Source organism: Megalops cyprinoides, chromosome 7, assembly GCF_013368585.1.
Source record: "Megalops cyprinoides isolate fMegCyp1 chromosome 7, fMegCyp1.pri, whole genome shotgun sequence".
Lineage (NCBI taxonomy): Eukaryota > Metazoa > Chordata > Actinopteri > Elopiformes > Megalopidae > Megalops > Megalops cyprinoides.
In genome coordinates, this window is record NC_050589.1 from 31,381,079 (window position 1) to 31,453,167 (window position 72,089).

General features: G+C 41.1%; 3 protein-coding genes across 3 annotated transcripts; all 3 read left to right on the forward strand.

The window, feature by feature from the left end:
- Positions 1-4,078: 4,078 nt before the first annotated feature.
- scrt2 (scratch family zinc finger 2) lies at positions 4,079-12,043 on the forward strand. The gene is made up of 2 exons (XM_036533998.1): positions 4,079-4,760; positions 11,175-12,043. The coding sequence occupies exons 1-2, from the start codon at positions 4,601-4,603 to the stop codon at positions 12,008-12,010; spliced, it is 996 nt and encodes a 331-aa protein (XP_036389891.1). The 5' UTR covers positions 4,079-4,600; the 3' UTR covers positions 12,011-12,043.
- Positions 12,044-27,804: 15,761 nt separating this feature from the next.
- Positions 27,805-29,610, forward strand: srxn1 (sulfiredoxin 1 homolog (S. cerevisiae)). Its single transcript, XM_036534033.1, has 2 exons — positions 27,805-28,196; positions 28,487-29,610. The coding sequence occupies exons 1-2, from the start codon at positions 27,975-27,977 to the stop codon at positions 28,694-28,696; spliced, it is 432 nt and encodes a 143-aa protein (XP_036389926.1). The 5' UTR covers positions 27,805-27,974; the 3' UTR covers positions 28,697-29,610.
- Positions 29,611-44,919: 15,309 nt separating this feature from the next.
- Positions 44,920-46,793, forward strand: tcf15 (transcription factor 15). The gene is made up of 2 exons (XM_036534194.1): positions 44,920-45,603; positions 46,613-46,793. The coding sequence occupies exons 1-2, from the start codon at positions 45,112-45,114 to the stop codon at positions 46,676-46,678; spliced, it is 558 nt and encodes a 185-aa protein (XP_036390087.1). The 5' UTR covers positions 44,920-45,111; the 3' UTR covers positions 46,679-46,793.
- Positions 46,794-72,089: the final 25,296 nt, after the last annotated feature.

The following is a 72,089-nucleotide window of genomic DNA, read 5'->3' on the forward strand; positions in this document are numbered from 1 at the left end:
TACTCTTGCACTTAAAATGAATTACTGATCCACCAGATGCTTACATCATCTCATTAAATGAAAGCTGTATATTCAGTCCAAAAAAAAAGAGTCAAAAAGGTCATTGTGACCTGTCAACAACAACCTGCTAGTTGCTGGCCTTCCTTTGGGAATCTTCATATGAAATGAAGGCAAGTGGAAAGGCATGTTATTCTACATAAAGGACCAGTAAATGCTGGTTCATTAGATCTGCATACATACTGGACACAAGATACACCATTATGGGTGGTTGGACGGTTTCAAAGAATTTTAGTTACGTTACAAAGATGCATCACTGTGCTGCAATAACTATATGTTCTTTGCCTCCCTCAAAGTATAAAAAAAATGTCTTGTGGGCTGTCTCATTTATTGAAGCCCTTCTGTTTTCAGGAGAACCAGAATATTCTTGCTTTCAGAGAAACAACGCTCCGTCTCTCTGCTCCCAGTTCTTTGTGATTGTTTCTTGGGCAAAGTGTTCATGGCAGTGCAACAGAGCTACGCCGCATTCGTAACGACTCCGCAGCTCCACGAGGGCATTTCATATTGACATGGGTGACTGGGGCCCTCAGGGGTCTGGCAGATGGCTGTCAGAGGCCCTTCTCCCTGTCTTCAGCAGTTAATTAACCTCGTTAGGCACGTCTGCACCGCCTCTGCTCCCTGTCTTGCATGCGCGCGGGGCATTGTGTTTTAGTTTCCTCCGAAAGTACTAACGGCCTTCCTCAAAGATCTCGGGTTAAATCGTTAAACGCGGTCATTACTCGCCAAGAATCCGGAAGGAAAGAAAGTGGTCTGAAGTCTCGCAGTCCCCGGAGCGCTGGTGTGGTTTACAGCGACGCTCGGAACAAGCGCTGGATTTCTGAATTAATGGCTTTGGTCGGATTCTTTCAGTTGCGGCTCAGATATGAGGTCCCCTAGGCAAATGTCTCTCCTTTGATGATCAGCATTTTAATTAATACTGATAGATAAATACAGCGCACCACTACAAAGAACTCAAGATGTTACAAACAACTGATGGAGCTAATATGCTTTCTTGTTTGTTTCTTCATCTGTGGATATACTAGACCAGCACGGCTGCATTCAGGGTGACCATTTCCATTTATCTGGGTCATTCCTGAATATGGCCAAAACATGCCATCCAGGGACAGCTGATCATGTCAGGGAGAGATAAGCACTGGTTTAGCTGGCTGCCAAAGGTTTACTTCACTCTATTACTTCAATATCTATTTTATGTCTACATTCTCATTTGAATATATCTTATATTTTAATCAAGAATTTCTTCATAAAATGAACTGTTTATTTCAGTGAGAACAAAACAGTCTCGTACATACTCTTTTTCACTGAATTGCTAGTAGCTAATGTCATGTTTTACACTGCCTGCTGTCTTTGCCTGGTGGCTTTTTGTGGGATGATATTAACAGGAATTTCACGTTCCAATTTCATGATTAGAACCTCATCTGTATAAAGCAAATGAATCAACAGTATTGTGCTTGAGTGAGTTTGGAAAAATTCTCTTTGAGCTTTACAGCCCCCTGAAACAACTCCCCTCAGAACTGAGTGAGTAAGGAAACTCCATCCATTTTTTTGATGGGATAAAAATGATACATTTTAAAAGTATATGCTTAGCTTGAGAGTATGTGCTCTGGATCCAGCAATGGTGAACTTTCTGTTCCTTTTAAATAGCTCTACAGTATGTGTTTGAATTGCTTTGCCTAATGACTCCAAACCCAAGTGGAAAAGTGGAAGCAGCCAGTTTGGTATTTTGAGCTCAGCCCCTCAGAGTCCCCCAAGCTAAAGCCCCTGCACATTACAACTGTAAAGTACTTTGTCCTTAGATTTGAGAGTTTTTTAGCAAGCATTAATTTTGTAATTCCTTACTCAAAAGTTTGAGTTTAGTGGTCCCTGAGAAAACGTGTGCAAGGAATGCAAAACAAAACAAAACAAACCCTGCTGATTTGCATTCATTAGTCATAATTATGAACAAAGTGCAATGCATTTAGACCGAACAGAGGCTTCTATCTAGCAGAGCTGTCAAAATTAAATCTTTGAAATGCCTGCTTCTTGAATGGCCATGTACACTACAGGGCAGGCTTCTAGACACCTCAAGAGCAGGCTACCAGCAAAAGCAAACAAAGCTTTAATTTATGAGAACAATACATTCGTAATTACAAAGTAAAGGCAGAGCTCATGGAGAATATACAAAGAAGGAAAGGAATCAGGTAAATATGTAATGTAATTTAATAAAGTTTGATAGATATTTATATTAAGGGCACAATGAGATATTCGTAACTAATTCTGAATATTGCCATATAACATTATATTTTATTATTTCATCGTAAAGTTTTTGTGATGTGTATATATGTGCATAGGCGCCCTTGATCTATAATCACAGGTAATATATAATCAGTTCTGAATGTTTCCATGAAATTCCAACCGGATCCTCTGTGTCAGGCTTACAGGTGCTTTGAAGGTGGGCTTCAAGGGTTGCAAAAAATTAGAGTACGGAGAATAACTATGCAAGTGATGACTGCAGGTAGCATAACATTAGCAAATTAGCTTGGATTGGACTGAACCCTAAATGTAATTTAGATTTTTGAGCTGGACCCAAATCTTCAGTAGCAAAAGACAGTACTGTTCTCATGGAGAATTCAAGGGTGGAAATTAGCCCTGTGGCATACCTAATGTCTTGACGAGATTTGTCAGTCTTGCCTTTGAAGGAGGTGTATTTTCTTTCTGACAAATTACACTCTCTGCTCATACATCTTCAATGGCACAATTTGCTTAACTGTAACCATGAAACAGAAGGAGGTCGTGTCAGAAGTGGAACAACATGTGGTTGTCAAACAGGTATGTTACCATGTGGTTCCTGCGAATTAACTCATTATTTTCAATGTTTTTCATTCACTTAGAGGTACAATGCGGCCTCACTCTGAGACTTAAATATCACATATCAGTGGAAAGATCACATTCGAATTTCATGTTTATGATATCTTGAAATATTGTCCATTTGTGCTGCAAGTGAATTTTCCATGGTAAGCTTAACAAAACCAAACAGAAGCTACAGAGAAGCAGCTGAAAAACACTGATTTTATTACCATCATGACCAAAATGCATGTAAAAAGGAATACAGCAGGAGACAGCCACAAAGGCATGCATATGAAAGCCATCGCAATAAAATGTAAAATTATCCCTTTGTGTGAGCATGTGTGTGTGTGTGGGGCAGGGGGGCTATAGTCATTATCACAGATGGTGCATAACCACAGTCTTTTTTTAGTCCTGATATTACATACACTAACACTGACATGAAAATGAAATGTGAACATTTCATATGAAACTTAAATCTAATTCAAAAACCTGACGCACAATTATTTACTTGGCTGAGAATTGTATAGGGAATTTTCCTAAAAATATATCCTTTTTCCATATTTCCACCCTGAAATGAAAGCAGGTCCTGGTGCGCAGATTTAATTAAAAGCCAACAAACGCAGAATTTTCTCCAACTAATGAATATGTGTATATTCAATTATACATTTAGCATCGGTCACACCGATTAACGTTAATTAGCCGTGTTTAGCAAGACGACACACATCTGTCACACGCGATCAGGACGCAAACTAAGCTACATGTCAACAAAACACAGTTATAGTGGGAGAGGATACAGCATGCTCTTTCTGTAAGCACAACGCTCAGACTATCGCAGTTTCTGATTTACAGAAAACATGATTATAGTGTGAGAGGATGTAACATATTCTTACTGGAAGAACGATGCTCAGACTATCGCAGTTTCTGGTTTGGCAGTCTCGCAATGGTGGGGGGGGTTGCTGGAAGGAGGGAGAAAGGGGAGATACCCTGGCTGGGGAAGAGGCAGTGTGGTTACATGGCGACATACACCGTGCGACTTCATCAGAAAACAATAGAGGACAGGATCCTGAATGCCGTTTCAGCCACACTCCCCCATTGTCTGCTCTCTCCTTTCTTTCCTGCTCTGTGTGGAGAAATAGTGGGGGGGTGAAAAAGAGGAGGAGAGGGAGGAGTGTGTGTGTGTGTGTGTGTGTGGGTCTGTGTCGGGGGTGGGGTGGGGGGTTCTGGCCGTATCCCCCCCCCATGTCTGTGTGTAGATGCACAGACGGTTCAGTAGTAATTTGATGTGTGTCCCCAGGGACATTTGATGGATTAAAGCTAAGCAGCTCCATTTCGAAGCACCACCTGATCTCAGTGCTTGTGCCCCATATAAAGGCGAGCGTGATTGCTGATCTCAGCTAGTCTGACAGTCTCTCTCTCTCTCCTCTCTCTCTCTCTCCTCTCTCTCTCTCTCTCTCTCTCTTTCTCTCCCTGTCCCTTTCGCCCGCTGCATCAGAGGAGCTATCCAGTGCTGAACAAGATTTTTTTTTTTGAAAGACAAGGGAACCATAGCACACAGCATCGGTGTCATCCTTTTTTTTTTCCCCGGTCGTCTTTTTTTTGGGGGGGTTTTGCCTTTAAGTTGCACAAGGATTACCATCAATCTGATTTTTTGTTTGTTTTTGTTCTGAGGTCTTTTTTTTACATGTGTGCCTCTGAGGCTGGTCTTCTGATCCGTTGAAACATGCCCCGCTCGTTTTTGGTGAAGAAAATTAAGCTTGATGATTTCTCGTCATCTGCTGTGGCCGCCTCCAACCACCACCACCACCTGGATGAATCCTACACTTTTGCACGCTCCATCACAGACTCTGTGACCAGCCTCGGCGTCCGGCTTAGCGAAAATGGTGAGCATGGCATGCCTCTTTACTCGAAAGTGCTGTTGTTCTTAAAAATGTGCATACCTCACTGTTGCATGGACACTGTAAGTCTTCATCAGGCACGGGTCTGTGTACAGAAATGAGAAGAGGGTGAAAAACAGAATAATTACAGGGGCACACCATGATTGCATTCTCCTTATCTTTAGAGGAATTAAAGCATGACCTCTCATTTATGGCTGTCGTCCAGGAATTAAAAACAGATGTTACATAAATCTGGGTGTTGTTGCATCGGTATCCCAAATAATCCCCCCCATCCCCCTCCCTCCCTATCTCGCTCCCAGACTTCAGTGCTTTTTTGACTCTGCTGATGCGCAAGAACAATCCAGGTCACAACAGAGTCATCCATTTGTGCAGCTGTGGCGAGGGAGCTGCCTTGTGCTTTTTGGGCAGTTTGTGTCTACGCCCGCATACGTGCGTCTGAGCGTTAACTGCTTGTCTCAGTCCATCGAGCCCTTTGTGTGATCTAGAGCAGCTACAGATGAAAGATCAGCATGGGATGATACATTTGTCCTTAGCTGTTATTGCCCTTGAGTGTCCATCACAGTCCAACCATCCCCCCAACCCCCCCCCCCCCCCCTCCCCAAACTCCCCTCCTCCCCATCTTCCTATCCTTCCGGGTGTTACAACCCCAGCAGGGTTAGAATTTCAGTCATGCAAGACTATGCTGCCACAGGAGACTTGGCTGTACAGTACAACTAGGGACGAAGGAAGGGGAAAGAGAGAAGGGGGAAAAGAAAGAAAGGAAAAATGCTTCTGGCAGCATCAGCGATCGTCACGTGACCCCTCAGATACAGTAAACAGGATGAAATTGCACATCGCTTCACACGGGATTATATGACGGCATGCGAGCGAAGAAAGCGCCCCGCTTGTTGCTCCGCTGCACTTCCTGGAGCGGAAAACAAAAATTATTTAGAACCGATCAAAATGAATGAGGCCGCATGTCTCTTATCCGCGCGTGCCTGAGAAACAGACAAAGCCTCTGAGCTGGAATGAGACGGCCAGGCTGTGTTTTGGTCCGAATGTCCTTCAAATCTCGGCAACTCACCCATTTTGTTCCCAGATTTAGGACGCCAGATGTCTGTCCCCCTTTGTTTTTCCCCTGCTTTTTGCATTAAGCAGATAAAAAAAACATTGCTCCACAGGGCTCAGTGTGTCACTCCACCTGTTATACAATCACATTAATGCCACGCTCCAGAGCACTCCCATCAGCTACAGATACAAGCTAAAATCATCTCACAGAGGTGTTTTAGCGGGGTTTGTTACAATTATTTCTGCATTTTCCCCGATCGCTGTTCTTGAATAGAGACCTGGTAGATGTGATTGTAGAAACCTAAACTGAAAGATAAATGGCTAATTTCTCATAGTTCATAAATGCACGTCGTTGTTCAGCAAAGCATGGCAGACGATTAAGAGCAATAATCTGTTGCTGGACAGCGTGGGCAGATATGGAAGTAAGAAGAGGATTGTTGTAAATTCAAGTAGGCATATACGGTCAGAAGCAACGGTTAATGATACTAATGAGCTATTTTAGGATTTAACAATATAATTTTACAAAAAAAAAAAAAAAACAGAAGATGGATCCCTTAACTGGCTTTAAGGAGGCTCCAGATGGTCTCTCATCGTTTAGTTGTTTTAAGCAGCCCACAGATCACAGCTGAAAACCGTAATGTGCCCTTTGACGTTTGATTTGTGAATCCGGTGTAGAAATCTAAGCAGAAATCAGCTCACTCAGTCAAAGCATCTAACTCTATTTTCTGTCATTTCAAGAAGCAACAGCAAACACATTTACAGGCAAGTGCGATCAAAACGATTCAAGTATCGTGTCTTTTGTGTAGTCTAACAAGGAGGTGAATTCTACATCGCTGTAGTGACACTATATTGCAATGCATCTGCGTTGGTGCTGTGTAAACATTTTTGCATGGAGACATTCCACGCTCCAAACGGGGTGTTCGATAACAAAGGAGGGTAGAGCGAGGCACTTGGTCGCTAACAATATGAAGCAGTTCGCTTGTTTTACACAAGACGGCAGGTCTAAGTAGTCAATCGCAGGGTTGAAACGCACAGCTCTGGGGATATCAGCGATGGTAACAATGGACTCTTTGTCTGACCTTGAATGATATTGATTGACACTTGTTACACGCACACGCACATACCTGTCTCATCAGCTCCTGAAAGAGATCCAGGCGCGCGCGGGAGTGCGTGGAGTAGGCAAGCACTTTACATGCAAATATGAATGTGTGTATGAGTTGTCTCAGTTAATATACTTGATTTTAGGTTCCTTGAAGTACAATAACAATGCCTTTACAATTTAGCCTCAATGTAAGAAATGTAATCATTGTGGTACTTGCTGTGCTCTATTGAATTCGTTGTATTAATAACCGGAATTACTTACAGTATTCATTACAATGTAGTTTTCGTCAAATGCTTAATATAAAATGAACCCCTGTTAAATGAAAGCAGTGTATTAAATAGATTTAAGTCACTGAAAAGACAGAGAGTGGCTGTAAATGAATGTGTTGGTTTGGAACTTCCGTGCATATATAACTCAATCTTGCTGTGTACATTGTATATGCATCTTTCCCTGTGGTTCATCTTCAAACTGGTCTTGACATGCACCCCGCAGTTGTCTCCTTATATCCCGATGTCTACACAGTATTTATGTAGGATAACCCCCAAGTAAATTATGGAGATTTATTTCACATCTACATCAAAGTGGTTTAGTAATGTGCCAAATACCGCGTGTGTGCGTGTCCCAAAGTCGTCTGTCACGTACTTTGCAAGACACAGCGGGCTAAACGACAGAGAGAAAGATAAGCATGTCACCTACTGATATCAAATATGGATCTGGAGGTCCTCCATTAAGCATGTACTCTTTCATCAAGCCATACAGTGGACTAAGCAGTCCAGTAATACCCTTTACGCGCGCCTACATTCCTTCATTCCTTTGCAGTTAAAAGTGACGGGGTATATACTGCAGGACTGAATTGTGCTGGCTTGCAAAACCCCGGAGAGGAGACAGCACATTAAGAACACTTTAATTGCTCATCTAATGACCCGCTTCCTAAAGCCACTTCAGCAGGCTTAGCTCGACGCACAGGTGATGTTAGCCTTCTTAATGAACGATGCTCGTTTTCCTTTTTTCCTGCCCTAATCCTTGGACGCCTCCTTAGACCCTCTTTACGTTCGTGTCGTCTCGTGCCACATTCGCTCCTTTCTACCCACACAAAATTCTTTCCCCCTTTGCCAGCGAGAACAGTAGTTCTATTTTATAGCCGATGGCCTATTGATCAGTGCAAAACTTTGAATTTCATTAAAAGGCAGTCAATACTTAATTTCCACTGCTTGCTGCACACAGCGCTTCGGAATGGGTTTTTTCCCGCAGTTACACACTCATTTCTCCCGTGAAATGCACCGCGCCACCAAACTAAAATGGTTATTGGATTCCTTTGTCTGTGTCTCCAAATTAAATTAAAAGCACTCAGACAAATGCTCGCCACCAACAAGTGACGTTTCTTATAAAAGCAAAACAATATATCAATGTATGTACACACATATGCTATGCATAAATATAGAATAGCGTTGCTGATGTACATCTACACAGGTTAGACTACTTGGTCTGAAATGCACGTTTCCCACAGTGAAACAGTCAACAATCTGTTAATTATTTTCAAGTACAAGAGGTGTTAAGATATTTATGAAAAGTGACAGAAAAAATTCCCCAATCCGTACCTTTTAGAAGCTTTTAGACTTTTAGAAGCTTTCTCTCAAACAATTTCTACATCTGTGTTCCAAAAACATGCGTTTCCTCAAGTATAATGCTGCAAAGAAAACCTTTGACTGATTGTTATGATTCTTAAGGTTATAAAAATGCAACGATTGTTAAGTTTTCTCTATGAAAGTTTGGTGCTCATTTACCCTATTTTTTTCCAGGCATTGTCAAAAGGTCAAAGACTGAGGTCACTGCTTTACATAAAGTCAGTGATTTACATTACATTAAAAAGTAAATGAATTCTGTTTACATTAATGAAAGGTGTGAACTTATTTGTTGTTATTATTTTCAGGATATGGTCCAAAATGTAATCTAATTATGAGTCCTATAAGAATTTCAAACTATTTTCATACATTGCATTAAGTTTCTTTTGTATAGCATTATTATTGATATACAGAGGGCTCTAAACCGCACCCTGAGGTAACCAGAACCTACTTTGACTTTGAGTAACAATATTGGAAAAAAAAACAAAAAAGAAAATTTGTTCAGGCTATTTTCTCAGTTCAGCAATAGCTGAGCTTACAATGTACAAGAAACACTAAAAAACTTAATTCATTTTAAGGACAAAGCACATTGTGGTTAGATGGAAACTTAAAGCCGTAGGGTGACAATACAAAAAATCTATTTTTAAAGTCAGCTGCTAAGAGTTCATGTTCTCGGGGGCTTTTAGACTAGGAAACCAGCCATTTTTGTTCAGTTCAGACATCCTCTGTAATTTGCTGTTTCCTCTGTAATCTCCATCTTGACCAAATCGAGTTTTCTTTGAATCCACTCTAGTGTCTGTGCAGAAAGAAGAGTGGGCTGGAGAGAGATTGTGGAGAGATTGTGGAGATTGAGTATAAAAACTGCAAAATGCATTACCTAAAGCACGAGTTTGCAGCTGCATGCACTAATCCTTTTAAATGTTTTATTTTCAAAAGAGGCTTTTATTGTACACGGACTCTGAGGGTTTGTGGCTTAAAATGCTTCATTGGACACCAATGGGTAAATACTGCAGTCTTCTTTGGCCATAGTAGTAGTTAGCTATTCTAATTCTTCTTTTTAGTATTAATTATATCTAAAATTAAGGTATTCTGTGTGGGTTCATCCTCTTTGATAACTGATTTCATTTTTAAAATGACACCAAGGTGTTGGTGTAACACACAGTTTTGTAATTAAATCTGAGGACTCCATTGTGGATTTCAAGGACATGAATCTACATCTGGGAAACGACATGTCCTTCATTTCTGACAGAACTCAAAGGTCAAGGTGATTTTAGTCCTGTACAAATGGTACTTGGACCAAAATAAGCCTTGTGAATCCCTCCACACTTCACTCTGTTTGGCATTCAAACACAAAGGTGTTATTTTCTGCAGCAGTATATTATTATATTTTGAATAAGACAGATTACTAGGGAATATTGAGTAAAACACTAGTCTACTCTCACAGTTATAGTTAAAGCACAGTTTTGGAATATCTGAGAAGGCAGAATGAAAGATGCTGAAGGTGTTTTGGCAAAAAAAAAGAAAAAAAACATTCTTCTCCACCACATGTCAGTTTAAATGCAAGCGAGGCCACCCGATTTAACAAATGTAAATATTTCATTTCTGAATCAGGCTTCAGAGCTAACGTTGTCTCTCACACGATTTGAAGTCTCTTCCTTTAGCAGCTAACGGCATTACAAAAAAAGCATGTGTAAAATTGTCAGTGTTTTTTTCATCAAGGACACTGCTAAAACCTTGACTTCGAAGGCTCCCTGTTAAGTCTGTAAAGTGCAGTGCAATAATTATCAGTGTCCATATGGTCTCGAATCAGGCTGAACATCCCGGAAACCACTTAAAAGAAGCCCTTTTTTGCTGCTTTTCCACATTGCCCGATTTCTTTATGATGTCTGAGGACAAAGGTGAGACACTGTAGCTTGATCTTTGAACTGCTGAATGTACCGCCCTCCACTTTGTCTGAAAGGGTCGTCAGGCGCTGCTCCCAACCCCTGAGACTGTCTCTCCCCAGTCAATGTAACGTAATTGTGCAAACATACAGACCCTGATTCTAGAGGCTGCTCACTCCATGTACTGTGAAAATCTAATCAAGCGCCGCCCGACGGATCAATCCAGCCACTCATCTGAAGGAGCCATGTGTTCCTGCCGTGGCAGGCCCTTGTATTGGGTTTCCATTATCACCCTCTTACAGTTACTGCCACAGCATACAAACAGTGTGTGAGTGTATGTGTGTGAGAGACAATATATGTGAATGATGAGTCTTGGCATTTTACTCTACATAGTCTCTGTGTTCAACAAATGTAAAAAATACCGTGACTATACACTTCAAACTGTACACCTTGCACAAACAGCAAATATTTTCATGTCTTTGAGATATACAGACAATAAGTTGAATAATATTTTTCACTCATGGAGGTAAGGTTACATTACATTGCATTACATTTCATTTCATTACAAGGTTAGTTATTCACATGTTTTTAAACAATTGAGTCTGATTCTCCAATACATCATTCAGTAATTTTGGGAGCATTTACACAGTAAATGCTGGTATGCCTTGGAGTGATTGTGCACTGTGTTGGGGGCATTCATTGTGCAACAGGTTAATGTTACCTTTGTGTCCCACCACCACTCCAGGCTACATCCAGGACTACATCACGCCGTCGGTGTACCAGAGCGAGAAGAAGATGGAGCTCAAGCTGGCGTCCGCGGTCTCCGAGCCCCTGTACTCTCAGGTGAGCAGCGGGGGGGAGGAGTACTGCGACCACGACATGGAGCACCCGGACAGCCCCCAGTCCGGCATGACGGCCAGCGGCTTCTTCAGCGGCGAGGCGGAGGCCCTGACCGAGGGCTACACCATGGACGCCTTCTTCATCTCCGATGGGCGCTCGCGGAGGAAGGGCGAGGGCGAGGCCCGCGGGGGAGGGGGGCGGAGCAGCAGCAGCGGCAGCAGCGGCAGCAGCGGCGGCGCGGCAGCTGGCGGGACGAGGGAGGCGGCCGGGGCCGGAGCGCCACGGCACACCTGCAACGAGTGCGGCAAGACCTACGCCACCTCCTCCAACCTCAGCCGGCACAAGCAGACGCACCGAAGCCTGGACAGCAAGATGGCGCGCAAGTGCCCCACCTGCGACAAGGTGTACGTGTCCATGCCGGCGCTGGCCATGCACATCCTCACCCACGACCTCAAGCACAAGTGTGATGTGTGCAGCAAGGCCTTCAGCCGGCCCTGGCTCCTGCAGGGCCACATGCGCTCACACACGGGGGAGAAGCCCTTCGCCTGCGCCCACTGCGGGAAGGCCTTCGCCGACCGCTCCAACCTCCGCGCCCACATGCAAACGCACTCTGCCTTCAAGCACTACCGATGCAAGCGCTGCAATAAGACCTTCGCCCTCAAGTCCTACCTGAACAAGCACTACGAGTCCGCCTGCTTCAAGGGCTCCGCGGATGAGGACGACTCCGGCTCTGAGAACTAACCTGGGCGGGGAGAACAGAATCCACCAACTCACCCCCCCCCCCCATCAACCCCACCCCCCCATCCTTGATCCCGCCCCTGTCTCTATCCTCCATGCCTTTTTTCTTCCCTTTTTTAGAAAGCAATATTTTCACTGAGATTACATCAAGAGAAACAGTAATAATCACAGACAATGACGACAAACAAAAGATGCTGGATTTTTTTTGGAACAATTGCTATACACCCGCACACATGTGCGCGCACACACACACACACACACACACACACACATACACATACACACACATACAATTACTTATGAGGCCTGGCATGTGAATTTTTATCAATGACTATAATATTAATAATAATAGTAATAATATTTAGATGATATTTTATAGCAAATAATGAGGGGAAAATGAAAAAAATACAAAAAAGGACAGTGACAGTTTCATTTTTCTTTTTTTAGAAACAAAAAAGACCTCTTGTATTTTTATGCTGCTTTTTTTTTGCTAAGAATATAATTCTTTTGCAACAGCTGACAAGAACTTTTTATGAAAATGTGAAAAATGAACTATGACAGTATTTGCAAAAAAAAGAAAAAGGCCATTTAAAGTTTAAAACTTTTTTAAGTGTCACACTTAAATATTTAATTCAATTCAATGAGTATTATTGTTTCTACTGCAGTTATAATTATTTTCAAGTATTATTTATTGTGCCAATCATTCCCCAATTGCTTGTCAAAAGTAGAATATCTTTGTAACTGTGGGTATTTGGTGGGCTGTTTCAAGCTGTATATTTTGATGAAAAAAAAAAAATCAGTACAGCAAGTATTAGACAATTTTTTTTCAAAAGGAGGAATAGCATTAACAATTACTCCAAGTAGCTACCCTAAGTGTTAGCTGAGTAGTGGATACTACTACTCTGGGAAATGAATGATATGAAGTGTTATTTTCACATTGTGCCAGAAATGGTACAATGCAACCAAACTAATAACAAACAGCTGATGAAAATTCAAACGAAAAATTCGCCTAATGTCATCTAATTTGACAACGCTCTCCATATTGTGAAATGCTTTTATATACTGCTGTACCCTAAAACTGATGTAGCTCTAAGGTTTTCACTGTCGGTTTCAAATCGCAGACTTCGGAAAACCTTCAGTTCAGGGCACGTCCGAGTCTCGCTGGAACCTGGTGCGGAGGAGATGCCGACGCAGACATATTCGAAAGTAACGAACCAGAAACGTGTTCTCTACCGTAAAGGATCAACTGGAGCAATAGCGGTTAAGCACCAAACCAAATATGTCACCGTGTTGACGACAGCACCGGTTGTGCGACGCCACTTCCATCGTCATGGTGACCCACACTGTTCTTCCTCCGCCGCGTGGCTGGTTTGAACTCTTCCCTCCCTGTGGCTCTTCGGGTCTCCGCCACAGGGGACAATAAACGCGCTGAGTTCATCAATCGGAGCACACCTCCTCCCCCGCAATTACCTCAAAAGAAAAAAAGGTACAAACTTGTAGACCCTCAGTTACAAAGGAACTGACCTTCTGTGTCGTCTTTTTATGTTGCTGAAAGCGCTTGCAACTTTGGATGAATGGCATATTTTTATGCAGCATTTTATTTATTTAGTTACTTATTTATTTAGCTATTTATTTGTCTAATAATTTATTTGGGTGTTTATTTATTTATTTATTTGTTTATATGTTTCATATGTATTGCCATCAAAATGACCTTGTATTATGCTGCTGATCCTCAAAGAAATTGTTTATATGCATGACAAACTGTAGAAAGTCCATAGGACTTCTTTAGTCTTAAAGGGGAACAATGTACAATATTACAGCATTCGGAACAAATTGACACAAATAACACTTTTTTCATTGGCAATAACTTCCTCGGCAGAGCACTCGATTTGTATAATACTGGCTGTCCTCATTTGCAGATATTAGCAGGCAATAAATGAGAATGAAACAAAGACGGAATCCTCCATCTTGTATCCCAATAACGGCCGATTCTTTTTCCGGGTAAATGACTAACGAGTCCAGTTCTTTCATGTTTTTCAGAGAAGGCAATAATTTCAAGGGCAATAACCATTACAGATTTCCTCTTGAAATTTGCATATTGTAAAATCGACATAACTACAACAGCCACGATTGCGTTAGCATGTCGTTGTCACGTTAGAAAATAAGTATATACTTTCCCAAATCATTGTATGGGCATAAAAAGTTTAGAGCAGTGTAACACGCCGGAGGTGTTTCTGTATAACAGACTGATGGCCTATGGCCATACAGGAAATTGCAGATAAAACTGCCAGTGTGTCAGGTATGGCGCTTGTGTTCCTGTAGATTACCCTTGAAGCATGTCTGCAGTGAAATCCCTGGTGCTTTTTTAACGTGCCGGTAGTGGTTTTTCTATGGCAGGCAAAACAAGCAAAAAACTATAATCAAAGAGCTTCAGTGTAACAGCAGCCATGTGTGAGGATGATGCATCACTGAATTAGACATTAAAAAACAAAGGAAAAAATATCAAACTGTAATGGCACCCCGACATGTCATATCCTGTCAAGGAAAAACAGTTATGTGGAAAAAAAAAAAAACATACAGCTTAAGTGCTTCCACTACTTTAGCATTCAGGTCTGACTTTATAAATGAAGCCTCTTGAAAAATCGAGGAGCCGAGTTATTATTACACGGAGAAGGAGACGATAGACTCTTACGCTGAATTTGCACTCGACGAATTCAGAGGCACCTCAATCATAGGGCGGTTAGTGTGCGGGTGTCCATTGGCAATGTGCTCCCTAGTGTGATCCCCAGTGTATCCAAACCACGCTGGCCTGGGTGTGGCTCGCTAAATAGGAGCTGGCATCGACCATATTGGGTAGAGGCAGGTAGCTCAGTGAAGTGAGACTTTGGCTTGGAGGGGTGACAACAGTCAAGCAGAGAGAGCAGCAACACCAGGAAAGAAGCAAAGCCTTTAAGGTAGCCTCACCAAACCGTCAGATACGTGCATCCATAACCGATATGAGGCTGCAACAGGTTTTCGATATGAGGCTGCAACAGGTTTTCAGCGAATGTTGCTGCACTTCGTCAGTGAATGTTTTATACGCAAGTTTAATTGACCAGATAAAATAAATTAACTGTGTACTAGCAGTGTGCTAATAAGATATGCAACTTCCTTTCCTTTCCCATGATGATAAAATTTCTTCTGTTAAATAACGTCGCAGGCACTATTTGGAGTAATCCAGTCTTGTTACAGATCATACCGAACACCGCTAATCCTTTGGCTGTGATTATAAGTATTAATTTACTGTAGAAAATTATTTCTTTACATAAACTCAGTGGCTTCCCACTATATGCAAGCAAAATAAGTAATCAAATAAATTAACTGTACTATACTGTATATCTGATGCATTTATTGCATGTGATTAATTTATTTACACTTCTGAGGATTTCCCAAGCTTCTGTTTCAAACACCAGACTTGCATCATTATTGCTTTACTGTAAAGGATAAAGCAATCGTGGGCAGGCTATTTTATGTATCTATTGCATTTTCAATGAATGAGTAATTATTTCAATATTACCATTCAAAATAATATAACTTGGACAGTCCACCCGTGCAGGTCACTCTGGGATGAAGTGAATGTGGGTGGAGAGGCGGTTGAAACTGCAACACTGACTGCACTCCCTTTCAAGTGTGCGTGGTGGGTACGAATCGGTTTGGGGGGGGGGGGGGGGGGGGGTCAAAAACAAAGCAGGGGACGCGTTGAGGCGTGCAGGGATTGAAAGGAGAGCGGGGAACAGGTGTTTGCGTTCCCCGGGACAAGTTGCAGACTGAGAGCGATTGCGTCAGCGCGCGACCTCCACGGCAAGGTCGCGCGGCAGCCGGCAAATGCACCGTCAGCTCTCTGCATATTCTAATAGACGGTGCAATCACTCTAATGGCCCCCGAGCGCAACGCTCCCCAGAACCGACGGGGGCTGTTGTTAGTTCACCCCGGGCTCTCACCTCCCCTGCCCCTTTCTCTGACCTCCCCCCGTAAAACTCGCTGTCGTGCCGTGGTCGTTAGGATGTGTTGCCGAGGTTTACACGCGCTGATTGAAATCCAACCACCCCTCTTTCCCAGCCCATCTATGCACTGATTAGATTGTTACATTTCACTGTAGTAGTGAGAGGTATTTTACGTTTGAAATACATTGCTGATCGTTTATCTGTCTTCCTTCATTAACTTGGAAACACAGCCAAAACTGTCGTCCTAAACATGCCCTGAGCTACGATTAATTCTAAGACAAATACAGACTGCCATTATGTTAATTGCTCTGAGAAACTGAAGGAAAATTGTACCATTTTTCACATCTCAAGACCTCAAAGGGAAGAGGGACCATCCTGTGTGTAACAGAGTCCATTGAATCAGCTGTGTATTTCAGCTTTGTTGTAGGATAGTTAGCTTTTGCATATGGACACATTTTGAGAGGAATCACCATATGGGCCACAGAAATGGAGGATGGAATTAAAAATGAACCAAATATTCCATACATATATTGTCTTATTGAACTGTGCTGAGTTTGAGAAAACATTGAGCAAACATTGTTCCTCTTTAAATCTAATATGTAAATATATGTACATATACCACAGCAATAATATGACAATGCATGTAAAAAATTTGTGGTTTACCTTTGATTCCTTTTTGTTATATTACTTTTTTGCAATGCAGATAAATACAGGTACCAGTTGCAGTCTGGATGATAATGCAAATCAGGGACAAGTAATTAAAATGCATCTGTAGGTTACCACCAACAGTTCACATTAGCGGTATGACTCAGAGTTTTCTGAGAGCTCCCTTCTCCATGTTCTCTTTCTTTTCTTTTCTTTTTTTGCTCTCTTTTGTTTATGTGCCCAGCTTGGCTGCGCAATGATGATAAGTGCCAAAAAAGTACAATTTCCATAACAAAAGCCTTCAACATATGGTGGGCTGCTTGAGGCCTCCCATATGTTTCTCAAAGTATACATTCAGATTGACACTTTCTCTCTCCCTCTCTCTCTCCCTCTCTCTCTCTCTCTCTCTCCCTCTCTTTCTCTCCCTCTCTCTCTCTCTCCCTCTCTTTCTCTCTCTCACTCAGTCTTCCTCTCTTGCTCTCTCTTCTCTCTTCCATTTCTCCCTCTGTCCTTCTCCCTTTCTCTACCTGCCTCTATCTCCAAATTTCCGCCAAGTGTGAAGAAACCTAAGCCATGATTGCAGAAGGGTGTTTTTAATTTCTGTTATTCTGCTACAATTAATAATGATGATTATAATATAATGATAATAATAATAAAAACAATAGCACAAGCAAACCACTGGTCCTCCTCATTCCTGAAGTGTATTTGAAAAAAAGATGTGGGATTATCAGTTACTTTTTTTTGAAAGAGTTGCTATGCAGTGATCCTTATTGACTTTCCTCATATTCAATTAGGGTGATATGGCATGGGTGTTTAGCCTGGTTTCTGGCACAGATCCCTTTGAAACTCAATGCACTGGGAATCTGGTAACTTTTGCATTTCAATTACTCCTAATTTCTGCCTACTGCATTCCGTTACATTACAGTATTAAAATACCGGGAATCTGACTAGTCAACCTATATTTCAAGACAGAGCACAAGACAATCCCATCTCTGTTGACATGAATTGACCTCCCCATATATGAAAGGTAATGTCTAGGACAATAAAAGGCCCACCTAGTGTTTTATGATAACGAGATGCATCAGGCACTGAATGTACGCTTGGAGTTGATTTCCCCTTTCGTGTCGTTCAACCGAGAACAGGTAATATTCCCCAAAATGCATCAAGCAAGATTTATGACAGCACTACCACTATCAATGAGTGAGAAAAAGCACAGAGTGAAAATGGAAAGCGGCAATATGTTCTTGTGTAAGAGTTACTGAAACAGAAGTGGCACTATGGCAGAAGCATCTGCTCCAACGCTATTAAGCCATACTCTGTCATTAAATTTTAATGGAACATTGATTTTATGCTGGAACTCATCTTAAACTCTTTTTGCCGTGACTCAGAAATGAGAAGCAAAAAAAAAAAAATATGGAGGAAAATAAAAATTAATCATGGAAGTGGATGGGGATTCTTAGTCTCGGCTCCCTCTTGATTGGTTTCTAGGGAATACACAAGACCTGAATTCAATTGGCGGTGTCCTTCAGAGTCCTACAGAAGGAATAAAGAGGCATAATGAGATACTATGGGAGGAGCAGGCTCTGCTTTGTAGAACATGCATTCATAATAATAATTCATGGCTAATGGGGAGACCGTTACATTCCTAATGTATTCACAAACTATATCATCTGCTGTGCTTTTTACCAGTCGTTCACTGAATTTTGAGAAACAGTACAATAAAATGTTTAAAAATTTGGGCTAAAATGGAGATAAATTGTTATCTCTATTATTAGTTAAACTCAAAAGAACTCTTGGGGACAAATTACAGTATTAACTCTAAACAGACTCAGTCTAGGTGCTCTGAATGTATTGTTTGTTGAGGGGCAAAGACTGCATTCATTGCAAGACATCATTGCAGTGACAGCGCATCATCTCAAAGGCACTGACAGACCAAACACGGTGTGTGAGCCCTTTCAACAGTGCACAACGCATTAATGTTGCCTAGCAACGATTTCTCGATATAGAACCACAGTGCACTGCTACACTCACCTTCTGAATGCAAAGACATAAGAAAATGTGTGTGATTTTTGGTAGTAATGCGGACTGAATTTAAATCCTAATCCTCTGCTCAGTCTACACATAGTTCACTTTGTCCTTAACTTAAACTCTAAATGATGAACAAATGTCATTTTTTGTTAGTTTTTACATTGCTATGTGTAGTTTATACAGATTTTGTCATTAATTTTAACAGCCAACAAATTCATGGTGTTGTCCAGGAACTGTGTAACTGTTGCGTAAATTAGTAAGACAAAGTTTTTTTTTGTTTGATTCAGTCTAGGCCTGAGCTGCCTAAGAATAAGAATGACAATTCATAAGATGGCCTTTGACTATCTGGGCTGAAGTTAGCAATGAACAAAATAAACAAGATCAACAAAAATGGACCAATCACCGAGCTGTGGAGTCCTACAGGTGACAATCTCAGTACTATAGCTACATCCAGACAAACGCTTCATCTTGAGGAGACAAGATAAATGTGCAGAAACTAAGTGAAAAATAAGGATTACTCATTCACCCAGTCAAATTTCATTTCAAGTGATAAGGGCAACTTGTATCATTAACTGTAGGAGAGCTCTGGGCTAACAGAATATTTCAGGAGGCTCTGTTGTGTATGTACATTTTCGATAAGGGTAATAAATGCCTAAAACTCTGACCTTTGAACCAGAATTCTCTTTTAACAGCCACTAGTTGTAATATTTTTACAAAATTCATAAAATGGCACCCAAAAAAAGAACAAATGAACTGTTTATGGTAAACTCTTGACTCCCGATACAGGCTACCCTAAAAATAGCCCCTATTTTAGACTGTTGCTGTAGTCATTTTTATTGCTTTGTTTTTGTTTATTATCATTATTAGGAACCCAAGCACTCCCAGTGTGTGACACCCAGTCATTATGGATCTGATTATTATTTTTAGGGAAGTGCTGAGCACCCTCTTATTATTCTACTAATTATTCTATGTCTGTTGTTATGCAAAAACATCTAAAAATTATAATAATCTAGATCAGCGTGCAGAAAGCCAATGCAGCCAGACGGTACTGACTGGATGGTTCACATAGTACATGGAGATTGCCCGTGACTACATAAATAGGAAAATTCCAGAATATGAATCGTTCATTTATATACATTTATATAGATATGCCATACATTCAGAACTTGCTGATGTGAGGTCACACGAGGCCAGGTGAAGTTCACACATACAACTATAACTGGTGGCGGTGCAGCATAGTGGTAAGGAGCAGGGCTCATACCTGAAAGGTTGCTAGTTCAATTCCACATTGGGGCACTGTCGTTGTACCCTTGGGCAAGGTACTTACAAGGTACTACAACTGCCTCAGTAAATATTCAGCTGTAAAAATGAATAACATGTAAAAAGTGTAACGTATCTGAGTTGCTCTGGATAAGTGTGTCTGCTAAATGACAATAATGTAATAATGTAAGGAAATAACTTGGAACGCGGCACTGAAGGTGTTCAGTGATAGCCCGTCATGATAAAGAGCACTTGGACAGTGTGTCAGTGCGAGTGAAACAGTCGGTGGTTCCTCAGCGGTTGCCTTCCAGGCCTCTCACAGGGATCCTGGGTGTTGTCTTCCAAACAGCATGGCGAGCCAGACTCCATGCTGCAGGCTCAGCTCACATCCCCGCAGTGAGAGCGCGGCGGTTGCTACCCTGGTTCCTCGGTCGGTGGTGCCGGCCGCCCGTGAGGCTGCCATATTGATCCAGAGCATTTACAAGCTTATGTGTCTGGGAACGCTCCTGGCCCTCAGATACGCATCAGATTTGTTGACTCTCGATCTGCTCGGTCAACATTTGAATTGAGCTCAAGCTGGCCTTTAAATACCCAGGGGCCTCAATCAACATTGCCTCTATGTAGGAGTCTCTCTCTCTCCCTCTCTCTCTCATTGATTTGTTAGATGTATTTTTTTCAGCAGAATAAGCCTCCCAGCCAATCACACACCACCATGCAAACATAGCACTTACAGCATTGACACTATGAATATTTGATTTCAGAAAGCAGCAGTGCATGTTGACCTGTCATCCTTCCATGTAGCTGTCTGATCAAAAGTGTGCTCATGTATTCCAAGTTATAAAACAAGGTTATAAGTTATAAAAACAGTTCCAAAAGGAACTTTCCAGACTACCAAAATTGCATGTGTTGTTTACAATTCCTATTATTGTTACTTATTTTAAGACTTGCTTCACTTCAGAAAGGTTACTTTGAGAGGTACACCACTGGCTGTCAGGTAAAATTAAACCACTTTGTTTGAACGTGACAGAGGTTTGAAAATAACATGAAAAGCACATTCGTGTGTTTGATTCGCCACACTGACACAAAAATGAATCTGCACAGAAATAGTTCTTCAAAGCCTAAATGAATAAATAGGTTCAGTGTTTCATCAAACCACATCCTTTTATCTCTCTTGATTAACAGGGGAATTTATTAGGAAAATCTATATGATAGAAAAGCCACAGCTCTGTGTTTCTCACATGACTAGGAATTAGTCATAAAGTTCTGTGTAAATTAATGACTAGGACCACTTGCAGCGTGGAATACATTATAAAGTATTTTAAATATGCGTTTCTTAAGAGCGTCAGACCTCAGATAACTCTTGTCTGTATGCATATGTACAAAGTGTTAAGCAGTCATCCAGAAATGCATATGTTTTACTGCAGATGTGAAGGAGGATATTGAAAGCCAGTGTACACAACGGGATTGTTTGGATGCAGAAAATCCATAAGCGGAAAGCATTATTGGTAAAGACTGAGTGAGAAGCAGCTGAATTATAAACACATATACATAAAAAATATTGAGAAACTGTCAACACTACTCTGCTTTTATCAAGCTTAGTTTGAACTGAGACATACATCATTAGCTATAACTCACAAAATACCAACATGTAGCGTCTCAATAGTTTTCATTACTTGAAAATCATCATCACATTATTGTTCAGGGCATGGGTTTCTCACTACAACATTTGTTATGCTACCTCCTGTTGAAACCCCTTGGTGATCTGTGCATGATGACAGTGAGCAACCCGCACTGAAAAAAAAAAAGAATAGGACAGTTAAAAACAATGACTACATACTAATTCAATACCAATGAGTACATATCAATCAATATATCAATTCTTTACAAGAATTGTGTTTTGTCTTATGAGGAATTAACATGAGTAAGCATTCAAGAAAATTATTAATAACACATTCACTTCTGTCCAGAAGAAATCAAACTCTGGTTGACCATTTGATTAGAGTGCCCTCTGTTGGCCGAGTGGTTCATAACAGATAGGACTTTGAAAGGACACTGGAACTGCACTGACCACTAAAGCTGACACTTTTTTTTTTTAATTTGTTAGTGCACTCATTAGCAGGATATTTATTTAAAATCGGTTAAATTATCAATATGATTTGTGTATGCACTGATGACCAAAGGCATTAATCCAGAATGAGTACCAACATGCATTTTGGTTCTTCCAAATGCACCTGGTAATGGGCAGGGAAATTTGGGCAGACAGCTTGTCCTGTACTGTGCTGTCACTATGTTCATGACCAGAAATTCACATATGGAGGGGCTGGGCAAGCCTGTATTCTGGGAGCATAATTTGGAACACCTCTGAAATGATGGAGCCTCTATAGATCTCAGTAGGGCATTAACTGGTTCACTGAAACCAACCTGAACTGACACTTTTAGGTCTACTGTAAGTAATATAGGTGAATCTTTCTTCCGAGAGCGTGCTTCTGATGTTTCAGAGAGATTAATATATAAAGGCTGCAGCAGCATTTGCTTCTGAAATTGCTCTGTATCTTCATAGTGTGCAGTATTTGCAACACTGGTTGGCATCTTGATCATTGACCAGTGCATATTTGCCACACCAAACCTTCCTCTTAAGGATGTTCTTCTTTAACGATTGCTCTGGTGTATTTTGTCACCACTGTTTCTGTGCAGACCAAGACACTGGAGTTGATGTGAACAGAGAAAGAAATCTGCTTCATCAATTCTGCAGTTCTGCCTTAGATGCTATGTTATGTTCTGCCTTAGATGGCATGTCCTAACTTTCTGGTTTTGCAGTGAAATGGGGAAATTAGACCATCAGAGATGGGGACCACTTAGCCTACCCAAGTAAAGGCAGAATGCACTGAAACTGTGTTATAAAAACTGTCAGCTTTGGCAGTTCCTCATAAAACAATGTGAATATATGCAATAGCGATGTCAGGCTGTCATAATCTAAAATGTCTAAAATAAGGCATTTTGGGCTGTTATATTCGAAAATGCCGAAAATAAGGCAGAATTCAAAAAGCTGAGAAGGATTACCAAATGAACAAAGTTTATGCTCTCTGTAAACTGCTGTGCTGCAGGGTATGGGTTGTATTTTTTGACTAAAAAAGAGCTTTATAACCGGTGAGCATCATTTTAAAAGCTGACAATTTGTCTCTGCGAACATTGAAAACTTACACCGCTTCATCTGAAAAAACAGCTCATTAAAGTCCCTCAATTCTTCCCTGTTTAATCAACTGTGACTGCCAAGCTCTTTAGCTCACTGTTCTTGATGTTTGTGTTGTTTATGCAAAACCCATCTGTTTCCAACACACTTGCCTGGCAGAAGGTCTACCTCCCCCTTATGCTTTCCTTTTGATGTGCTGTCAAAAGAGGATACTTTTTTGAAGAAAAAAATCTTAGCTTCACTTTTCATTAATGTTCAGATGAGAGCTGTCCAAGCAGGGCACTCTGCCCTGGTTTGAAGTCCAACTCCCCACCAGACAATTATATTTTTAAAAAACAGCAAATAGATCATCAATTTTCTAAAAGAGCAAACCGCCACAGTGCACTACTGAGGACCCCAGAAGCAGCTAACAGTCTTATTTTTCTTTGCCATCTCTCCAACTCTTTAACGGCATGCACACTCTTGATTAAATTGCAGCGCGAGCTGGGTACGACCTTTCTTCAGAAGTAATCGCTATCATGCTTTCCCACCAGCTCTAATTGGTCTCCGGAATCCAGTCTAACAGACAAGCATTAAAATATGTTTTCCTTTGATTTGCAAGCGCTTCTCAATGAGGGAATAATTCAAATAAGGGGGGGGTGTGTGTGCTAGCTATTGCCGCTGAGAGCCGTGGATACCACCGTGCAGTGAAGGCATTTTAGGCTCCTTTTCAGGTTTATTTTGAGTCAGTGGGACGTTTTCGTGATTCACAGCTCCAGTCAGCACCTCGGAACAGCGTGTCGATGGAACACTTCTCACACATCAAATTGACACAGTTTGAATCTGACGCATCCTCCACAGATGACTCATTCACTGTGCTTTTAATTTGCATTCTGGAGCGAGCAAAACTTCTCACAGGGGGTGCAACATCTCCTCCTTTTTCATATTTAAACCAGTTGGCTATCCTGCTTGATCTACAAGATGACAGGGGGAAGGCAGTGTGTTGGTCTGAGTTGGACATATAATGTCATGGACATGAAATTTATACTAACTTAATGTAGTTTTGATATATATATTTTGATTTATATATATCAATATTTACCCATAATCCAAAGAACATATCTAAAGAATATGTTGCCTAGAGACTGTCATTTTCTTACACATTTTCTACAGAAACAGGTAATCAGTAAACTAACAGATATCCTCCCTCATCTGTATCAGGTGGGATTTGTGACAGGTTTGCCTGGAGTAACTGCCTGAACACATCTTGCCACTCCATTAGTGGCTCCACTCTTTGTTGCGTAGAAGTTTGTAGGAAGCCGTGTAACTAGGTTATACAGCAGGTTACACACTGTGCTCTTAAAATTTCAGACAGCATCTCAGCCAGAAATCAGCTGTCCCAAATTGCACTGAAACTACATGTCTATACCTCAGGCACACCTTTACTGTTAATAGAATATGCTCCTCTATCTCTCCAGTGTCTTATAAATGTTGCTCACTTCTGAGGGTTACATAACACCCCAATTCTTATAGCTGTTCCCTGCAAAGTAAGGAAAATTCTAACCTGTGCGTGTGTTGAAGGGAAGTGTCTTATTGTGCAGAGATTAGGTGTGCATATGCAATATTGAAAATAATTGCTGCGGTCTGGTCAGGGAAGGCCAACAGTGATAAATTACTCTCAGAAGGCGAGATTTCAGAAATAGATTCAGCTGTATAATGAGTTCTCACAGCTTGTCCCAGTATCATTAATAAACCCTGTCGGAATTATGAACGCCTTGATCTCACACTGCTGTTAGTCTAAAGACTGAAAATCTCAGCCGAAATAATTATCACTTTAAAAGCATGTTGTCACTTTAAGAGAGATATAAATAAATACAGCTCCTTCCCTTTTCTGACAGTTGACAGGTAATTTTCCAGAACAGTTCCAGTGGAACTCCAATCCAATATTTAACCACAAAATGTTATGTATTAATTAGTCTACAAATTATTCAACTTAATAAAGTTAAACAAGTAAGATATTTGAGACAATGCATTTGGTACATAGTGGTTAAATCAATGGATTTGCTTTAAATGCAGTCTGTATTAGGACACATCATGGTCATTGACTTAATGGAAATGCTGGTCTACGTGTCTGAAAACTGATGAATGACTGCAACAGTGAGCATTCTCTAACAAAGGTCTACAGTTATTGGAAATGTACTGTGTATGACTGTGGAAACTAGTGATAAGATTCTGGTGTTATCTACGGCATATGTATTGTCAGAGGCATCACCAGGTAGCTGGATGATTTTGTCTTGACTAAATAGCCAACAATGTATGAGAATGGAATCTTGGATAGTTCTAATCTTCAACCTCCCCAAATTCTCCCATGTTACTCCCCTGCTGAAATCCCTCCACTGGCATCCTGTCGCTGCCAGGATCAGATTCAAGACCCTGCAATCAAAAGGACAGCCCCTACCTACCTCCAAGAACTCATCCAGCCCTACACACCAGCCCGACCCCTGCGCTCAGCAGCAACTGGATGCCTCGCTCCTTGCATGGTCAAGGCAGGAGGTGCTCGTTCTGCCAGACATCTGCGTTTCACCTACATCGCTCCCCAGTGGTGGAACGAACTCCCTGTCTCGCTGCGGACAGCTTCTTCGCCCCATTCCTTCAGATGGGGCCTGAAGACACACCTCTTCAGACTCTACCTGGACTGACCCAGCACACAATTGCTGCCCCCCCCCCCCCCCCCCCAATCAGTGCTGTCGTAAATTGCTGTGCTTTTTAAATTGTGCTTTTTAAATTGTTTCTTGTTGCCACCTTTACCCTGACGCTCATTGCGCCGTTTGAAGTTGTTGAAGTTTGCTGTTTGAAAGTGTATCGTATTAGTTGCCCTATAGGCTGTAATTGTACAAATCTGATAGTACTGTGTCCTCAAACAGACCTTGCTTTCAGCTGAGAACCACCTTGCCTTGAGGTGCTTTGGTGGGAATTTGGTAAGTCTTACCAACAAAAGGCTTTGGAAGCTCCAATTCAATTTTTAAATAAATGGTAACTGTAAGGTAAATTAATTTATCAGAGATAAGATAGGGCACACTCTGGATTAAGAAAGACATAAAACATTTTTCAATGCAAAATTTTATCCTATATTCATTTGAATATACACTTGCCGTTTTTACAGAGCGTCAGTCTGCCTGTTGGCACATGGCGCTATATAATTCATGTGCAGGTCAGGGCATACACCTGTATCCTAACGGAGCCTGTAAAAATGAAACAAACCTTGACATAAAAAAATGTTCCCACATAGCTTCTGGCGGTCGGTGCTATTCAAACGATAAAATAAATCAATAAACAAGCCATCAATGGCTTAAATAAGGAGCAAGTAAACAGGCTCTCACACGACTTAACTTCCTATCATTTGCAAAATCATTCCAAAACATTTGCCAGCTGAACTCACCCGGACTTCTGTTGGAACAGTGGAGTAGGATACGTAATTAAAAATGCAATGGATTTTATAGATACCTACTCAAGTACCCAAATCGTTTTCATTAAAAGCCTGATCTGATGCTTTCATTTAAGGAGAAACTGGTTACAAAGCAGGAGACCATTCAGGTGAATATGCTACGTGTTGACAGGCCTAATAATGGATAAAATCGATAGTCATTTTGAAACTTACCGCCAGACAAATCCAAATGTATGTTTTTTTTTTTTCATTAGTTCAGCGCTAAACTACAAACAATTGATTTTTTTCAGAGGTGCGTTTTTAGGTCTTTGAAGTGAGCAGGGTGAACCACAGGGCCCAGACGGGATCTTCGATTGCCATAGCAACATCGCCGAGCTTTTGAATTCCTACAGAAAATATAGCTCTCACACAATGAAATTCCTTTATTAAAGGAAAAACAACGTATGACACCAACGCTGCCGGGTACGCAGGTCGTTACTTATTGCAGATTTTATTTATTTTCTTTTCCAAACACAAGACTAACAAATAAGAAATTTAACAAGAATCCAAGTGATATATAAATTGATTAAAACAAAATTTATTTTCTGGTTGAGTGTCGATGGGGAACAAATAGGAAAAGGATTTGTTAAGATTTTGTTTATTTGTTGCTTAAACAAAGTTGCTACGAATGGGAATAAATGGTGAACAAAGGAATATATGCAGCCTACTCCATTCAAACAATTCATGAGGCAATTAAAAATTTCAGGTGTTTGTGCCCACATTTCATGTGAAACAGCAAGTAAGTTAAACAAACACATTGGTTTGAGCAGGCCTGTTATTCCACCCCTACGGTCACATAGCTAGATGCTAGAGGACAACCAGCATACACGCGGTCTAGCTGCAGGTGCGATACGGGAAACAAAGCTTTATGCACGCCTACAATGTTAGTGATTTTCAATCTATAGTAATTTAAAACGAGGGTGGTATTAAGTGGTGGGCAGTCTGAACTTTTCTCGGCTTAATGATTATTTTTCATTTTCTTTTAATATCGGTGGAACATTACCACCTAGTGGGCGTGTATAGCTATGAACCTAAAATATTCGTTATTTTAACGGCGAAAACTAAAAATATTTTTTTCAACAATAAAGACACATTTGACTGCAATCCCAATTAAAACATTTAATGTCTTAAAATACAGATTCCTAACATTTACGTACGCTTCGCCTTTAAATGCGTCGTGCGCATGCGTTAAAAGTTGACATTTCCGTATTTACAGAGACGCCCACAATGTGACTACTTCGGGTCCAGCTCTAAGCGCTGACTCTGGATCGGTTTCGACTGCTTATTTCATCATTCTTGCGACAAGGATTACTGTTGAACATATCGATCATAGATCGACCAGGATATTCCCGGAAGAGTTACGCCCACCGGTCGCTGGTTAACTAGCGTGAGCAAGTGATGTTCAGGACTGTAACTTTTCGTCCAAACCTTGCCGTTTTGCCTTTGAGAAGGTTTATGAATAACAAACGAACTACAATGAACGATGACAAAAGTGAAAATAGGTCGATTCATTCCGACAACATTGAAGAAATCCATAACGTACCAATGAATGTCATCATTCGTCCAATTCCTCCCGTGCTCGATGAACAGAAGGTTCAGAGCCTAATGGATACTATAAAGGTAACGTTAAACGATATAGGCCTACAGTATCTCTCCATAACAAACGTATAACGTTTGTTCTCACAATTACTAGCTATGACATTTAGGTAAATGGCTGTCTAAGTAATAATAATCAGTTTAGTATTTGGTAATGGCCAACTGATAATTAAATAATTCTAATATTTGATGTATCATTGAAGAGACAGAGAAGGAGGGAGATTGTTTTGTTTAATTTTGTTATACGTTATACTTACTATCGTAGTGTCCCTTGCTACTTATTGTGGTGACAGAATTGATGTTCTTGTTCTCAGGACCCTGCTGACGTCAGCAGTGTGCCCCCCATTGATGTTCTTTGGATAACGGGGGGAAAGGGCGGTAATTACTTCTACTCTTTTGGAGGATGCCACCGGTTTGCGGCCTACCAGAGGCTGAAAATGGACACGATCCCGGCAAAAATAATCAAGTCGAACATTTCAGACCTGCGGACGTATTTAGGCGCCTCAACTCCCGATTTGCAGTGACTGAAATGTCAATGGTGGTGAAACTAGAGGGGAACGGGCCCTGAAAAGGACGTTTGCGAGAATGAGTTGTCACCGGTGTAACTGATGTCACTCTTGGAGAAGCGTTTCGAGGAAGAGACAGGACTAAGAAATAGAGAAGGTCATGAAATACAATAAATAAAGTCAGAGGAATCCCAAGCACACCACAGAAAGCTCTGAAAGTATTAGTATTTTAATATGCTGGCACTCAGACTAGAGGATCTGGTTTACCGTTTTTAGATTAAAGTCCTTTTGACTAGCATTTAGGTTGGTTAGGGCCCTCCGTGTCCAGTTAACCATGATCTATTTGTGCCTGCAACCTAAACAATGACCAGCAGGTGGGGCACTCACTCTATGTTCGTTGATAATGAGCTCAAGTGATACAACTATAAATGCTGTTTAGAGATCTTGTTACCTTGTACCGTAATATCCTTTATAATCGTTTGTATATGACTGTAATTAAAGGCGTTTTTATTCAATACTGATTCATCTGGATGTCTGATAGGATATAACTAAAATTGGATATAGTGATGGGTAACCAATGATGTAACCCAACTCTAACTGGAATATGAATTGAAGCGTGGGCTCATTTTCTGTGATATTCTCTGTGGCACTGAATGAAATTGTACTTTAAACAGTTCAACCATCCAGAAGATGTTAAATCTATTAGGGACATGTGAAAAATGAGAAAAGTAATTTTCTGAGACACTGACACTCCAGAAAAAAACGTGTTTTCAAGCTCAGCAGCAAAACCTGGAAAGTGAAAAGCACAGCAGAAGCACAGATGTAAACATATTACATAAAAAGGCTCATTCATCTGTTCATTCAGTAGTATTTGTTTTACATTACACAGATTAAAATTGACCCTTGTTTTAAAAATAAATTGTACTCATGATTCTCTGGCATCATTTTTGTCATTTGCACATTTTGTTTGTGGATGATTTTGTAGGGGTGAGAGAAGCCTTTCAGCCTTGAATCAGATTCAGGCGTGAGCATACCATGAAGCTAACACTGATTAGCTTTGAAGAGGTACGAAGGTAACAGGATATCTGGTAACAGGATAATGTGACCATGGCTCAGAGTGTGGCTAGTAGACGCCGCACCCTCGCCCTGTTCCGCTAGCCCCACGAACATGAAGTGTGCGGGGTCAGGTGTCATGAGAACTGAGCGCCTCCACACCCCTCAACTGGACTGGACTAAGACAAGCTCATTTGCTCGCTGTCGGGACTGGGCTATTTTAAGACTGGCGTTTGGTACATCCCCTCCCATCCCCTCTGAATGTGCCTTGGTCATAACCACAGTCTGTGGAGAGGATGCCACTAGTTAACCTGTTAACCCCTTCTTGAGCGTGTCTGTCTCTCAGAGCAAAGGATGGGGGATGCCTGGGATCTCTCAGGGGAGGCCGGGACGGAAGGTGCCAATAGAAGGAAGAGATCACTCTAATTATGAGGTGCCTTTCTGCTTGACCTTTAACCCTGTGGCTTTAACTTAACTGAGCACTTCCCAACTGATCAGACAGTCTGAAATTGCACATACCCAGCCCAGTTATAGTTAATACTAAATATGCAGTATATATGAGCTGGTCTCTGAAGTTGTTCAGTTCTGTAATAATATATCTAATAGTGTAATTAACATTTAATAATCTATTATAAAATTAAATGTATTTATGTAGAAGTGTTAGTTCGATGTCAGTGTTGTGAAGGACACAGTACCCTAAATAATTTACCCGAGTGCTGTTTTCAACATTTCCAATTGTGAATTGTTCCGTAAACAAGCGGCACATGCCTTTGAGACCCGCCCCCACAATGCGAGTCTGGCATGTGTTCCGCTATGACCACGCGGTAGTGTGCGCACAGGGTCACACTCAAAGGGACTCTGCTCTGTTATCTTTCATCAAGGCTCTGGCCGTGGCGGAAGGGCTGTGCAGGGGTGAGGGTTGATTGCTCCCCCGCAGGTTGCTGCAGCAAGATAACCCCCCCCCCACCCCCAGTGCAGAGGCTTTGCAGGGCCGGGCCCGTCTCCATGGTCCCTGAGCGGCCCTGGAGGAAACGGAGAGGACCGGGGCAGGGGAACCAATCGGCTGGCTGAGCAGCCCTAAGCGACTGTAAATTCCTCCAAAGAATCGTCGCGTGTGAGAAGATTTCCTGTTGCTTTCCCACTGTCTGGAAGTAACCATATCCTCAAAGGGTCCTTGACACGCTAGACTCCTGTCCAGCAGAGCCTGCCCCTGGCCTAGATTGCACCTGCTGCTTTCGAAAATCAGTTCCAGGACGCCGTTCTTCCCTTCTTTGCTGATCGGCCCCTCTGTCTTTCTGCGAAACAAAAAACCTGGAGGAGCCGTTCCAGGTAATTGAAAGAAGCTACTTCAGTTTCTACCTGGCAGTGCAGTGAAATGTCTGTTAACCACGAATGTTAGAGTTATGCTTTTCTGCTGTTGTACACTCTGACATGCTTCCCCATCCCTGCTGTTGGGGCTGGAGGTGCCTGCCACAGCCTGTGAATATTCTCACCTTTTAGAGAGCAGCAAGGTTGTAAGTCGAAGGTTCTTAGTATTTCAAAAAGCTCTTCTCTTTTTTTTTTTCTTGTCCAGATGGTATTATCTGTCAACGTGACTGTGGCTTAATTAGATGCACTCCTGCACTCTTGCCTCACAAGTCGCTCCATGTGAGAGCGCCTGCCAAGTTGCAAAATGTAAATGTAGATTAATACCGCCAGAGGAGCCGCTTGGCTCGCGCCCGCTGCCGGCGTTTGGATTCCAGGAGATTGCTCACTGGCAGGCGGTCTGCCGCAGCATCTCTCCCCCTCAGTGTGCCTGTCTGCTGAGAGACACATCCAGGTGTGCGGAGAAAAAGAAAACCACACTCAAACAGTTTATTTTAACGATGCGGAACATGCGTCATCTGATTTAGGGAGGCTTCAGTGAGCTTCAATTAAAGTTAAAGGGACAGTCACTCTGCCCTCACCCTTCAGAGCGCTGGCAATAACTTTGTGGGTTTCCTTAAATATAATTTAATATGCTATTTATATAGTCTTATTTAGTCGTTAGACATAATTATTCCCATTTGTGAAACCATTAACCAAAATGAAAGATGGTTCTGTTTTGTTGTCTATGCAACCTCTTCATTTAAAAATATAAACTGAAGGCTATGCATTCCTCTTTCCTGAATGTAATATTTAAAGATAGCAAATTTGTTCTCAAAATGTAAACTTGGCTCTGAAATTATTTCTGTTATTTAATTTCATTCACTGACTTTTTGCCTGTGTAATAATATTTAGTATTGTTACGTATTGCATAATATGTACATACAGTACATACGTATGTAAAAATATGTAACACATAGATACATACAGTGCGGTACCTGTTGTTACATGTATAAAATATATTGTTGTTCTATATTATTACCGTGTGGTATATATTTAAGAAAGGTGGAAACTAACATTGAAGAGAAAATTGTAGCAAAAACATAGAAACAATAGAAAAAAGCATTTCCAAAGATGCTAAGTGGAATGAAATGAAGAGCAGACTTTTGAGGTCTGGGACATAAAATGGGTATGGGTACTATGAATTTATTGCAACCCTGAAAAATCTGAATTGAAATGAGATGAATTGTTTGGGTTAGATATTATGTTGTCTGATAATCCCCCCTGCATTTGAATCATCCCAGGGTGAAGTCAATATCTGCACCACCCTCACCACCAGGGGGAGTCTACAGTGCTATGCAATGTAACCTTTAATCTATAAAATGATGATGATGATGATTATCATTGTTATTATTAGCATATAAAAAGGCCTTCTCTGGGTTTCTCTCTGAACCTACACTAGTGGCTCTGATCACATGGCAGTCCTCACAGCTCCACTGAACCAGCCTCATAAAAGTATGAAAAGTGACCTCCGGTGAAGCTGCCCAGCCATTGGTTCCACTCTGGGAGGGATTACCCTCAGATCTCTTTGGTGGATGGGGTTTTTTTTCCTAAGGTCCAGGCCTCGCTGCGTTAATCTAGCATGGCCCCTCCAGCTCCCGGTCCGGAATTCCAGCAGACTGCCCTCCACCGCAGCCGTGTAATGCGTCCCAGGCCAACGCGCTGCACTCGGGGTCGTCTGGTCCCCCCCCGGGCCCCCCGCCCCGCCACAACAGTGGCCTGTCTGAGTCTGTGCTGAGCTTGGACCGGAGCGCTAGGGCCATGTGAAATGCGCCATGCAGCCTTGATGCGACTCCGCTGTGACTAATAACTCACTCGCAAGCACTGTTCTGGCCGCGGGTAACGGACAGCCTTCTCTCCGATGCACAGCGGAACACGCCGTGCTGGAAAATCTCCTTCTGTGTCTTTTAATCTTCCACTGTTGAAAAAGGAGCAAACTGATCACATTGGCAGTCTTTTGCGCAGCTGCCCGTTCAGAGGCAAGGCATTATGGGTTTTTCACGAAAGCTGCCGCCCATGGGAGATCACCCATGGGTGCAGGGCTGCTGTATGCAGTCAGAACATGAATGGGTGCTCTGTGCACCTCAGCTTGGATCCCACCCCTGATCCCATTCAACACGGGTCAGTAAGAGACCAGCTTGGCTGACCAGACTTTCTGTTGCCACAAAATATTCTTTTGAATAATCAGGTTCAGACATTGGCCATTGTCCACTGTGACACTAAAGCAGTGTTCTCACACTGCACTCGTCAGGCCGCACTGGCCTCTGCAGGTGTAATTGCCCATAGGCCATTGCCTCACTGACATGGCTAAGTTGTTATGTTTCCTCCGGAAGGACATAAAGGCCTTCCCCGCTGAAGCTAATGAAAGATGGCAGTGTTGGATTGTCCCATGTCCACATTTGGACGCAACCTATTCTCCCAGGGCCATAAATTGCAGACTAAATGACCTTGAGTCACGGGTTGCTTCTAATGTGTTGTTTTCCAGTTCCAACAGAGTAAGGTGTGACTGCACTTCATATATGGTGTGACTGTTCCCATGACTTGGCTGTACAAAAGGCATTTCCCACACAAATGTTACAAAGAGCTGTGGCAAAAATGCCTTTTGTGTTAATCTACTTATTAAATCAAAATGGGGTGTTTGAACAAACCAAAAAATGTTCAAATAGTTACGGTCCTCTGTCAAGATCAAATTGACTGCTGGTGAGATGTCTGCATAACCACCTCAGTCAATCCCTAAGAAATCACCATCTGTGTTTTTGCTTGTTTGCATAAATTTAATAGACAACCAGTTGTTATCTCTTATGACTCACCTAATATTAATGCGTAGCTTGTTGTAAATGAACTGCAGGAATGAGAATATGTGTAAATTCAGTGAAATTATTCTTGACATGCACTGCAAATCCATTCCAAAATGGAATAAACAAGGAAAAGGAAAAATAAGTCAAGTAAGCAGTTTCCACAGTCGGCATAGCAATCTCTGTAGGAGGCAGTTCAGAGAGCTGAAAGCTAACATATTGTGAAATGCATGCAGTAGGTGTCCAGAAGACCCTCTGAGAAACGAATAATCTCTTTTTTCAATATTGTATTTGTACAAGGAAAATTACAGAAGAGGTCAGGTGCATAAAAAATCAGAAAGGTTTGTGTAACAGTAAAGATACTGATGAAACAATCAGCAGTAACTCTGTTTAGAGCAGAAAGGAGTCTCTGTTTAACAGAAAGGATCTAATAAATATGCCAACAGTTACATCTGATACCCAGAAAGTATTAAATAATATTCACGTAAGGGACAATGAAGTACTAGAAAAATCAAGAACTTAAGACAAACAGTACAGTAGATCCTTATGATTTATACCTGAAATGACATAAAGAACTAGGGGAGAATATATTTAAACCATCAACAAACATATTTATGCAATCTCTAGAAACTGGAAAAAAAATCCTCATGACTGGAAACAAGGCAAGATAATGCCAATATAAGAAGTGAACTGATCCAGGAAACTCTAGGCCGCTTAGTTTGGCTAGTTAGATGGATCTCATACACAATTTTGGAATTTATCATTAGGGAGAGGGTAGAATTATTGCTGGAAAATAAGAAATCAGAAAAAGTCAACACATTTTTTATAGATTATGCTCCAAAAATCTCCTGGACTTCCTCAAGGAAACTGTGAAGATGTGTCAACTCAAATCAGGCTCATAACATTAAATATTTGGATATTAAAATTGACTTCACATTGAACACAATCTAATTATAGTAGGGGGTCATAGCTGAGGAAGGGATTGTGGGAAGTGGAGTCTCCAAGGGACCAGTGCTGGGACTACTGCTGGTCCTTATTTACATAAATGTCCTTGATGAGGAAATCAGTAGGTACTTTACAGATGACACAAAACATAGGGCTGAAGCAAACTAAAATAATTCTAGGAGATGTAGATAGAACTGGGCAGACCTCCTGCAAGTAAGATGTAGCAACATGAAAATAAAGTTCTGCATATAGGCACTGAAAATGAAGGACAGGATTATTTTAAGGATTGCACTAAATTAGATGTGTGCAACATGAAAAAGACTTTGATGTTATAGTTGACCTATTTGGACCAAAATCAATAAAAGGGCAAGCTGGATACATGGGTATAACTTAAAGCAGGCTGATGTTATACAATGCATTCATCACACCTCATCTAGAGTACTGAGTGTAGTTATAGCTGTCACATCACAGACAACAGACTCAAAAAAGCACAGAGAAGGACAACAAGATTGGTTCCAATTATCAAACATCTTAAGTTAAGTCTTCAGTCTCTGCAAAAGGAGACCGGGTTTTTTTATTATAAACATTTTCCAGTTGAATTCAGTCAGAAGAACAAGAAGGCATAAGTGGACATTAGCTAACAGTAAATTTCACACTAGAAAGTTTCTTATATTCATGCTGGCCAAACACTAGTCAATAAATAAGATCATGCTCTGATCTAGAGCATAGCAATAGCAAGTTTTTAGTTTTAATTACAGTCATTCTGTAATTTTGATGGGGGTGTGGCTAGTGAGGTAGAGGGCTGTCAGATGATCAGCTATAGCACTGACATCCACACCTGTCTCCATCAGTCAAGCTCTCTAATAGATCCCATTCCTCTCCCATGCCTCCTCGTGAAATATCTGTAGAAATTTTAAAAGGTTTCCCTCATTCTTTTCCATCCGAAACAATCTCTGTTAAACCTGAACAGAACCAATTTTATGGGTGACATAACATTATTTCCCCAGAGTTCAGGTTTTTCTTTTTTTTTTTTAGGTGAAACCATAACATGTAAACGTTTTCTCCTGTGATTCTGTTGTGTGCTGTATAAATGCCTGTGACTTTTTTAAACCATTATACTGTTGAATTGTTAGCATCTATGTTATTGCCATATGCTATTATTGTCATATGCTAGATGTTGTCAGATGTTATCTGATAACAACAAAAATAGTTCTGAGTTCAGTTAAACTATTTATTTAAAGAGGTATTTCCCACAGGAGAGCCCCCTAATGCAAGTTTCCTACATTGGTAGCACAAAACCTTTTAATCCTTACCCTGTTCTCCTGTACTGCTTAATTTTAGTGTAAATTCTTGTTGTTTATGTGTAACCAACCACACACTCTGGGTGGAATTCAAGCAATGGCAAAATACCATTACAGTTATGTCACATTTGTACATGATTATTGGCCTTTTCTCCAGAACAATAAAGAGCAGTTAAGAGAGCAGTTGTCATTTTTTTCCCTTCTCCCTTAGAGTCCACGTGCTTTAGAATGGTTGATTGCAATCGCAAGTAACAAGATGCTGTAGCAACTTCTGGAAATATGCAGCTGATGGTGTCTTTGTAAGAGCAACAGGTGATGAATGAATCCCAATGACATTAGAAATGAATGCCTTCCGCCCCCACAATGCATTTGGCCGGCACACAGATACTGTTTGTGAAGGTCCCATGCTATTTCTAAATCTAAACATTATCATGCATTTCTAAATCTAAATATAGATTTCACGGCACTGAATAAACTATTAGCTTTTTCCAGTATAACAAAATAAGGTGCTTGGAAATGACGTTGCTTTTGGTTAGATTTCAAAGCAGATTTGGATGGTTTTGATCTGAAGGCTCAGAATCACACAATGCTGTTTCGCAGTCTGAGACTCATGAAGTCGAGGTGAGGAATCCAACACCAGACCCCCACAACGCACAAGCCCCGCCTCCACTGGTGCAGGCTAGCTGCACGCTGTCAGTGCTGGGAAAATATCTCAGCTGGTTGAATGCCCATGTGTCAGATCATTATTCCTCTCCACCCATCCCATCAGCGGAGACACCCACCGGAGTGCGTCAGCTCAGAAGGAACTCTGGAAGTGCCAGGAGGCGAGGGGTGCACGTCCCTCTCCCTTTATACTGCCTCTCGCTTTCTTCTCTGTCACGCGTCACTTCCACAGTAAATATATATTCTCTTTTTACGAGGCTTCATAAAAAATTGCCTGGAAGTGCAGAGAAGGCAGACCAAGCTCTGGGCTCTTTGATTTCACCCAGGATCTTAATCCCTGCTGGCATCCATTTCATGCCCCTGCCTTATGGAACTCCATCTGCATCACACTGGGTTTTATTGTGTTGCCTGTTTAGGACAACACGTTCGACTTATAGCATAAGGTCAGCACTTTAGCATTACCACTCAGAGCATTCAAGGAGTCAAGAGCCATTTTCTTTTTTCCTTCTTTCTTTTATGTTTCATCGCATTTGTATTAAAATTTCTGAAAGGCCATGGCGGAACCTGCAGATCTAATCCATTCCAGGGTGAGGTATTTACGATTACAAATGAGCGGCAGGTCGCAGTGCCCGTATTTGCAGTAAAACTGCGGAGGCCCGGTTTATAAGCGGCTTCGGGGCCTCAGAGGGTCAGCGTTGTTAGTGCAGCTGAACCGCAGAGTGGGGTTTGATGTGTCGGCCTGTGTTTGTGAGACGTGCCCTCCGGTGACACCGCCGTTTAAAGTCCTAGTATCTGGAAGCCATTTGCCCCCTCCGGTTGTTTTCTCAAAGCCTGAGTCCCAGAGCGAGCGGGGGCCCAGGATCACCCCCACACATCTGCTCAGTGTTTATTTACCCAACACTTAACTTTCTCTGGGTGCACAAACAAACCCCGTCAGCATGCGGCCGGCCCGGTTTAGCTACCGGGGGGGGGGGGGGGGGATTTCTAGCACGGTTTTGATTTTATAAGGTCACTTTTCAATTGTGTCACACTCCGTTTTTTTTTTTTTTTTGAGAAATGTTGAGTATTTAAAGCAATGGAGGGTCATACCATTGAAACCAAACTAAACTGAAAGTCTGGGCCATTGCTATCTACATGACTTCATTTTATAGTATCTGATTGTTTTGTGTGTAGACCTTTTTTCCAATATTTTGTTGCAGACTATTATCTCACAGGTGTGCCACCCCTTCTGCAAACCAGTGACCCCTGGCCTTTGCCACTGACAGACTGAAGCAAAAAGTTCTTTTCTCTGAACCCATCTCAGATGACAAAAGGTAATGGAAATGTGACTAAATCTAAAAGTATCCTGTTAAATAAACTGTCCGCAAACAAAAACACAGAATTTCATGTCAAATATTGTTGCTTTTAATATTAAAAGCAAATGAAGCATACTGTCCTGTGTTAATACTGTTGATTCTCTGTGCAAAACTAAGCTGTGCTTAAACTGTAAAAGGCACATCGTATTTTAAAGAAATAACTGGGAATTATTTTGAGTGTCAGAGCAGTCCACTGGTGGGGGTGCAAATAACTGCATTGCGGCCACTGATGCCCATTTGTCTTACAGGAGCTAAGAAGGGAACATTTTAACCGGGCTGCCGTGTGTGCAATTTGTACCCCAACACCCATTTTGGCATCACCAACGTGGCAGACACTTAGTGGGGTTTACTTTCGGATGAAACGTGTTAAATACATCTCTCCCACACACAGTATCAGACTCATGTAATGTCTGGGGACTGTTCTTATTTAGAAAGATAATAAAGAAAAGGAACAATAGAATAAAGTCTTGCCCAGTGCTGTTAAGCTTCACACAAAATGGCTTGGCTCAAGGGGGATATGTCACCAGGTTTTCTTCTTAGTTTGAATCTACACCCCACAAAAAAACATGAGTCTGCATGTTAATATGATGAGGGTGAAGAAACACAGAGATTTTCAGCAAAGCAATACAAAACATGAATGCTAGGTGACATTGAAAATTTTAGTGCTGTACAGTTTACCTACAGAGAATATCACATATAACACAATTAAAATACATATGGTTGCTTTCCACCTGTAATGTAGTTATGATTATCGTCTCTTTAGCTTTGCAACCCATTCTCTCTGATCCATGAAAATACTGAAACATGATTCAGTTCCATTTAAAAGATATGCCCTATATAAATTAGAGCCTAAGTATAGCCGTTGATACTGTCTGCCAGACTAATTTCCACCTTGGATGCCAGGGGACCCAGCCAAACAGAAGTTGTACAGCACTGTTACATATTCTCACTTAATATTGCCAAGTACTGACGTTTGGCACTACCGGCAGCCGTTAATCTCTAGCACATTCTGAATGGAGGAGAAATGGAAATACCGGCCAGGCAGTTCACCTCTTGCTTACTATGTGCATCAGTGCAAATGCTCAGCTTTGCTTAAGATGCAAGCATCCTTGTCTGGGTTCTGGGTCTGGGTTCTGGGTCTGGGTTCTATAGCTAACAATGCTGGAGTCAACAGCATCCCATCTGAGAGGAGTCTCAGCAATGTGAGCTGGCTGTGTCACGGAGAATGAACGCATCACTGACTAACTCCTCACTGACTCCTTGCAAACTATCATATCAGGCACATGAAAAAATAAAACAAATGCGCAAAACACCTGACTAAGCATAGCATTGCTATGAAGTCAAGTCTAACTCCCCCAATAATCACCAGCCATAATCCCGGTCCACCTTTGGCCTGTTTTCTGGGTGCTGACCTATGGACAGACTCACTGTGATTACTCACCGTGGCGGATTGCTCTGTAATAGGAACAGAATGTGACTGCGGCCAGAATCGCATTGTTGACTGGCTTGTCGATGACCTGTGATGAGCCTGTGAACTGTAGGAGACCCCAACGATGAGATATTTGCCCAGGAAAGCTGGACTCATCGGCATCAGACAGGCAGTTGTGGGTGTCATTCAGGGACGACTCCTCCGCAGCACTGGGACAGGGCAGTCATGGGAATTGATGGATGTGCTGTTCCTCACTAAGTAAGGGTGCAAGATCAGTGCACGGTGTGTGGGAGTGTTCATTCCATTTGCCTAATACCTCCCTTTTATTATTGATCTGTGTTTTAAAGTCCATCTAGGGTATTTTCTTGTTACTTTTAGAGGTATGATGGAAAAAGTCTCACCAAATGTATTGCTATTATTTATTGCATGTCTACGCCTATTAATTTTCTTCTTCTTCTTCTTATTGATGGTAGGTCGGGATAATGCACAGTCTGCTTTTCTCTACTCCTGGATATCCCCAGCACACACGTGCAGGTTTTAGAGGGCTTGTAAACCTGGCTGAAGTACCCAGCATGCTGAGGGGTGAAGTTTCACAGGGCTTTAATGGCCGCTGGTCTCCCGGGAGGCCCGGTGTGCCCTCTTAACTCCACTTCAGACCCCCAGCTCCACAGCCTTTTGTACTCGTCCTTTTATATGGCTACATATGAAGAAAGCGGCTCCCAGCTGACCACCTCTATGTGTCACGGTTATAGAATTTTTATTAGACCGCTTGTTTTTTATTGGTTGTAAATGAAACCTGGCTGAGAGGGGCATTGGGATCCTGCCTGGCAGTACACTTCTGGTCTCAGTCCAGGAGGGTGAGATCAGCGGAGCGACGCTTTCGGTCAGAGAGGCAGTAAACGGCGTACGTATCTGCACCTCAGTTACAGTGCGGGACCTCTGCTCAGGCACTGAACCTCGGGCAGAGCTTTATCAGCTGCTGGGACTCCCTGGGGGCGGTGGTTAGCAGGAGCGGATGTGTGTTTGCAGGTGTAGCTCCAGCGAAGCACGTGATGGACGCTCCCGTTCCCACACAGCCAACCCACAACATCATCTGCAGAGATCCAGCCCCTCCAGGTGCAACATCATCACTTGCTGAAGTCATACGGCAAATATGTGATACCAAAGGGGCTTGCATGTCATCAATGATTGCCCACAGATGGACAGTTGTAATCCCAGTGCATCATGGGGGGTGGATGTCAATAATTAAAAAAAAATCACAAAAATACACACGCACCAACATAAAACTTCTATAGCTACAGTATACCTTAAATGGGACAGAAAACAGTACAGAACAATTCAGCCGTATTCTATTTTTTGTCAGAGAGGAGAGCGTTCTGAGTATTGCTCACCTTTCTTTGAACGCAGCACAACCAACACAGCTCAGCCAGTGCACACACTTCACTGTTTGCCCTGAACTTACAATGATAAATTTAAGACAATGCTAGCCACAGTAAACCTTTTTTGGTCTTCTACAAAATATCATGAGTTCAGATGCCAACTAAGAATGTGTCATCAACAAATAGGAGGAGGAGGCCATAGAGCAGGGAGGCTGAATAAACTATTTGCTAGCAATGCTGTGAGAAATATTTGACCAGGTCCAGTGTATTACAGGTCAAGTTTAATATAACTGCAAAGCCAAAGCAAAACTTAATTTAAGGCTGTCTTACCCTCAGTTACAGTATTAATTTTTCATGGAAAAAAGGAAGAAGCTTTTTGCACTTGTCCTGAAACTACCCATGATGATTTTGTTTTCATTACAGCTGTGTTTAGTGTGCACTGTTTTACCTTTATTCAGGGACATTTTACACTACATGCCCCCTCTTTGTCTGTACGTGTGTGTGTATGTGCATATGTGCATCTATGTGTGTGCATGTGTGTGTGTGTGTGTGTGTGTGTGTGTGTGTGTGCATATGTGCATGTATGCATGCGAGTGTGCACATGTGCATGTATGCATGTGTATGTGCATGTGTACATGTGTATGTGTGTGTGTGTGTGTGTATGTGTGTGTCTGTGTTGCATCATACTGTATGATAGCTGACTGACTGAAGAAAAAGCAGTTGCATACAATTAACATCCCTTCAATTACAGTTACATTCCTCTAGCGGCAGCAAACTTTCGCTTAAACACAAGGCGGGACAGCACTTCCAGGGATATACGCAGGGACGAGCGGCGGGAAAGAGAGGGTGTAAGGCCTGTCCCACCTCCGTAACTCACCCCCGGCTTAGACAAACACAGAGAGGGAAGAGATGTGGGGGGAATCCCCTCCTGTCACTCTGTGATCCACGACACCTTCTGCGTGGAGCTGGACTAGAGCCGCTGAAGACAAACGAAGCACAGCAGGCGTCGAAACAATAAACCTGCCGGGGAAACGAAGGCGCGAAACCCAGGACAGGGCTGTCCCACTCACACTCGCACAGCTCCAGTCCCTGCCCATTCACACACAAAAAACAAAATCCAGAACCTTCTCTGACCTGCATTCTCAGCGTGTATTTGTGTGTGTGTGTGTTTAATATGTTTGTGATTTATGCCTTTTCACTCAATTGACTAAGCAAGGCTTTGTGCTCATGTTTGTATTTTTTCAATTAAAAAATGCTTAAGTTATTTTATATAGAGGGCATTTTTCCACACACAAATTGCAGCTGTTGTTTATTTTGTACAATAATCTGGAAATATATTGGCAATGATTGAGATTTATTCGTTTAAATATGTAATATTGTCTCTGTGGGCTGACATGTGCCTTCAGGGGTACACAGCTGCTGTTGAATGATGATGATAATGAATTTAATTCACTGCATTTCTAGGGTATTAGTGCCTTTTTTAGAATAAAGGCACAGGGCTTACTTTTAAACTTTGAACATTGTTTAAACATTGTTTTATTATTCTTATTTTTTCAGTTTTAGTAGTTGCTATTCTTGTGCTTTGTGCAGCTGTCAAAAAGTAACCTGCTGATTTTTTTTTTTTTTTTTTTTTTTAAGACAGACTGACGGAAAATGCACACTGCTGCTAGATTGAATCTGGCCTTATGCATACATTCATCCTTGATGTCCTTGCCACAATAAAATCATTAAAATTTTAACTTACATTTTATTTCTAATTAAATCAAATTTCCTGTCTTTGTTTGACGTTCTCAGTTGAGGACACCACACATGCGCATATCCGCCCAGATCTCCCCAGTGCGGTGGGAATAAACTTCATACAGCATATTATGTACAATATCTTAATATTTGCGATTTGTGCACGCTTTAAAACCGTTACGTTAAAAAATAGTTTTATTGTATTTTGTTATTCTAAGCGGCGGGACACCAAATAAAGGAAAGGGTTTGTGTTATTATATGCAAAGGGTTTACGAAAACAAACAGGTGTTAAATTTGCTCCACGGAACAAGCTCCAGCTGTCGAGCTGCTAATTTGACATCTTGCGTTTTGGGTCTCTGATATAATTGTGCAAGTTTTAATGTCAGAAACAAAAGGTTTGAAACACCTGCACCGACAAAATGCGCTGTCGTCATACTCCATTCACGAATTACAGCCCTCTCACATTTCCATGGTTTACAGCGACAAATGCGGTGTTGAACTGATTTCAGATTAATTTTATTATTGTGCCTTTTGTGGCAGTTCACAGTCACATCTTTGTCCCTCTGCCGGTGCTGTTTTGGTTTGGTTTGTCTGTGTGTTTGTTCAAAAGACTGAAACTGGAAGAATAAGGTGCTACTGGGATATCGGAAACAGTTTTGCTCGTTAAACTGAATGACTGCACATGCACACCGGAAACATATTAACATTTAAAACATTTTTATTTGAATGCAAACCTAAAACCGTGCATCAGCATTTGTCTGATGTGAATTTATGCGATTACCTTCTTCTAATTGCATTTGCACAAAATTGTTGCCCGTCTGAACGCGCTGTACTGGAGAAGCAGTACACAATATATGCTGTTTTCAACTGCATTCCAATTATTCGGTATAATCATGTAAACCATCGAAAACAGAAATTCTATTGGACTAAATAACGCAGAACGACAAGCGTGGCTATTATTCAGGATATTTGGATAAATCCATTTTCATGCCCTTCTTTCCTGTTAAAACAACCCACGAGGTAGGCTAAATAAAACACCATTACATATATGGTAACCTGTCAGACCGAACATTGAGCTTTGTTGTCAAAATTTAGAATGGAGCGACAAGAAAGTAATTTATTGAATCAGGAAACTAAGACAAATGGTATGTTCATTTATATGATGATGACTTAGACAGAAACGGTCCCTCTAGATTTAGCAGACAATCCGGACAGACAAAGTTGGATTTTTTTGGCACACTGATATTCAAGATTCACGCTTTTCAGTGAGTTAAAGCTGCATGGGATACTATGGCTTTAGTTTATGTAAAGATCTATCTCTACAAGGCGTACTGACTGATGCGATATGAAAATCTGACAATTTTAGTGCGAAGTTGTTACGAATAACTTTTAAATAAGTAGCCAAATACACATTTCCCATTGCTGTCAAAAGATAGTCATAATTTATTAATGTCTCTCCTGTCTCTCCTTGCCTTCTGAATAGTGACCCCCACCTCGAAGTGCTCAGTGTTTTATCAGTGTGAAATTACCTCAGTGAATAAACGCTACGAGTGCTTTAACTTGCATTTACTTAGGCTCATAACCAACAGCAGCAACGATGCAAATGTAAAAGAATGATTCATGCAAATGTTCACATTTTTATCTTAAAATCAAAATAAATTCAAATCAGAATTTTAAATTAATCGCAGACACTGATACTGGTAAAAAAAAGTGCTTGACGTATAAGCATTTTAAATGAGTAAATAAATAAATAATAAAAACGCTATTTTCCTCAAATTATTATTATTAGAAGTAGCCCATTAGTGTTGCTGTGTTGTTGTTGATGTTCCTCTTCTTATTATTATACTTCATATTATTAGTAGTAATAGCACTGTGTCATCATCATCATAATTATCATTATTATTGTTATTACCTACGTCGACTCTGATTTCAACTTTACTCTGATCAATTTATTTCGAGTCATTTTATTACAGTATGCACAAACGGTAGCATGACAGAACTATCCAGAAGCTGTAAAAATAAAGCGGTCGTAGTTCATTGATATATTGGGGATTTGGAGCTGGAAGAGGCTTCGGTCGATTGGACGCTGAGGATTTGCATGGTCAGACCAACTCCTCCCATCCAGCTATAAGAACTCGGTTGGAGCCCTGCGCGCTTTACTGTCCGGCGTTTGAGTTTGGCTAAAGAAAAAAATCATATTATGTTAACGTTAAAATTTCGACAATTAAAATAGTTTCATGTGTGCCAGATATTAAAACAAGTGCAACCGATAGTCTTGTGGAAGAGCAATGCACGTGTAGCTGGCGTGTTTTGCTCGTCTTATTGGTTTTAGAATTTTTGGTTAATCCGATCGGAACACTTTAACCATCTCGATGATGGCATTCACTATGCTGAGGCCTATGGCGACTCATCTTATTTACCCTGATCTTAGCATGATGTCTGAGGACGAGGAAAATCGCAGCGAGAGCGATGGCAGCTCGGATCAAAGCTATGGATGCTGCGCCAGCGCTGACAAACGCCGGAGGATGTCCCGCAAGTCAGGAGTCGGCGGCAGCGTCGTCGTGGTCAAACAACGTAATGCGGCCAACGCGAGGGAGCGAGACCGGACCCAAAGCGTAAACACAGCCTTCACAGCTCTTCGGACTCTTATACCCACGGAGCCAGTAGACAGAAAGTTGTCCAAGATTGAAACGCTTCGTCTAGCGTCTAGCTACATCTCGCATCTGGCCAACGTTCTTCTACTGGGAGACGGGAGCGAGGATGCACAGCCCTGTCTGAGTGCGGTGTACAGCGCGCAAGGAGATGGAGATGTCAAGCAGCCTCGAACCATCTGCACATTCTGCCTCAGCAACCAAAGGAAAGGGGTAAGATGCTTACATATTTCACCCGAATACTATCTAAACAATTTCTTGAAGCCGGGCAGTCGACGACTATGTTCTTTACAGAACGCCAGGAAGTAAACCCGAGAGCTGAGTGTAAGATTAGATGCACCTTGCAAGCAATGCTGTTATATTTTTAAAAAGCTGACATTAATATATTTACAATCCATAGTTAATTCTGTTTTTAGTGCTGTTTAGATTATTGTGACCTTAGGGTTTAATAATTTGCTGAAACATATATTTAATTATATATTTCACACCCCTTTATTAAGACGAGTACGTCCAGATGTTCATTAAGCATGTAACTACATGTGTGAAATTGAGAAACGGACATTTCTGCCCCCAAAACTGTGTAGTCTAACTCTATTACACATAACACATCGCGATCACACCTAACATATGCAACAGAGTAGATAATTTTGCTGGATTTTTCAATAGATAATTGGTACCTTCACCGGCTCCTGTTCACAGTCCAGCATTTCAAATACTCACCCAGATATCGAGTCTAACTATTGAGGGTTGAGCAAGTTATTTGTTTGTTGAAAACAGCATCGAAGACAGTCGTGATCACCTGCACGAATAAAATAAAATGTAAAGAAATTAGCTGCAAAAACAGTTAACATGTGCAATACGAAGTCAGACCAATGAGAAGACGAAGTGATACGAATGGCCTGCACTTTGTCGCATGTAAGCGTACAGTAGGCCAAATAGGTCCTTTAATTGGAGTAGTGCTTGAAGTTTTTAATAAAATATTACAAAATTATTATACGTAAAAGATCAAATGATATGCAAATACAGCGTACAATTTATAGAAAATATCATTAATGAATTTAAAGTTACACTTTGTGGGTTCAAGTGCCATCTGAGCCGTCCCCTTTACGCCCTCTCAGAGAAGATATTTGTGCAATAAAGAAAACTGTTAGTTTTATAAATGGTTAGGAAACAGTTTTTGTGCTTAGCAAAATGATTCATTTGTCGTGGCATGTATTCGCAGGTGAAAGACGGCCGAGACTGCCTAAGAATGCGTGGAGTCAGTTCATTACGGATGAGCCGCCGGTAGACATCCCCCAAATTCAGCTGTAGCCGGAGTCCAAGTCCGCAACTCAGGGAGCATTCAGACTGGGTCATACAGAACTGTCTACAGACTACAAAGCAAGATGGGGCAAAGAGTGGGACTATTTAATTTGGGCAAAGTCACGTGAGACAGAAACGTTTCTGCCAAGGAGAGACCCAAGAAAATTTAAATTACCTGTTGCAGGAGCGTCCAAACTTTATTGCAGAGCATAAAGTTATTTTGAACAGAGTATTGAGTTCTATTATTTTTGTGAAAACAATATTTGTATTCTGCTTTGAAATAAAATCTATTTTTTCCATAGTTGCAGATTTCTTTCCCTTTTGTACTGAATTAATTTTACCGTTACCACTGAGAGTATAGATCTGCCTCCTCCAAATGTCATGATTTGTAAAAACGCACATCTGTAAAACGAATCTCTATGTACACAACACAACGAAATTCACCCACCTTGGGCCTTAGTGATCCAGTGTCTATAGCAAATTATTCTAATTAATTGTGTCTATGTCCTCCATTTCATATACTTACAATGGTCAGAATTTGCCAGCCATTGGCATACTGTATACACTGAAGGAAGCATGACAAGTGATTGTTACCAGGAGGGATCTGACCTAATGGAGGTGGAATAAGTCTCCAGCAGGGATCGTGGTCAGGTTAAATGGTGTCATTAATTGCCAATTTACCCACACCACATGTTCATAAAGACAGAGCAATCTCATCAGGGGAATTCATTAGAGGTCTGGAATCAATAGGACCTGGCTTAAACAGCCACACGTGTAAAGGATGAAAGGCATTCTTTTGCTGCACTCAGAATACTCTGTACCGAGAGGTCTAGGTGGTTTTAAGTCATTACTTTTATTGTATTTCCCTCTGGAAGGCGTGCATCATTACTCTGTATGTACAGTATGCGTGTCAGCCTCATAGCAACCATTCTAGCTTGTTTGCGAGGTTTTTTTGTCCACATGAAGGCATATTCTTATTTTAATGGCCTGACACTCTCCAGGTCTGTTTTTAAAGAGTTAGTGTGTCAGAGTTTTGCCGATCCCCAGTGTTGTGTTGGGAAAGAACTGGCTCCCTAATCTGCCAAAACCAGATGTACTGCTTTCAGAGCTGAAATGTGAACAAGTAATTGACGAATCTGTTTTCAATGAAAAGATTCAGTATCTGACAGAGTCAAGAGATGCGTACAGCCAGTATCAAGAAAACACAGACATCCATAGACAGACAAGTCATACTTGTGAATCTGAATCTTTTGGTGGTCTTATCATGCTCAATGGTGGTGTTAGATGCTTAATCCTAGAGCCTTGATTCAATCTACCCACAATATGTGCTATCCTTAATATTGACTATTAATTTTGAGCCAGAGTAACTCTTTTCAGTCCAATGGTCAATTAACCAAAAATGTTCCAGACTGATCAACATTCACTCAAAGTTAAGGTCAAAGCAGTTAGATTAAAGAAATCCTTGAGATGAAACACAGGAAATGCACCTTCATCTGAGGACAGAACACACCAAGGCCACAGACAGCAGACGTGAATGGGGCTGGCGACGGACAGCAGAGAGGAGAGGTGGGGCCGATGGTGGTCTCATTTGTTGAGGAAGATGTTATACATTTTGAATCCTGTTCTCATCCCTTACAAGGCACCAGACACAAAAAGCTGAATAACAGGAAAGCCACGCTGACTGTTGCCACATATTTGTGGAAAGGCGGATTGTCAGCCCCGATTGTTCTTTCACAACTTCAAAGTATGCAGCAATCCATGGGACCCTTGCCAGCAACTTAGGGGAACTGGGCAGAGGGCATACCTCCTTTATGTAATGATGGGTATAATGCTATTATTGTTTATAGAGTGCCTTGTTTAAGCAAACCACACCTATACAGCGGGCACACAGAACAGAATAACAGGAACTTTTCCGATCCAAGTAGGCCAAAACATAGCGAGTATACAAGCTCCCTCAAGTATTAAATAGGTGACAGATCACTCTGGCAGCATGTCATTAATCTGTTAAAAAAATCCACTTGAAGCCTTCCTCATCAGTATTGACTTCTCATTTGAATCTATATAATAGTTCACTGATTGTCAATTGAATTTCAGGGAAGTTGTTATCCGGCAAATTCTTTGTGATTTCACTTAAATTCTGAATGACTGAATGTGTTTAACACAACTCCATTTAAAATATCTCCAAAATGAAAATTAAAAATTGAATTAGCACCAAAGATGTACTAAATATTTTATTCGAATGATGCCCAAAGTACTGTATGTTGACCAGAGATGTAGTCTGAATTGTGAAGCACAAGGTTAGTTCTGTGAGGAAGTAAAACTCAGTGAAAGTGTTTGGTAAGGCATGCCAAACTCTTAAAAATCTCTTTTTGAGAAATTATTGACTAATAACAGAAAACGTAGCATTTATATAAAGGTGAAATTATATCTGCATGATAAATGATAATCATTCGGCCAGATGCTGATCATTTGTCAAAGAACAGCAGTTGATTTAATTGAATGGAATGGCAAAAGCATGATCCTTCTCACATTGACATTGACGACTATGTCAGAAAAAGAACTTAAAGATTTAAATGTTTGAAATGCCTTGCACTGAATTCTGCTGTTGAATGAAGCAGTTGCCACCACAGATATATTTTGAAGCAACTGGTTCATAATATAACAAAACCTTTCAGCAAAATTTCTACATAACAATATTTGGAAGTGGGTATATTCCATTCAATGGATGCCAAATGTCTAAACTGATTTGTGGTGTATCTATACCTTTACAATGTATCTACTTCATTTACATGTATGGCACAGATTTATCATTCATTTGAGGCAAAACAGGACACCATACCTCTCCACTATCAGAGGCTGTTACTCTTATAAGCAATCAGTCAAGTGTCTGCACATGAGGAGACTAGACACCAGCATATGTGAGCACTATTGATTTTAACCTTGTCAGCCAGTCCATTATACGCTAAATTGTAACACAATATAAAGTACACCTGACTGTACGTGAATCTAAATGTTTCCCTCCAAGCTTTTAAAACAGTAGCTGAAAAGCTGGCACAGTGTTTCAAAGCCATGGGGAAACGCCGACCCTGAGTGAGATTCTGGACAGGCACCTCAGGTCAGGCTGGTCTGGAGGTTCTCTCTTCAGCATGGTACTGAAGACAAAAATGGGACCCAAACCCACTCAAAAGGGATAAAAAGTTAATTGTCAACGTGTAACATGTCAAATATATGTGTGTTGTGTTTCTGTTATTTCCACCAATATGTAATTTTTATTCAAGAAAATATGCAGTACCAGTCAAAAGTTTGGACACACCTGATTAAGATAATGAGAAACGTGCATTCAAAGACATTTTGATCTAAAGAATTATGCTTAAATGCTTGAAATTAGTTTCTCAGACAAATATAAATAGTGAAGTTGATGCTTATGTATGAATTTCTTTTCAAAAAATGTAGTTTTAAAAAAGTCCATTTTTTGCTACTTTTAAGAATCTAAAATAAATCATTTGTTTAACACTTTTTGGTCACTGCATGATTCCATTTGTGTTATTTCATAGTTTTTAATGTCTGTACTATATTTCTAAAATGCAGTAAATAGTAAAAATAAAGAATAACAGTTGTGTCCAAACTTCGGACTGGTACTCTATCAGAAATGATGCTGTATAAGATTTTTGTTTTAAGTAGGCCTAACTCTTCCTTCGGTTTGGTATTATTAATAAAGCATCGCCTAACAGTGTCAGAACAGCTGGGGCTTTGAATACGGCTCATCCCTTGCATGAGGAAAGTGGTGTAACCCGCACAAGTGTTGAGAAGTGTTCCAAACAGCTGGGGGTTCCGTCAGGACTTCCCTCCCATCTGGCTTCTTTATTCTGTGGCCGCCATGCACAATGACACTGAGACCTGATGCCTTTAGTTTTGTCACTAAACCTTGCAAAGTTTTAAATGAACTGTTTCATGTAAAGCTTCATTTCAAGGTGTAATTTTGTGTCAGATGGTACTGGGTTCAGATTCCATGGTGGGATACTGTTGCTGTCTCCTCGGGATACTGGTCATATGTTTCCACTGACGCAGTGAAAGGTCTGCCACTTCAACTGGCTTCACAAAGTGTGAAAGATGACACTGAGCCCTCTTCCCTGGTCAAGGGGGTCTTCTAAAACAAGTCATATTTGAGATTATGTTGATTCTAGTGAACTGGTTGTAGTGATAACTATGTCAACATTCATTGTAAAATATAGGCTAATTTCATATGAAGTTGAATTTATTTCATTACGACCATAGACAAAAAAAATAAGCAACCACGGAAAAAAGTCTGAGTGACACAGCATGAAGGATAACACAGAGAGGTTTTGCTGTGCGATTAAACCCTGTGTTTTTAATAGATCTATTCACTAGAGGTGTATTCATACAACCGAGATGTTAGTGGCAGTTGAATAACAAGCTGACTTTGCTCTCATTTTTCTGTAGGCTACTTAAAAGCACTAATTTGTCACTCTCAGTTTCAGTCCCCTACTATGCCATTGAAAACCGGTGGAACACTTGGTTTTGCTTTATTAAAAACATAATTTAGAATGTTTAACAATATATTCACAGTTTGTCAGTACATTATGTTATTCCAAGAGAACCGGGAACGATAGTAATAAAAAAAAAACACTTTAAAAGGGTGTCTGTTCATTACAGTACATTATGAGTGAGTGTTTGGACAAAGTCATCCATGGGAAACATAGCCTGTTGAGACGTCTGACTAAATTCTCCGGAGGAAAAAGAACTCCCCATGAGGCAGGAAGGGACTGAAGGAATGTAGCGCTCTCTCCCTCTCTCTCATATACTCTCTGCTGGGTAGGTGGGACACCAGTGGGACAAAGCCTGATTCCTATTGGCTATCACCCATGATCAAGATCTCTGAGAACGCTTTAGGCACTTTAGTTGCCCTGGGTTTTAATGCCAAAGGGTGATTTCAATTGAACATCGGCAGCACCAAACTGAAATAAGTAAACGGATGGTTGCAAATTCACGTTCCTTCCGCAATATTATAACATGTCAAAATATATGTTGGTTTATTTTTCCCAGTGGACTATTAATCAAGATTTACATGTTGTGATACGGGTTTATTTTTGCTGCTGGGAAACAAAAATCTATACAAAGGTGCTGAAAATATTGGCATTGGTATTTACATTGGGACAATATATTTTATTTGTAATTTACAATATGTTTACTTCATTTCATTTATGTAAGCATTACCAAAAACAGCAAAAACAGGCAATATGAAGACCAAGTGACTATGGACTTAATAATCACACAGCATTACTTGTACGTGTTGTTAATTGTTATAAATCTCTTCGGTCACGTAGAAATTACCAATATATATCAGCAACTATCACGGTGTTGCATTATATTCACTTTAAGGAACGGTCATACCTTCAACTTAAAATAACTCTATAGTTAGCAGTTCTGCTATTCCTTTTCATTTTGTAGCCTGTCGATCCTCTGCGCCTCTCAGGTTAGCGGTTAAGTGTGCCTTTTCTGCACGTTTATTGTATTAGCAATGTGTGTAGAAATACATAAATATTTTCATCTTTTTTCTTGGTATCGATCGTATTTTGACTTTCCATGCGTATGTGCGCCTGCATTACACACCTGCGTATTTACAGTTCTGGTTGTGTAACTATAAGAAAGTGCCATTCAGATTTATTTCACACTGTGCATAGTACAGTAAGTAGCTATATACTGAACGCTATTGGCTAAATGGCAGAGATAATTCCTGACAAAAAGAAAGCAAAAATAGACAATCTCCTCTGTGGGATCCGTGGAGACAGCAAAACTGTGTGTTTACTTTGGAGCACTCGACCCCTGGCGCCCAGTGCCCTCTCGCTATTTCTTTCCTTCTTTTCCACTGCTTCCCAAAGCTTTGCCAAGAAGTTGTTTTTGGAGTCCGAGAAGCCACGACGAAGGGTCGGGGTTTCTGGTGTCATTGACCGGTGTATTTTTACAGATCTCACGGTTGCTTTATTGAAGTCTGGTATCGATTAGTCACAGTGAATATTACCCCGCGCTCTGAGCCCGCACCCAGCCGCAGCTGTTGGGATGTCAGAGGTATAAATCACTGCGGCGGTCCCCGATGGAAGGGTGGGAGTCAGAGGTGGAGGATCATTTGTGTGGAGCAAAGGAAGGCACATCCTCACAAAAAAAAAAGCCTGAGTCATATCGTTTGGAGACGGGTCGAGATAGAGTCGATTGATCAAACTTGCTATGGCACAAAATAAATTTACCAGTGGACTTTTTAGTTGTTGTCAGAGCTCTGCTATGGCAAAGACTGGTTTGTCTTGATTTAACATGAAAGGAAGTGAGAATTATATTACTGGAAGTGATGAGAACTCAGACATCATTACCCTGGCCCCACAACATAAAAAAGGTTTTCAATTTGTTTAATAAATGAAAAGCCTACACTTCCTGGTTGTCACCTCTGCCTGCAAAATGGCCCACCTGTTTGGAAACAAGAGCGGTCTGTTTGTTTCAGGGAAACACTTCGATGACTTATGCCAACTTTGTGTAATTACTGATAATTTCCTCACATTTCCTCCATCTTTACCAGGCAGCCATTATTCATTGTGACTGTTGCCTATTAAAATAGTATAAAAAAAAAGATTATATTGTTTTATTTTCCTGGAAAGCAATTGTATTATGAGAACTCACTAGAAGAGGGTAATTACGGGGTATAACTACTACAACAAGGGTGATCACAGACTGTTCTCTGAGTGCGGGTAGAAGGTGTCGTCACTGGATTACTTGTGCAGAACTTTTACATTTGTCTCCGGCCTTTCCTACCAAAAAAAATCATTAAGATTTTTCAATTTTGTAATTAATTGTTGAATGGCCTTTCCCCCTTTTGTAACATGCTCTGCAAGACATTTTGATTCAATTTTCAGATTTAATTTTAATTTGTCTTATTTTGTCAAATTTATTTTACTGAGTGCTCCAGCCTTTATTGAAATTAATTGTATCTTATATGTATGAATCTCATTGCAAGGCAGATGTCCATATCCTACAGCAACTTGCAGAACTTAGATTGTAAAAAATATACATTTACATTACATTTTTAAACCTGAATATTTACTGGGGAAATTCAAATCAGGTATCCCGCTTAAAGACACAACAACAGAGTTCTATTTTGACTAACTAGTGAATAACAGCACTATGCCACTGTAACTAACAATTTAAAATCCATTTTAAAACCTCCTTCATTGTTTGCAGGGCTCTGCAGAAGTTTTCAGATTTTCATATCTGATTTCCAGGTCTATTTAATGCAGTACTTAGTTGAGCAAAATAATCTGTAATGCTGAAAAGGCACATAAGCCAAAAACCAAGACCAGAAGGGAAAGAACCATGGAAACCACCCTGCTCAAAAGCTTCAGGAACCAGCCTTGTCCAGTTCCCACCCACATCCATTTCTCAGAATTGTAAGGAGCCAATGCAAGCCCTGCATTGACCCAAAGCACCCTGAAAGTTAAGGCACTGGTCACTGGCTCTGTGACCATGCCCCAATTAAGAGGGGCAATTATCACTGTCACTTTCTCAAAAACAAAGGTGGAAATAGCTTTTTAAATAATAGCTCTGTCATAATGCACCACATAAAAGTTGGGTGAAGTCTTTCCACATACTTAACATATCTCAATAGAAAAAATACACATCTTGAAAATCCACAAGCATGGTGATATATATGAATATGAATGATGAATATGGATGAACATGTGTTAATATTTCCTTGTAAATATTCCAAATGTCTTTTGCATATGTTTTTTAAGTCTCTTGCAATTGGCTTCAATATTAAATTAACCAGCCTAATATCATAACCTGCGTAACATCTCCAATTTTGTCTGAACAGTTGAGGGTATATTGACAGCAGGTCAACAGTAGTGTTAAATAAAAACCCTTTTCCTAAAGAGCAAAAGTGCGAGGCCACTTTTGTTGTTTGCTTTGGTCGGGGGTTGCCTAGCTGCCTCGGTCTCCTAAGACCCCGACTTCCCTCCTCATTTCCGACTTGGAAACAGCCTTATTTACAGCAGGGCCCTGCAGTCAAGGCACGGACACACGCTCCTGTCTGGACGCATATTGAGGCTGTCAGGCTACAGGCAGCACGCATAACGGGCAAGGAAGGCCTCCCAGCGCCTTGGACATGGAAAGTCCATTATCCGCCTCTAAGTGGTGCGGGCTGGCGGTCTGAACCGCGTCTCCCGCCTTGCCTCCCCATCTGCTCCATCCAAACCGGCCCAATTAGAATCTGCTGCCGTCAGCCCCTCCGACTTTCGGGCCTAGGCCCCCTCAGATGGCTCCCAGAGGCCCGCTCCGGCAGGAAGATGTCACAGAGGCACAGGAAGGAAAAAGAGGCACAGCCGACCCCGCGGAGGCACTCTCTGTGCGGCCGGTTTTGGGTCAGTGCCAGTCCTGACATCATCCGGCACTGGGACCCAGATGTACGGCTCCCCAAAGTAACCCCTGAGTGAGCGAAAAAGTGCATGTTGAACCGGTCCAGATTAACAACAAGCAAGGAGCATCTGACACAGACAGGAAGAAACTGAAGGAACCCTGAATCTGAAGAAAAAAAAATAGCAGAGCAAGCAAAAAACAGCCCTTAAGTGAAGCCACTCTTGGTGGGTTTAATTTGTCTGACAGGCGAGCGTTTACCTGCTTAAGGGACCCCTGGGCTGTTTTTTTATTTTATTTATGTGTGTGTGGTTTTTTTTCTGTCCTTCGGAAGCTAACATCTCCCTTCTTCCCAAAGAGATTTCCTGCAGGAAGTCTTGCATCAGGAGTGAAATGGAGCTAGACGGCACTTGGCCCTCCTCTCACTTCCACACCTGAGATGAAAAATGGACCACATATGTGCCCCATTGTTTGTAAAAGATGAAAAGACTAAGTTAAAAAAAAAAAAAACGACAACTCATAACAAGAAGCGGACTACAATGCTAAAAGTAACTTGCAGAATAATTGTGGTTATGGGCACATATACAGTACATACAGTGCCAGTCAAAAGTTTTGACACACCTGATTAAGATAATGGGAAACATGCATTCAAAGACTTTTTGATTTAAAGATTTATTCTTTAATGCTTGAATTTTTTTCTTAGACAAATATAAATCATGAAGTTGATGCCTATGTATGAATTTCTTGATTAGATTTGATTCGTTCATAACACTTTTTTGGTCACTACATAATTCCATTTGTGTTGTTTCATAGTTTTGATGTCTATCATTCTAAAATGTGGAAAACGGTAAAAATAAAGAAAGAAAAGCGCATCCAAAATTTCACTCATATTGTATGTGTATTTTTTTTTTTTGAGAACATTTTTCTTACCTCTCAGTTTTTGCCATTCTGCTGTTACACCCTCTGAAATCTGGAGTTCGTTTTGAGCAGTATTCTCCACTGGACCTTTTTAATTTAGTGTAATTTGTTCTGGCCTTAACCAGCTGACCTCTCTCTCAACCCCATTAATTTGCAGTACTCCCGAGGAATGCAACATGAGTTCTGCAAGTGTGAAATGGTGAGACATACTTTCCAAAATCTCTCTTGCAAATGGAAAAATGTTGTTGCCTAGAAAGATTCTGTACTATCAGTTGCTATTTTACGGCTGCTTGTATTTTGTAATGTACTGATAAATACATGATAAACACATACATGTATAGCAATTTAAACCAGGAGTCTAATTATTTAAATTATTTTACATGAAAATGAGCTAATCTGTTGTGTTGACTCTCTGTAAATACTGTGTTCATGAGCTTCACTATTCATCTCCTAATTTGCACTGTAAGGGTTGCATGTGTTTTTTTTCAGTAAACGATGAATTAATTTATAATGCAATAACATATTATTGTAAACAAAGGCATATACTAGATTTACACACAATAACTTGGCTAAGGGGATCTATTACCTACAGTTACTAAAATGTACACCTTTCCTGAAGTGAGCATTCATACTGAATACAACAAAGAAACTTTATTTCAACTGCACCTCTCCCCTTTAAAGCAGTTTAAAGGCAATGGCTAAAAATGACCTTTTTACAGCATTTTAAATCTTGCCAAAAATGAGAATCTATTAAAATCTCCCCTTGCACACCTCTTGTCAGAGCAGACTTGGAGGAGCTGCAAGTCAACTAACAATTAGACCCTGATGTATTGCAGTGAGTGACTCTTACATATCATTGTACTCCCCCAGTTCCTCCCGGGTGTCATCATCATAGACAGGGGTTCCAGCTTGAGTATTTGCAAGTTGGAGACCATATTTCTCAAGGACCTCTCTCTCTCTCTCTCTCTCCCTCTCTCTCTCTCTCTCTCTCTCTCTCTCTCTCTCTCGCTCTCTCTCTCTCTCTCTCTCTCTCTCTCTCTCTCTCTCTCTCTCTCTCTGCATAATGCCAAGGGTGAACATACAAAAGACAACATCCTGTGGACCCAAACTGAACAGTGGCAGCGCAGCATGTGTTCACTGCAACCTTGACACAGAATAGACTGCACATAGCAACAAAAGATTGAAATTGGGACATTCGGACCATCGGCACATTGTTGAATAACGCATACAGTTGTAATTATTTGTAAAGGAAGACCACCCATGAAACAGGAATATATATATCAATATATGATGCAGTTGCAGTGTTAGTTGTGGGAGTAGCAGTAATAGTATTAGTGGCAGCCACTGTTATTTTAATTTTAGTATAATTTTAGACAATGTTTGTCACCTCCAGCCAGGTTAAAAAGGTACATTTTCACAGGTAATATGTATAGAAGCATGGTCACATTAGGTAGCAGGAAGACTCCTTTATCTATCAGCAACCATGGGGTTGAAAAAAGAGCAAAGAGAACAAAAGAGAGTAGGAAGTGAAATAAATTTTGAAAATCCTAAGGAGCACTGCTCCAATTCCCAGCAGCGATCCGAGTTCCAGACATTTGCAACACAGCGGGGCTTGCTAAAGAGCTCTTGGAACAACCGGGCGCAGGGGTAATATTTTAATAACATCCGCTCCACGGCCCTCTGCTCGAAATAAACACTATTGTGCCATATTTCAGATGGCCAGTGACAGGAGAGATGGCCCTTGCTCAACCTGCACGTCAGGAATATTAATGGCCATCAGACACGCACCCCAGCTCTCTCGGTCGGAGCGGCTTGGACACGCCGCTTCCGATTTTTTATGACCCTTTTCCACCTTTTCCAGGGAGGGGACGAGTCTCCTCTGGCCGGCGGACAGGGCGAGGTGGGAGAGGGCTGGCTACGAGCAGTGGGCCCGCACGCTCCGGCGCACACTGGACCCATTGTTTTCGTGCAGCGCAGAGGGGGAAGGAGAGGAATTCCCTGAGAAGGAATCGCAGACAATGCAAGCCATCCCCCCGACGAGCCCGACAGCCGTGTGGCTCTGGCTCCAGGTCCAAGGACCGCCCCCAGGGCTCAGGAACCGGGCGGGGGCCCAGAGGCAGAGGTGAAAATCCGGTTATAGTCATTTTGGTACGATGTTTCCCTGTAAAAACAATAAAACAATAAGAGACAGACCAGCGTGCGCAAGCAGCTCCATGCGGGGGGCAGGGGGGGAGGGGGCTGCACCAATTAGTGTGCAATCCCTGATTAGCCCTTTTAATAAGGGACATTTCTTTTCCAGTGTGAAGTAAAGGTTGCGGGGGTTGGGTGTAACCGCAGCCAGTTTGGAGGAAGGTTGCAAAGAGGGCTCGCTCGCCTTCTCCCACACACACTCACTGAGTGAAACATTTTGTATGTGTTTTTCTTTTTTTTTTTTTTAAAGATTGCATTGCTATGTGCAAACCACTCCCTACTGCCTTCTGTGTGAACCAAAAATGTTGAGGTTTATGTAGGGGAAAGAGTGTGTGTGTGTGTGTGTGTGTGTGTGTGTTTACATGCGTGTGTGTCTGTGTATGTCAATTTGTATTTGTGTGTTTGTCAAGAGAGTGTCAGTTTTGATGTTACATCCAAGGACATAGCATTATGAGGACAAGAATCCTACCAAATATCCAGATGACATGACAAAATGTTCAGCAATAGTTGGCAGGATTGGTGAGTGTAGGCGGGGATATTTGCAATTATAACTACAATGTGTATGCAGCCCCCTCTAAGGGGACAAGTCAACAGGAAGCCGAATGCGTAAACTTAACCTCGCCCCATATCACATGGGCCAAACAACCTCCCTGACACAGACAGGGGCTGATAGTCTGCGCTCTCTGCTCCAGCTGCGGCGTGTTTTTCACATGGGAAACTCCGGCAGCTGCGCGCGGGTCTGCGCGGCACTGGAGGGGGGCGCTGGGGCGTCTCGTTTCGGCACCCGGAGCAATCGCTGGGAGGATATCCTCAATCAAAGGCCCGGAGTGCACAATGAACAACCTCGCTGACAGAAACATGGAGCTCACAGCTGGGCACGCTAACAACCTCGGGGACTCGTGCTGCGGTGCAGCAGACGGCTCGTCCTCCGCAGAATCGCACAATCAGGCACAGCACAGACCTTTTTTTATTTGCTTTCTTTTTTTTGGAGGTGACCTTGTTTCTGACCTCTTGCGGCAATTCACCCCGAAAGTGTGAAATTTCCACTTTTCCCCATTTAGCGAGCATACACCCTCAACCTTTTGTTTTCCACGCCTTCGCCAAGTTTCTCCACGCTTATCAAAATGTCAAAAAATCCAAAAATATCTACCCACAGTCAATGTGCTCGGCGTATACATTGCATCACTCACAAGCAATACACATGGCTCCCTTCCATATCGCCTGGAACACCTGCACATTAGCATGACCAAGTTACAACATGTAAAAACAAAGTTAATGATTTGTTGCGTAGTGTTGAGAGAACAATTACAAAATTACAGCTTGGGAAGCACATGCCTGGTGTTAATCACGATTTCAGAGAACATTTATGTTGTGCAGAGTTTGCAGTGCAATGACAAAGTACTCCAAAACTGGCGTGTGTTGACCTCAGCATGGACAATCTGCAGTAAACCTTTTTGATTTTCTGTGAATCATGCTTCATCTCATTTTCTCTATTGTGATGACCTCATAAGGTGTCATACTGATTTTGCAGGACTGGGTAGGGTTGTTGATGTTGTATATGTCCTAGCCAAGCCCAAGATCTGAAAATTGAGCAGTGCTGAATATTCTTAATGACAAGGCAGAGATTGCAACCTCTGCTGAGGTCATTGCCATCTGGGTCCATGCAGCTGTAATTGTCTCTTTTCAGTGAGATCCAGTATGGTGGCGTCTGGTCTTATATCATCTTCAGCCAACACCCAAGCCTCTCCATCACTCTCTGTGTGTCTTCCTCCTAGCAAAAAGTGTGTGTCATTCAGCTGGCCTGATCCAAAGCCCTCGCTCTTCCCTTTTCCATGCTCTCAGCTTCCTATAAATACATGTATAGAGAACTCTTTTGCCAACAAGACTGACACACGTATATGCCGTGGTTCAGAGAGACAATGACGAGGTCCTTTGGAGAAAAACAACAGGAAGAGACATGCCTCATTAATGTTTTCAGTCTGTAAGGAGTTTCTCCGCTGCAGGACAACCACTTGGCTCCATGCAATCTGAACTCTGAGGGATGGTTTTATGATAATATGTCTGTGTCAAAATACCTGTTCATGGAGGGATTGTGCTAAGGTCTTCCATAGTTTGCCTGCATTGCAAATGTTTTAAAGGAGATCTGTTACTGCTAATTCACTTAATTCATCTCAAAACCCTTTAATATTTTTAAAAAATCATTCCATTTTGACATTTCCATTATTTTACAATCGCATGTTTAGATTTATGGTTTACATTATATGTCTATTACAATCTTTCTTTGGTTTCAGATCATCTCCTTCTTTCATTGTCTTTCCCCTAAGGTTTCTCATTTTTATGATAGGACAGGAAGCTACTATAATATTGCAGGATGGCAAAGAAACAGTTAAAAAGTTCATAAAGTGTATAATTTTTAGGGTGCATAGTCTGCCTCTCTTCAAAAATGTTCAATAAGATGCATGAGACAGGTTTACTGCCCAAACATTTAACTTGATGGGAAGTAGCACAGGTGCCTTGTCGTAAAAAAAGATCAATGGATTTAGCAAAGGTGTATTAGAGACCAAAACCCCTCTGAAACGGTTGGTTTTACCGATTAGTTCCAGGTTTCTCACTTTACTCTTTTGTGTTTCTGTCCCTGTTATGTTCTGTTTTGCTTTATTAATTGTCAGTCTCTCTATGGAGAATGCGCTGTGTTTTAAGATATATCAAAATATGGTAGAACTTGGTCTTTTATTCAGCTTGCTGATTTAAAATTAATTACCTAATCATGCATCCATGAACTTGAAACTGGGTTGCAATAAATGTCAAAGTGCAAGATGCAACGTGCATGAAAATCACTGAACAATATAATATATGCAATAATTATAGAGATGGAATGATACAATGACTTCATATTAAAGCAGGTCTTAAAAGTGCCCAGCATAAAAAGTATTACAGGGAGGTAATATTGTCAAAAGGCACTGAGGAAACCAGGCAGTGGGAGTCATTAATTTCCCTGCCTGAATATTTGGAAGGAGTGGTTCTCTTGGTTATGGGGAGGGAGGGAGAGGAGGAGTATCTCCCCTAAGAGAATGTGATGGTAAATGACTAGAAAGCAGTCCTTAGGGAATATTCCAAAAGGAAGGAGGACCGGACAGTATCCAGTCATGACTTCAGGAGAAAAACAGACTCATCGGTGGGATGATACAAGCCTATCTGAAAATAAAAGGGAAGGTGACCAATGGTGAGGAGGAGGTACAGAGGGACAAGATGAAAGGATCAGGAGGGCAGGAGTTATGGTGCAATTATAAATAAATATTGCAATTTCTAAATAATTCATCAACACATTGGCAGTACATTTGTATATGTAACACATCTATGGCATAAATGATACCTAATGCGAGTGTAGTACATTGCATCCTATAATATGACACTGTTGTAGGACCTCTTTTCATTCTCTTTGATATAAAATAAGAGGACAGAAATCTTTGACTTTGAGCAACACCATACACTCAAAACTGTCCCCTTTTTATCTCTAGAGAGAGCTGTGTAGTAGCGCCTCATCACTGAAAATCTGTGGTCCAAAGTCATCAGCAGAGAAAAAACACTATACTACGCAACATAACATAACAGTGCAGATCCATGTACAAGCCAGTCACAGCAGCATAGAGGAGGGTAGGAAGAGTGTCCCAGGAACAGGTGGCAGGTAAGCAGGATGAGAGAAGGGGGAGAAGGGAGCAAAGGTCAGAATCAAACAAGGGGAAGGGACCTTCAGCAGGGAAGGCCAGAAATAAGATTCAGGTAGCTTCTCTTACCAACTCTTACCAAGTCCATACATGAACAAGACAGCAAAGTATTCACAAATTGCTGGGAGGAACATTGCTTTATGCAATGACAGTTGATTGAGCAGCTGAATCACCCTCTGTTTTTAACTGCTCGGGCTTTAGGCAAACATTATCTCAGTTTAGAGTACACATGTGCCAAAAGATGGTGAGAGAGGGGAGAAGAGGGAAAATGAGGAGTTAGTGGAGGTTAATGCTTTCCAGAGAGGCAACTTTAGCTGCAGTGACAGATAAGGAGGGTGATAGGTGAAGGATTTGAGGAGGAAGTCCACACAGGTGAAGGTATCTGTGTCAACTAGAAGAAACAGTAAGGCCTCAAATGACTACATTGGAAGAACTGGGGGTCGGAAAGGACAGAAGATTCATGGACAGAGGTAGACACCCCGGCTTCAGAAAGTCCTGCCACATATTTGTTCCACCCATGCATTACAACATCTGAATTTAATTAGCACAACTCTTCAGCCAGGTAGAGGAGCTAATTAGTGAAATCATCTTGTTTAGTGAATGGCTAGAACAAATACATGGTAGGACTTTTACTTTCTGAAGCCAGGGTGTCCCACCTCTGTTCATGGATGGGGTTCATAGCAGCATATGTATTCACTCATTAAGATAAGATAAGATAACACTTTATTGATCCCCAGGCAGGGAAATTTACATTTACATTTACGTTACATTTACATTTACGTTTACATTTACATTTACCCAGCAGGAGATTTAATTAATTACTTTTTTAAATTTCATTTATCTTAACTGGACGTATTTAAGTAGCATACTGAGGCATGCATAAGCATATAGTTCAGTGGTTAGCTTTCAGAGAGTCCAGTCTCATCATGGGTTCTCTGATACAGTACAACCTGCAGTGCAGTGTATATACTCTATCCCATTACTCCACCTTGTGGCGCTATATACGTATGACAACATTCCTAACGTGGATCCTTCCATAAAAAAAAAAAAAAAACTATCCAAAAAAGACTTTCAGTAAATAAAAAACACTGAGTTACTCACATGCACAAATCATATGTTCTTCATATGTCAGTACATATGTATTTGTAATGAATGAATAAATTGTACCTATTAACACAAAATCTCACTGCTGACACAACAAACGAACAAATACTGGAACCTTCAATATTACCCATAATGCTTTCTACAATGAAACAGACAAGTAACTTGCATTTGGTTACAATGAACAGAATGAATTATGTATACACCATATGGCCAAAAGTATGTGGACACCCCTCCTAATTACTGAGTTCAAGTATTTCAGCCACACCGATTGTTAACAGGTGCATAAAATCAAGCACATAGCCATGCAATCTCCATAGACAAACCTTGGAAGTAGAATGAGTTATACTGGAAAGCTCAGTGACTTTAAACGTGGCACTGTCATAGGATGCCATCTTTGCCACAAGTCAGTTCGCAAAATTTCTGCCCTGCTACATCTGACCCGGTCAACTGTAAGTGCTATTATTGTCAAGTGGAGGCATCTAGGAGCAACAACAGCTCAGCCACAAAGTGGTAGACCACACAAATGCAAATGAGTGCTGAAGCGCGTAGCATGTAAAAACCACCTATCCTCTGTTGAATCACTCACTACAGAGTTCCAAACTGTCTCTGGCTGCAACAGCAGCACAAGAACAGTGCGTTGGGAGCTTCATGAAATGGGTTTCCATGGCCGAGCAGCTGCACACAAGCCCAACATCACCATGTGCAATGCCAAGCGACGGCTGGTGTGGTGCAAAGCAAGCCCCCACTGGACTCTGGAGCAGTGGAAATGTGTTCTCTGGAGTGATGAAGCACGCTTCACTATCTGCAGTCTGATGGACGAATCTGAGTTTGGCGGATGCCAGGAGAGCGCTACCTACCAGAATGCACAGTGCCTACTGTAAAGTTTGGTGGAGGAGGGATAATGGTCTGGGGCTGTTTTTCAGGGTTTGGGCTAGGCCCCTTGATACTCCAGTGATAGTTCCAGTGATACTACAGCATACAAAGACATTTTAGACAATTGTATGCTTCTAATTTTGTGGCAGCAGTTTGGTGAAGGTCCTGTCCACAGCATGACTGTGCCCCTGTTCACAAAGCAACGTCCATAAAGACATGGTTTGATGAGTGGAGGTTTCATGGTTTGGCGTGGAGGAACCTGACCTGAACCCCATTATACACCTTTGGGATGAATTATTGCAATCCAATCCAGGCCTTCTCGTCCAACATCAGTGCCTGACCTCAATGCTATTTTGGCTCCAAAATCTCATGGAAAGCCTTCCCAGTAGAGTGGAGTCTATTATAGCTTGGGGGGTGGGAGGGCACTTACCTTTTCTGTAACGTCAGTGCCTTGGAGTAGAGGTAGGGTAGGTCTACATAACAGTCATAGTCTCATAACCAGTTGTGGCATTTATGTCATACTGTGGGATCCTTGAGGTTATTGGTTATTCATCAGCATTACCTCAAAGCAGGAAATACACAGGTCAGCTGATCTTGAATTTGTCAGAACATGGCAATAGTGCATTCGGATTGCTACATTACCGCCACTATGTAAATAACTATTTTGTATTAATAAATAAATTATCAGAACTGCACAGTGTCAATTCGCGCTTGATGTCCGCGAACATGCAGAATACCAGACAAATTTCGCAGGGCGTTTCGCAGGTGGTGCTCAGCTCAGGCGAGCCGCCCTGCTGCAATCACGCCACCAGAAATTCCTTACATGGGAATAATCCCTTATGCAGGGGAATCCCTGACACTCCCCTGTTGCTCCTCCTCCTGATAGGAGAATCACTTGCCGGCGAGAAAACGTTTCTGTGCGAGTGGGTTCACTTACGGCCACAATGTATGAGACGCCGAAAACGTCAGTAGTTCATCCCGTCGAAACAGCGAGTATGTTGCGCGCCACCTTCCTGAAAAGTGAAGAGAAGAAAAAGAGTGAAAGAAGACCGGCGAACTTACTGAGGGGGTAGCTACGAAGCGAGGGTGAGGTAAGGAATCTCGCAATAGCCGGTCACGGGATGCGCAGTGCATAGCTAAAGCTTACTACCTATATGGAGAGCGATGCAGGTATCATTCACATGTTTATTTGACCACAGTAGCCAGTTAGATGTCTAGAATGCGTGCATTTGTCCGGATAGCCGTGACGTTAACTAGCATCGGAAAGCAGTACAATAAATGTCATTCTAGCTAGCCGACTAGAAGCCATATGTGTGTTTTCCACCTACGGTAGGTCTTGCTATCGCTGTCTTGCTAGTGTGCATTGCTGCCTTAACTTTGTATGGAGCTAGTTTTTGCTGTAGAATATATTTTAAGTGCATTGGCTATGTATTATATACTCATATCAAATAGTACTTGTTGGATGTTTAAACCATGTAAAAGAGTGAACTCCATAGTGTGAAGACTCTTCATTGGCTATTGTAAGAAATTCTGGATGCCAGCTTATATCTTTGACTTTTCCAGTGCTGGGGCTCCCTGAAAATAACCCTTAAGAAGCAGTTTCAGCTGAATAATAAGTAAACCATTGTTCTTTGGCTGGTATTAAAATAGTACGTCATATACCCCCGTTCTAATGTCATGACCCATCTGTGTCACTGCTTATTTTTTCCTTGTGTGTCTTGGTTTTCATGTGGAAAACATTTGGTCTTGTTACTCTAGAAATCAAGGTAAGCGCCAGCAGCAGAGTGATGAGGGCGTGGCAAGTATTGCGAAGAGAATATTCATCGAGGCCTGTTTGGTCTCTCAAGATAGTTAATGATTCATTATTTCCTAAAATCTCTGTGTTTGGGTTGATACAAAGATGCCAAAATAATTTTTTTATGGATTTAGGAGATTACAATACAAATGTTACTCCGAAGTTCTACATTGAATTCTTGCATAGATCTATGCATTGCCTTGCCACAATGTCAGTTTCATTAGCCTTACTGCAACCATTTGTCGACAATGTGCTTTTAAAACAAATATATATGGCACATGATTTATTTTGTCCAAAAAGGCACCATTATTTCAGTGGGGTAGAATAACTGCACTGTGGTTGGCAGTATTTGGAAGACTGGAAGTCTTTGTATTCACAGTGGTATTTACATACACAAAACAGAATCTAGTGTGGGTCTTTTTCTGTTACCCCTTATCTGGCAATCTTGTATCAGTAACAGTAAGGCCTCAGGCATTTTTTTTTGTTGACAGCCTCAGTCATCAGGAAATTGTGGTCAGGGTATTTTTTCTCAGAAGGATGAGGCAGAAGGGGATTTTTTTGTTTTCTGTGTATCATTTGGGGTGGCACAAAAACAATATGAGACCATCAAGCTACAGGACGTGTTCACTTCACATAGAATGACTTGAGGGCAGAGCTATATCAGCCTACACAGATATACAGATAGTGAAATGTTGATCAGATCTCTGCTAAATATACTTGGGCACCAACTCTGATTTGAGGAGATGTGTTGCAGAGAACATTGTGGTTTAAGATAACATTGGTGGTTTAAGACACCTGAACCTTCTTTCTTGCTTTTATCTGCTCAGTGCAACATTGAGGTATCTCCTGTATATTGCAAGTGCTTACTCCTAAGCAAGCGTGGAGGTGAAAGATGAAAATCAAGAGAGAGATTAAGACACGAGAATGTTCGTGTAGAATGTACTATAATCCCTTCTAAACATTGTCAAAGACCCTTTGGTGAGCATTGCTAGTGTAAAGGTGAAAACGCACACTCAACAGTCAGTCACACTCATTGGTTAGGGCCAATAATCTTAGATAAATACCTGCCGGAACATGCATCCCAGACCATCCCATCTTACTGCTGTTGTGCCTTTATTCTGTCCATAATCACTCAATTAGTTGCATGTGCATAGCCCCTTACATGACATTTGAGTGTGACAGATACCTTTATTTGAGATGATTTTGAAAGCTAAGCCACCTTTGCCCATTGTACAGATTGACTTGCATGAGTCATAAGGCAATGGGGTGCTTTGATCTGATGGTAGCAGAGCATATGTTATCAGAATCACCCATGCATTTTTCCCGCAGACACATGATAATCTCAAGAGCAATCGTAATAGTTATATTAAAAAGAAACTTTTGAAGTAGTTAATTGAACTTCACAAAATAATGCATTGGACTTTGTATACTTTGATCAGTTTGCAATTATTATTTCCAATCACTGTTGCACTTATGCATGTACGAGATCTTTAAGTCTGGTATTGAGAGTTGGTATCCTTTACGTTAAAACAAACGTGTAATCATCGATAGCGGTCAGATGAATGTGAAGATTCTTTTTTTTTTCCTGACAGCAGCCTTGCTTTGACTTTCTCTGGTGGAAGTGTCTCCATTATTGCAGTAGGAAGATGATCTCTCTCTCTTTCTGACTTTCTCTCCCACTACCTCTCTCTCTTCCTCAGGCCCTGACTCACTGCCATAGGCTGAGGATCCTGCATGGAGACAGCAAGTTCAGCACTTGCGATGATCGGTCGCAAGCACAGGAAGGTATGGGAACTGGTTTATCATGTGTCATTGCATGTGTGCAAGGTGCAGTTCTGTGGGTGGTTTGGCCCGGGATGGTTCTAGGCCCACCTGGCCCCACAAACCATTTTGACCGTGACATTCATTTCTGGGTTCAACAAATAGCATCTCTTAGTTATACCTTAACACTTAAGTTTCATTAAAAATTTTTGTCCATGCTCGACCCATGCTGCAGCATGGCTTATTTCTAGGGCCTTATTACCATTGACATCACAGTGCACCATTACAGTTTTGCATAACGTTATTACGAATACTGAAGAGACCTGTGGGAAAAGATGGTTAAGTCAAGGTCATAATCATTAAGGTTCATTTAATGAATTCATGACAATCATTGATAGTCACCTGTCGGTTTCCTTCTGTCCGGTCTGAAAGTCATAATGATTACATTAGTTATTAAGATTACTTAGGCCCTCAGGACCACAGAAACCACTATGAATTAAAGAAAATTAATCTGATCTGAATTTTGAAACATTCCTTACCTTCCCCTCCCTCTAAATATATCAATAAACATTAGGATATGATTGTTCTTGACTACCATACAGGTGTAAGAACATAATAATAATAATAATAATAATAAAGAATTCAAAGCAATAAACAACACGCTCTTTATCCAAGGTAACGTTAGCCTAAAATATGTCAACAAGGCAGGTAACGCTAGCTATTCACACTAACCAATCCTCAAATAGTACCGAATTTTACTTTTTAAAAAACATATTGGTGTAACTACATACACATGTCGGTGTGCTATATAAGTATTGTATATCAATGCATTTATTGACTACTAATTACAAAAATCAAAAACAAAAAAATCACAGTTCTATCTCTGTATTTACGCATTCAAATTGCCCGCCAATAACTTCCTGGAACTATCTGAAGCCTACGTGAATCACGTGACGATCAAGCATTTTGGACTTCCGTTGACGCGACTCTCTCTCTACCAGAGCCATTTGAACCACCGAGTACAGCAAAAAAAAGTCCCGCCTTCGACCTGGTTTATGGCCAATCATAGACTAGAATGTTTGGGTGGCACTCGGTATGGCCAATCAAATCTCCAGGGTGCAAAATTTGGTATGAGTGGGTTCTAATTTATGTATTTTAGCGGGTTAGTTAGCTAGCGTAGGTAACTATCTGCCATAATTACATATATACATAGATACATGCATGCTGTTCAATATTGTAGAAAGAATACATGTGATGTAATGAATACGACAACAACCCCTCAGCAACATACACTTCGACCGCCTTTGTTCGCGCCAGCCAGCAAAGCTCCACCTGCACCACCCTGAAACTGCTTCCGCAGTCGAAATCGGAAGTAACAACTTAGCCTTGTGCAGAGCGAAAGTTGCAGAAATATATACACATATATTCATTTATACTAAATATGTGCAATGTATTTCTACATCGTAAATACATTCTTCACCTGGAGATGCGTATGGTGCACTCATTCTGTGAGTATGCACGTTTAGTTTGCCTGTTTAATGTATGACGAGGCTAAATCCTTATTTGCAACGTATTCCGTTTCATTTTCTCGCTTTGTCCTTTTGCCACTACGTAGTCGAAATTACTAAAATTTAGAGTGGTCTGGGTGCAGTTTACAAGAAATGTCTAGATATTAAATTAGTAGTGCAGTTCAGCTGTGCATTTTACCCATAAAAAATAAACACAAAGCGTCCGTCGTTTTAGATTTTTATTAAAATAACATTTAAAGCGTGTTGTTGAGGAGCACCATTTACAACCTTATCTGTGTTATCTCTTCACAGCACTGCTGCTTCTACTAACGGCAAGTGACCATGGAGACTGTTACAACGTAACAAAGTTGCCATGCAAAGCACAACTTGAGAAGGGGCTGAGGTACAGGAAAGTTACCTGGTATAAGGTAGGTGTATGCTGAATGTTACATAAGCAGTATTATGCAACCTAAGGACAATTCATTATTCTCAGTTTGATCATTGCTATGGATATTCCCAATCACAATAATGTAGGGAATTTTACAACATTAAAGACTAATAATTGAGATTTTCACAGGCTAGGAAACCTTACTTGGCTCAGCTGTTAAGTGGAAGAAGTTTTACCTGGTGGTAATTTTTCAGGTTGACGAAAGTTTGACTGGACTGGTGCTGAAGAACCTGTACACAAATAAGACCACTCTCTACAAATCAGCAAACCACTCCTACCAGGTGGGAGAGGATCTCTCTCTGTTCCTCCCATCCCCAGCATTAAGGGACTGTGGCAGGTACCGCTGCACACTTTGGCCCCCTGTTGGCCACCAGATTCGAGAAGGAGATTATAGCTTTTACCCTGCAGGTAAGTGGACACATGTTGACATCTTAATGGGGACATGAAAGAGGGCAATTTAAAGCTTCACTGTAGCCTGATCGTTTCATTTCCAATACATCCCAGTTTCATTTTAATTCTAGAAAATGTGGCCATTGAAATGAATAAGCAGAGTGTGTGCATGTTTATTGCATGTATGTTGTTTTTCTTTTTAACCTAAAGCATTCTCCCTGAGCGGATTTAAATGTGCTGCCCACTGAACTGGGCACCAGGTGATTCGTATATATATTGCTGTTTGAAGTTTGTTACCTGTTGTCTTGTATCTGTATTAAAACTTTCTGTTCTGTTATGCAGTGCAGGGTGGGTCCATGATACTTGTGTTGTGTAGGAACTATACTGAATGAGGTCTAATTGATTTGTGTCCAGGATGTCCCAAACCTGTGGAGCCCCTGCTGACAGAGGCCTTACCTAGCAGACTCTCAAGCTCCAACCTGGGGAACAGTGCAGTGTATGTGATGATGGGGGCCGTGGCAGCAGTGGGACTACTGATCACAGTATTAGCAGTGGCCATCTGGAAAAACAGACAAGGAAAGAATTATAAAAGTATGCTAATGTAAATTGTTTGAAAGGAACATATATAGTTTCTGAATCTGAATAAAACCTGTCCTTGTTTAAAGTTATTGTATGTAGACACATCACTGTCATGTCAGAATTCAATACAAACAAATAAATCATATAAGTATTAGTATTCAAAATTGGAATATTTATGTGAACATATTGGCAAACACAAAAATGAGCGCACTACGAGGACGTAGAGGCACAGTAACAACTTCGTTTGAAAGATCGTGTGGGACTGATTGTGTCATCTGCTGGCCCTTAACGCAGGAGAAACCTAGAACCAAGTCGCGAAGAAGTCACCGTAAACAATCATAAAGACCTTATTCACCAGCTAGATCACTCCACCCTGCTATCTCACTATTGTGCTCTATCTTTGTACGTTGGAAGTTAAATTGGGTGTGGCAAATGGTTCAGTAGTGCCTTGTGTAGGGTTAGGCATTTCTATAAAACAATTTCAGAATCCACCATGCATACGTTTGTAACCTTTGTAAGTTACTTTTCTCTTATTTCATGAAGGGTGTCTGCGGTGTTTAAGTACTTGTTTTTCAAGTCATCTTGTTCAGTTTCCGTCTTCAAAGAAAAGCTCCACAAAAACCGGAAGTGTTCGACGGCCCCTTTCGACCAGCGTATTGACTTATCGGAATTAAGGCACATTTTCGAAAAATAATACCGCAGGCTATATTAAGACTAATTTATTTTGTTTTGCAGATTTTTTTTGTGTATTTTAGTGGTCTGTATATAGTTGGCTATACTTTCAGTTTCACTTCAACTCCATTGCGTATGCCTATGAAAATCTGTTTTTCTAATGTCTATAATTTATTCATTTATTCGAAAAGAGAGCCATTGCGGTCGTGAATGTGCTTTTAACCCTCAAGTAAATCATTCGTTGGCCAAGAAATTGATGCTCGTGGGACGTTTGTTTTTAAACTTCTAAAATAGTTTTTGTCCCTTTGCGGAATTAACTAAATGAAACTTTAAAATACAGGAAACGCTCAAAATAAAAAAAAAAAATTTGTGTAAATGTATTTACACAAAATGTACACACGATGGCACAAGATACACGCTACAGTTACTGCTACTTATAGTACTTAGAGTTACAGCTACTTTTAATTTAATTTTTTTGCAACAAAAATCAATACAATGATCAAATTTATTAAAATCTACAGATGGGCGTCAGAACACAAAAACGGCAGTCAGCTTCTAGGAAAAACAACATAGGGGAAATGACATGTGGAGGTGGTGTGACATTGATCATGACAGTTTTAAAAATCTGGAATTTAGGAACAGTTTGAAATTAGCTTTATGTTGATAAAAATCTACTGATTAAAATTATTCAAATGATAATAAATTGTTTTTTAAATTTGTTTTGTTTTGTTTGGTTTTGTTTTGTTTTGTATTTTAAACTTGTTTTGTAACAGACAGTAAAATTGTAGTTTGGAAAAGTGGTGATGTAATCTCTATGGTCTGAGAAATCATTCTGTTATTGAAGATTAAATATACAATTAGCTTTAATCAATAATTGATCCTGAATCAATTTCATTACATTTGGAAACAAGGGCTTTGGAGACACAAACATGTAATGCATGATCATTTCCCTCACTTTTTTTCTATGTAAAATGTACAGGGTAATAAAAATGCTTTTTCCAGTCAGTAACTGCAATAAT

Excerpts from the sequence above, each read along its gene's own strand:
- scrt2 (XM_036533998.1), top strand. The coding sequence starts at position 4,601 with ATGCCCCGCTCGTTTTTGGTGAAGAAAATTAAGCTTGATGATTTCTCG. Across the intron at positions 4,761-11,174 it reads CGTCCGGCTTAGCGAAAATG|GCTACATCCAGGACTACATC; the intron begins GTGAGCATGGCA and ends CCACCACTCCAG.
- srxn1 (XM_036534033.1), top strand. The coding sequence starts at position 27,975 with ATGTTCAGGACTGTAACTTTTCGTCCAAACCTTGCCGTTTTGCCTTTG. Across the intron at positions 28,197-28,486 it reads GCCTAATGGATACTATAAAG|GACCCTGCTGACGTCAGCAG; the intron begins GTAACGTTAAAC and ends TCTTGTTCTCAG.
- tcf15 (XM_036534194.1), top strand. The coding sequence starts at position 45,112 with ATGATGGCATTCACTATGCTGAGGCCTATGGCGACTCATCTTATTTAC. Across the intron at positions 45,604-46,612 it reads TCAGCAACCAAAGGAAAGGG|GTGAAAGACGGCCGAGACTG; the intron begins GTAAGATGCTTA and ends ATGTATTCGCAG.